General features: G+C 38.6%; 1 long non-coding RNA gene and 1 other non-coding gene across 2 annotated transcripts; both read left to right on the plus strand.

Annotated features, from left to right (window-relative positions):
• The first annotated feature begins 22,133 nt into the window (after nucleotides 1–22,133).
• Nucleotides 22,134–52,133, plus strand: LOC136794333 (uncharacterized). The gene is made up of 3 exons (XR_010840940.1): nucleotides 22,134–22,208; nucleotides 43,056–43,186; nucleotides 51,902–52,133. It is a non-coding gene; the product is annotated as an uncharacterized lncRNA (long non-coding RNA).
• A 10,290-nt stretch (nucleotides 52,134–62,423) lies between these two features.
• Nucleotides 62,424–62,530, plus strand: LOC131757902 (U6 spliceosomal RNA). The gene has a single exon (XR_009336050.1). It is a non-coding gene; the product is annotated as a U6 spliceosomal RNA (small nuclear RNA).
• Nucleotides 62,531–72,089: the final 9,559 nt, after the last annotated feature.

A 72,089-nucleotide genomic window follows, 5' to 3' on the forward strand; every position in this document is an offset into this window, starting at 1 on the left:
CTATTGTTTTCTTTAACCAAGTGATGTTTCTTACTGAACTCTTATTAGAAAATTAATTTTCAACTCAAAAGTTACTCCCTTTAAAATGTCTGCTAATCCTTTCCTCATGTGATTCTCTTCCACGAAGAGAATCATGAAATATTACCATGAAATATCACCCTCTTCTGTCTTCAGGCTCTCACAGTCTTTATTCATGTTACTAGTAAAACACCTTTGATAATAATCACTACTTGAAAAATACTTGTTTCCTTTATTAAACTGTAAATTCCTTCAGGGCAGGAATAAGGAGTCCCAGTCATCTACAATCTTTAAAATATAAATAAGTGATTAACACATAGAAGATAATAAATTTGAGGTGTTATATTGTACTCTTAGCATCTGAATTGAAGATCTAAACAGATTTTTTTAATACAGCACTAGGTGATTCTCATTCAAAAAGTACATATTTTAATGCAAAGTGTCCAGTAATTCAACTTATGAAAGTAAAGGGAAATTGACAAAAAGAGAAAATGTGTGTACAATTCCTAAAACTCTCAACTGCCATTAAGCTTCACAATGATTTGAGGTGGTATTACTCACTTTGTCTGTTTGTGACTCAATGAATAAAGGGAGAGAAAGGTTTTTTGACTCTTGTGGCTTTTCTTGCTTCCACTTTGTATGACCTTCTGCTTTGGCTCCATAATCTTGAAAATGAACTGCTCAATAAATACTATTTATGCCTTAAATATACCTCATAATAAGTAACATTTATGAACCCACACTTATTTTGTTTATCAACCCATCTTTCTATTTTGTTGCTGAAAATGAATCAGGAGAAATGGACCAAGTATCAATTCCAGGTGACTATAGAGTGGAATGCTTTCCTCTTGCTAAATCTAGACTCACCCTGCTCCCCTCATTCATATTCTCCTGCTTGACATTTGCAGGCTTCCTCAACTCTACCTCTGCTTGCCCCAGTCTTCTGCTTGGTTCATTTCTCATTCTATCTTCAAACTATATTTATACCTTTAATAGTTGATTTCTTTCATTTGGTTTATGCAAGCAGAGTTCAAAGAACAGTGGAAGAACGACTGAACATTAGAGATCGCAAGATTAGAAAGGATCTGGAAGTCACTTGTGAGGAACATCAGGCCCTTGACATATTGTCTTTCCTCAGATTTCAGAATCAAGCTACCAAAATGGAGCCCTCCCAGCACTCTCATTGACTAAACCCTCTGCTCATGTTATTCAAAATGCATTCGTTTATTTTTTATTCATTCATCTACCATATAATAAGTGTATACCTAATATACTTCTAGTCTTGCTCTAGGCTAGAAGGGCTCTCAGAGTACAACGTAGTTCCTTATCAAATAGAGCATCCCTTGCACTCTTATAGGAGGATATAGGTAATAAACAAATAGATACGTAATATATCAGTGGGTAAAATATGTTATGCAGGGAAAAAGCTAACAAGGCAATAGGATCGAGAGAGATGGAGAGGTTGTGTTATTTTACTTAGAATAGTCAAGGACTGCCTCTTTACTGGGATGACATTTGAACAGAGGCAGATGTGAGGAAAGGAAATGAGCCATGGGACTATCAAAAAGATGAATATACCTGGCATGGGTAAGAGTGAATGCAAAGGTCTGAGGTCCTGGAGCAGGAGAGTGCTTGGAATTTATATCAGTCAGGGTCTCTGCAAAATAATTTGAGTAGAGTCTCATTGCAAGTCTCTATGTAAAGAGCAAAGACAATGCAAGGAAGTCGTTGGGAAAAATACTGTGCCCTGGACTAATAACAGTGGGTCTCTGTTACTGATATTAGGCCTGAAGGTGTGGGGTGCTAGATTAGTTGCAGGAATCCCAAGACAGAGAGGGATGTGTAGAGAGGGCTGCTCTGTAGGACTGGACTCCTTTAATGAGGGATGCCTCCTGCCAGCAGAGAACATGCATGGAGAGAGCTAGCAGATACAAACTCTCTCCTCTCTCTCTATCTCCCTCTGATCTCTTGGCAGTGATCCCTCTTGGCTGAAACCAGAGGGCTGAGGCACCACTGATGGAGTTCGTATCTTTCTTCCTATCAAGGCACAGAAGAGAGGGGAGAAACATGAAGGGTGCATCTTGAGGGACAAATGGAAGGTAGTCATCCTGAGGGACCAATAGCAAACCCTAACCCAAGGAGGCCAGAGTGTCTGGAGTCTAGTGAGTAAAAGGGAGAATGGAAATGAAAGCAGGAGGTAGCAGGCCAGCTCACATAGGGTCTTGTATCCAGAACGTGGACTTTGCAGGTTATTCTAAGTGATATGTGAAGCCACAGGGTGTTTCTGAGCAGAGGCAGAACATGGATAGAAGCAGGAAGACCATTTGGAAATATTGCAATTGTACAAGTGAGAGATAATGGTTGCTTGGTCTAGGGAAATTGTGGGCACGGTGGTATGAGAAAGGACCAGATTTTGGATGTATTTGGAAATTAGAGCTATTACTTACACTGGCTTTGAGAGATAGGATTATTAAGGAAGACACCAAGTTTGGGGTAACACAAAGAATAGAGTTGCCAAGTTGCCATTTACTGCGATAAAAAAGGCTTCAGAAAAAGTAGGTTTCGTAAGTCCAATAAGCATCTAGGTAGAAGTGTTATATGGGAAGTTGAAAGAGGTGGGGCCTGGGGATATAACTCTGACGTTTGTTAGATATGGAAGCTATGTAAAGCTATGGTACCAGATGTGATCAACCAAGAGTTAAGTGTAACTGAAGAACAGTACCCTAGCATTGACTCTTGGGGGGATTCTACCATTTAAATTTCAGCAATACAGGGAGCATCCAGCAAAGAACACTAAGGAGGACTAGAGTATGTTATGGCAGGATTCCATTAAATGTAACTGGATGGTATAAGCTGAAAACAAAATAGCAGTAGTACAAAAATAATCAATATGAGAACCATTGACATATTTCATGATCTTGGGAAAACTTAAAAGGGACAGAAATATAACTGACCACATTATGGTGGTGACTGAGACATAATTTTGATCTTATTATTATTATTTTATTTTATTTTTTAAACATATTTATTGGAGTATAAATGTCTTACAATGGTGTGTTAGTTTCTGCCTTATAGCAAAGTGAATCAGCTATACATATACATATATCCCCATAACTCTTCCCTCTTGCATCTCCCTTCCTCCAACCATTCCTATCCCACCCCTCTAGGTGGTCCCAAAGCACTGAGCTGATCTCCCTGTGCTATGCGGCTGCTTCCCACTAGCTATCTGTTTTACATTTGGTAGTAATGTGTATGTCCATGGCACTCTCTCACGTGGTCCCAGCTTACCCTTCACCCTCCCCATGTCCTCAAGTCCATTCTCTAGTAGGTCTGCATCTTTATTCTCATCTTGCCCCTAGGTTCTTCATGATCATTTTTTTTTTTTAGATTCCATATATATGTGTTAGCATACGGTATTTGTTTTTCTCTTTCTGACTTACATCACTCTAGGCAGACTCTAGGTCCATCCACCTCACTACAAATAACTCAATTTCCTTTCTTTTTAAGGCTGAGTAATATTCCATTGTATACATGTGCCACATCTTTATCCATTCATCTGTCGATGGACACTTAGGTTGCTTCCAGGTCCTGGCTATTGTAAATAGAGCTGCAATTAACATTGGGGTACATAACTCTTTTTGAATTATGGTTTTCTCAGGGTATATGCCCAGTAGTGAGATTGCTGGGTCATATGGTAGTTCTATTTGTAGTTTTTTAAGGAACCTCCATACTGTTCTCCATAGTGGCTGTATCAATTTACATTCCCACCAACAGTGCAAGAGGGTTCCCTTTTCTCCACACCCTCTCCAGCATTTATTGCTTGTAGATTTTTTGATGATGGCCATTCTGACTGGTGTGAGATGATATATCATTGTAGTTTTGATTTGCATTTCTCTAATGATTAATGATGTTGAGCATTCTTTCATGTGTTTGTTGGCAATCTGTATATCTTTTTTGGAGAAATGACTATTTAGGTTTTCTGCCCAATTTTGGATTGGGTTGTTTGTTTTTTTGATATTGAGCTGCATGAGCTGCATGTATATTTTGGAGATTACTCCTTTGTCAATTTCTTCATTTGCAAAATTTTTCTCCCATTCTGAGGGTTGTCCTTTCGTCTTGTTTATGGTTTTGTTTGCTGTGCAAAAGCTTTTACGTTTCATTAGGTCCCATTTGTTTATTTTTGTTTTTATTTCCATTTCTCTGGGAGGTAGGTCAAAAAGGATGTTGCTGTGATTTATGTCATAGTGTTCTGCCTATGCTTTCCTCTAAAAGCTTTTAGACTCTGGCCTTACATTTAGGTCTTTAATCCATTTTCAGTTTATTTTTGTGTATGGTGTTAGGGAGTATTCTAATTTCATTCTTTAACATGTAGCTGTCCAGTTTTCCCAGCACCACTTATTGAAGAGGCTGTCTTTTATTGAAGAGTCTGTCTTTTCTCCATTGTATATTCTTGCCTCTTTTATCAAAGATAAGGTGACCATATGTGTGTGGGTTTATCTCTGAGCTTTCTATCCTGTTCCCTCGATCTATATTTCTGTTTCTTTGCCAGTACCATACTGTCTTGATTATTGTAGTTTTGTAGTATAGTCTGAAGTCAGGGAGGACGATTCCTCCAGCGCCATTTTTCTTTTTCAAGATTGCTTTGGTTATTCAGGGTATTTTGTGTTTCCATACAAATTGTGACATATTTTGTTCTAGTTCTGTGAAAAATGCCACTGGTAGCTTGATGGGGATTGCATTGAATCTGTAGATTGCTTTGGGTAGTAGAGTCATTTTCACAATGTTGATTCTTCCAATCCAAGAACACGATATATCTCTCCATCTATTTGTATAATCTTTAATTTCTTTCATCAGTGTCATAATTTTCTGCATACAGGTCTTTTGTCTCCTTAGGTAGGTTTATTCCTAGGTATTTTATTCTATTCCTTGCAATGGTAAATGGGAGTGTTTCCTGAATTTCACTTTCAGATTTTTCATCATTAGTGTATAGGAATGCAAGAGATTTCTGTGCATTCATTTTGTATCCTGCTATTTTACCAAATTCATTGATTAGCTCTAGTAGTTTTCTGGTAGCATCTTTAGGATTCTCTATATATAGTATCATGTCATCTGCAAACAGTGACGGCTTTACTTCTTCTTTTCCGATTTGGATTCCTTTTATTTCTTTTTCTTCTCTGATTGCTGTGGATAACACTTCCAAAACTATGTTGAATAATAGTGGTGAGAATGGACAACCTGTCTTGTTCCTGATCTTAGTAGAAATGGTTTCAGTTTTTCACCATTGAGGACGATGTTGGCTGTGGGTTTGTCATACATGGCCTTCATTATGTTGAGGTAAGTTCCCTCTATACTTACTTTCTGGAGGGTTTTTAACATAAATTGGTATTGAATTTTGTCAAAAGCTTTCTCTGCATCTATTTAAATGATCTAATGTTTTTTCTCCTTCAGTTTGTTGATATGGTGTTTCACGTTGATTGATTTGCGTATATTGAAGAATCCTTGCATTCCTGGAATAAACCTCACTTGATCATGGTATATGATCCTTTTAATGTGCTGTTGGATTCTGTTTGCTAATATTTTGTTGAGGATTTTTTCATCTATGTTCATCAGTGATATTGGCCTGTAGCTTTCTTTCTTTGTGACATCTTTGTCTGGTTTTGGTATCAGGTGATGGTGGCCTCATAGAATGAGTTTGGGAGTGTTCCTCCCTCTGCTATATTTTGGAAGAGTTTGAGAAGGATGGGTGTTAGCTCTTCTCTAAATGGTCGATAGAATTTGCCTGTGAAGCTATCTGGTCCTGTGCTTTTGTTTGTTGGAGGATTTTTAATCACAGTCTTGTTTTCAGTGCTTGTGTTTGGTCTGTTTATATTTTCTATTTCTTCCTAGTTCAGTCTCGGAAGGTTGTGCTTTTCTAAAAATGTGTCCATTTCTTGTCCATTTTATTGGCATATAATTGCTTGTAGTAATCTCCCCTGATCCTTTGTATTTATGCAGGGTCAGTTTTTACTTCTCCGTTTTCATTTCTAATTCTATTGATTTGAGTGTTCTCCCTATTTTTCTTAATGAATCTGGCTAATGGTTAATCAATTTTGTTTATATTCTCAAAGAACCATCTTTTAGTTTTATTGATCTTTGCTCTCATTTTCTTCATTTATTTTTCATTTATTTCTGATCTTATCTTTATGATTTCTTTCCTTCAGCTGCCTTAGGGGTTTGTTTGTTCTTCTTTCTCTAATTGTTTTAGGTGTAAGGTTAGGTTGTTTATTTGAGATGTTTCTTGTTTCTTAAGGTAGGATTGTATTGCTATAAACTTCCCTCTTAGAATTGCTTTTGCTGCATCCCATAAGTTTGGGCCGCTGTGTTTTCATTGTCAATTGTTTCTAGGTACTTTTTGACTTCCTCTTTGATTTCTTCAGTGATATCTTGGTTATTTAGTAGCGTATTGTTTAGCCTCCATGTGTTTGTATTTTTTACAGATTTTTTCCTCTAACTGATATCTAGTCTCATAATGTTATGGTCAGAAAAGATACTTGATATGATTTCAATTTTCTTAAATTTACCTAGGCTTGCTTTGTGACCCAAGATATGATCTATCCTGGAAAATGTTCCATGAGCACTTGAGAAGAAAATGTATTCTGCTGTATTTGGATGGAGTGGCCTGTAAATATCAGTTAAGTACATCTTGTTTAACATATCATTTAAAGCTTGTTTCCTTATTTATTTTCATTTTAGATGATCTGTCCATTGGTGAAAGTGGGGTGTTAAAATCCCCTACTATGATTGTGTTTCTGTCGATTTCCCCTTTTATGGCTGTTAGTATTTGCCTTATGTATTCAGGTGCTCCTATGTTGGGTGCATAAATATTTACAACTGTTATATCTTCTTCTTGGATTGATTCCTTGATCATTACGTATTGTCCTTATTTGTCTCTTTTAATAGTCTTTGTTTTAAAGTCTATTTTGTCTGATATGAGAATTGCTACTCCAGCTTTGTTTTGATTTCCATTTGCATGGAATATCTTTTTCCATCCCCTCACTTTCAGTCTTTATGTGTCCCTAGGTCTGAAGTGAGTCTCTTGTAGACAGCATATATATGGGTCTTGTTTTTGTTTTCATTCAGCCAGTTTATGTCTTTTGGTGTGAGCAGTTACTCCATTCACATTTAAGGTAATTATTGATATGTATGCTCCTATTACCATTTTCTTAATTGTTTTGGGTACATGTTATTGTAGGTCTTTCCTTCTCTTGTGTTTCCTGCCTAGAGAAGTTCCTTTAGCATTTGTTGTGAAGCCAGTTTGGTAGTGCTGAATTCTTTTAGCTTTTGATTGTCTGTAAAGGTTTTAATTTCACCATCAAATCTGAATGAGTTCCGTGCTGGGTAGAGTAATCTTGGTTGTAGCTTTTTCCCTTTCATCACTTTGAATATGTCCTGCCACTCCCTTCTGGCTTGCAGAGTTTCTGCTGAAAGATCAGCTGTTAACCTTATGGGGATTCCCTTGTGTGTTATTTGTTGTTTTCCCCTTGCTGCTTTTAATGTTTTTTCTTTGTATTTAATTGTTGATAATTTGATTAATATGTGTCTTGGCGTGTTTCTCCTTGGATTTATCCTGTATGGCACTCTCTGTGCTTCCTGGACTTGATTAACTATCTCCTTTCCCACATAGGGAAGTTTTCAACTATAATCTCTTCAAATATTTTCTCAGTTCCTTTCTTTTTCTCTTCTTTTTCTGGGACCCCTATAATTCAAATTTGGTGCATTTAATGTTGTCCCAGAGGTCTCTGAGACCATTCTCCATTCTTTTCATTCTTTTTTCTTTATTCTGCTCTGCAGTAGTTATTTCCACTATTTTATCTTCCAGGTCACTTATCCGTTCTTCTGCCTCAGTTATTCTCTCTTGATTCCTTCTAGAGAATTTTAAATTTCATTTATTGTGTTGATCATCATTGTTTATTTGCTCCTTAGTTTGTCTAGGTCCTTGTTAAACGTTTCTTGTATTTTCTCCATTCTATTTCCAAGATTTTGGATCATCTTTACTATCATTATTCTGAATTCTTTTTCAGGTAGACTGAGTGTTTCCTCTTCATTTGTTTGGTCTGGTGGGTTTTTACCTTGCTCCTTCATCTCCTGTGTGTTTCTCTGTCTTTTCGTTTTGCTTATCTGTGTTTGGGGTCTCCTTTTCACAGGCTACACTTTCGTATTTCCTGTTGTTTTTGGAGTCTGCCCCAAGTGGCTAAGGTTGGTTCAGTGGGTTGTGTAGGCATCCTGGTGGAAGGGACTAGTTCCTGTGTTCTGGTGAATGAGGCTGGATCTTGTCTTTCTGGTGGGCAGGTCCACGTCTGGTGGTGTGTTTTGGGGTGTCTGTGACCTTATTATGATTTTAGGCAGCCTCTTTGCTAATGGGTGGCATTGTTTTCCTGTCTTGCTGGGTTTTTGGCATAGGGTGTCCAACATTGTAGCTTGCTGGTCATTGACTGGAGCTGGGCCTTGGTGTTGAGATGGAGATCTCTAGGAGATTTTCCCCACTTGATATTATGTGGAGCTGGGAGGTCTCTGGTGCACCAATGTTTGAACTTGGCTCTCCCACCTCAGAGGCACAGCCCTGATGTCTGGCCATAGCACCAAGAGTGTATTGTCCACATGGCTCAGAATGAAAAGGAGAAAGAAAAAGAAAGAAAGAAAGAAAGAAAGAAAGAAAGAAAGAAAGAAAGAAAGAAAGAAAGAAAGAAAGAAAGAAAGAAAGAAAGAAAGAAAGAAAGAAAGAAAGAAAGAAAGAAAGAAAGAAAGAAAGGAAGGAAGGAAGAAAGAAAGAAAGAAAGAAAGAGATAAAATAAAATAAAGTTGTTAAAATAAAAAATAATTATTTTAAAAAAATTTTAAAGTAATAAAAAGAAAAGAAAAAAAGAAAGAAGAGAGCAACCAAACCAAAAAACAAATCCACCAGTAATAACAAGCACTAAAATCTATACTTAAAAAAAAAGAAAAAAGAAACAGACAGAACCCTAGAAGAAATGGTAAATGCAAAGCTATACAGGCAAAATCACACACAGAAACATACACACTCACAAAAAGAGAACAAGGGAAAAAAATATATATCATTGATCCCAATGTCCACCTCCTCAATTTGGGATGATTCGTTGTCTATTCAGGTGGTCCAGTGATGCAGGGTATATCAAGTTGAATGTTGAGATGTAATCTGCTGCTCCTGAGGCTGCACAGAGAAATTTTTAATTGTTTTCTTTGATCGTACAGCTCCTGGGGTTCAGCTTTGGATCTGGCCCCGCCTCTGCATATAGGTCACCAGAGGGCATCTTTTCTTTGCTCAGACAGGATGGGGTTAAAGTAGCAGCTGATTCTGGGGCTCTGGCTCACTCAGGCTGGGGTGGGAGGAGGGGTAAGAGTGTGGGGTGAGCCTGTGGCGGCAGAGGCCAGTGTGACATTGCACCAGCCTGATGCATGCTGTGCATTCTCCCAGGGAAGTTGTCCCTGGATCATGGAACCCTGGCAGTGGCGGGCTGCACAGGCTCCAGGGTGGGGGGAATGTGTGTATAGTGACCTGTGCTTGCACACTAGCTTCTTGGTGGTGGCAGCAGCAGTCTCAGCATCTCATGCCCATCTCTGGGGTCCACGCTGATAGCCGTGGCTTGCACCCTTCTCTAGAGCTCCTTTAAGTGGTCCTCTTAATCCCCTCTCCTCGCACACCATGAAACAAAGAGGCAAGAAAAAGTCTCTTGCCTCTTTGGCAGCTACAGACTTTTTCCTGGACTTCCTCCCAGCTAGCTGTGGTACACTAGCTCCCTTCAGGCTGTGTTCACACAGCCAACTCCAGTCCTCTCCCTGGGATCTGACCTCCAAAGCCCGAGCCTCAGCTCTCAGCCCCTACCCACACCAGCGGGTGAGCAGACAAGCCTCTGGGGCTGGTGAGTGCTGGTCAGCACCAATCCTCTGTGTGGGAATCTCTCCACTTTGCCCTCCGCACCCCTGTTGCTGTGCTCTCCACCGTGGCTCTGAAACTTCCCCACCGCCTCCCCCGTGTCCACCCACGAAGGACCTTCTAGTGTGTGGAAACCTTTCCTCCTTCACAACTCCCTCTCACTGGCACAGGTTCTGTCCCTATTCTTTTGTCTCCATTTTTTCTTTTTTCTATTGCCCCACTCAGGTATGTGGGGAGTTTCTTGCCTTTTGGGAAGTCTGAGATCTTCTGCCAGAGTTCAGTAGTGGTTTTTCCATGTGTAGATGTATTTCTGATGTATTAGTGGGGAGGAAGTTGATCTCCATGTCTTACTCTTCCACCATCTTGAAGCTCCCCTGATCTTATTATTTTTGAAATTGATAGTTTCATCATGTTATTTGTTAGATTATTTGACACTTTTTACCTAATTTTTCCCATAACAAACTAATATTTTAAAATAGACTGGTTAAGAAGATATCTTGTACATAGTCTGATCTAAAAACTAAATGTATTTTAATTTTTTTATTATTCAATTTTACTTCTAATACTACCTTTGAGAGTGGGAAAGTATTTGGACAAATATGGAATGTTCTAAAGTTGCCCATGTTTAACCTAAAAGCAGGGTCAAGAGTCCAGGTATTTTCTTGTAGGTAACAAAGAGCATTTATATGATTCTGCATTTTTCCAGTGAATTATAGACAGAATAATGGCCCCTAGAGACGTCCACAACCTACTTCTAGGAAGCTATGAATACGTTACCTTGCCTGGCAAAAATGACTTTTCAGATGTGATTAAGTTATGGATACTGAGATGAGGGGGAGTATCTTGGATTACCCAGGTGAGCTGTGTAGTCATATGAGTCCTTAAAAATCAGAGAACTTTTCCTGACTGTGGTCAGAGTTACAACCTTACTGACTTTAAAGATGGAGGCAGGGATCACAAGCCAAGGAATGTGGGTGACTCCTAGAAGCTAGAAAAGGGAAGGAAACAGATTCTCCCCTAGAGCCTCCAGAAAAGAACAAAACCTTGCCAACACCTTGGAGTTAGTCCACTGAGACCAGTGTCAAACTTCTAACCTAGAGAAACACAAGATAATAAATTTGTGCTGTTTTAAGCCACAAAGTTCATGGTGATTTATTATAGCAGTAACAGAAAGCTAATACACAATGTCATTTTTTTTAAATGATCATCTCATTTGAATGAAGAAACAGCAAAAATGGTGAATTTTAAGATTGTTAAATGAGAAGCAGTTTCCCTCCTCATATTCAAATGCAGGGTGTGTCTAGAACAGCCTAAACTCTTGTCCACTGTATTCTACTATCCTGAGAAGATGATATTTGTCTTGTAGATGAAGGAACAGAAGCTCAGAGAGATTGAATACATTCATATGATTATCCAAATAATCAGAATGTTCCCAACAAAAAAAACCATTTTTTTCCCCAACACATTGCCTCAAAGCCTTTCCAACATTCTCTTGTACATATATGCTTATGAATTCTGAATAAGATTGCAAGTGGAATGATTCTGCACAATTTCCTTTTGGCTGCCTGATTTCCTTTTGGCCTTTTGCACTTAGGAAGTGGGTGCATTTGCATGGTGATCTTAACACAAGAAGCAACAAACCAATATACTTATAGTCTAATCATAGTAGCCTGCTGAAGTCAAAACCAAACTGTCTGACCTCTGAGAGGTCAGAGAGGTGCTGTATCTCACCAAAGAAAAGAACAAAACCAGTGGTTTGCTTTTTTTAAAAAAATGCATATATTGGCCATGTTAAAAGATGATAAAAAGAGCCCACTACTGAGTTTCCTGTCCTTTTAATTTTTTGCTGGTGGGGAGGAGCAATAATCGGGCATCAGGTGTAGATTGCTCATTAAACTAATTAACAGTCCTTTGGGAGCTTTAATAGCCTCCATTCTTTGTCCAATTACTGGCAGGAAACTGGGTGACCAGGTGGTTTTCTGGTACTATAACATTGCCAAGGGCTGCTGGAGATTGGAAAAGGGCTTTAACTTCTCTCTTCTAGATCCTCAACTGCTTAACCCAGGCTTCTCTCTCTCATTTCCACCCTCTTCACATGGTTATGTTTGGTAATGGAGAATCTAGTGAAAGGCAGCATGTCCTTACTACCTCTTGAGCTCCAAGTTTCAAATTCAGTAAGTTAATAATGCAAGCTGGCTATCTTACTCTTGCAGTTCATTTTTATGAAAATATAATTTCCTTACTTAGGAGATGCTTGAGGAATTGCAATGATCAACCCAGAGTCCATCGCTTTTTGTTGTTGCTTACTGCATGTTATTCTTGGTGGAAGTGGCTTGTATTTCATTACACAGAACACTGCCGGGCTGTTTATTTCCTGTATCTACAGAACATAGAAACAGTTCAATGAAAGGAGTAGTTGGGAGGAAGGCCATTTGATGGTAAAGAAATAGGAATATTTGTTTGCTTGGGCTATGAGGCTATTTCAAAGATGGAGACTTTTGTTTTCTGAAACCATGGTGAGCAGTTCCAGTTTCATGTCAAACATCAGGGTTTCATGCAGGATGTAAACATTTCCTGCTGGCCAAGTCTGTTTCTATAATGGTAACCCCTTAGGTCCTGTGCTACTTGCACTGTAATTGTGCCAAGAGTTCCTGCATTCAACAGGGGAGGTTAAAAGTCAGTCTGGTTTTGCAGCTGTTTTTGGTAAGAATTGGCTTTCCAACAGCTCTAAAAACATGCAGCTACACTCCTCAGACAAACATTAATCAGTGGCCATCATCTCAAAGGGACACTGTGGAGTTGTCTGGAATGAAACTGGAAATCTGACTCTCTGTGGACATATGGAATGATGGTGGATAGGGGTGGGTAAGGCATTCATATTAAGTAAGGTCATTGTAGAATTTCATTCATAAATTGTTCAGGCACAGATTAAGGTGAAAATGAAGAAACTGAACATTTAAACAGTGGATGTAATTTCCCCTTTGACTTACGGCTGGTTTAGAAATGGTTTTTCTTCCTTTTTGATTAATCTCAGTTTGACACCAATTCCCATCACTGTAGCTTTCCTTTTCTCTTTTCTCCAGTCTCTCTTTGAAGTAGTTATTGATTTATAAACAAACACTTAAATGCAAGGAAGAGGGAGAGAATTTGATTTAAGGCAATCCTGTGGTGAGAAGAAGAATCATTTTGAGATGGAGAGAAACCCCCTCTGATGGATCTGTTTAAAAGGTTTGGGTTTTCAACCTTCCAGTATTCTTTAATTGGGGGCTCCCTGTATTTCCTTATAGTTTTTGTAACTTGTGCCATAACAGATATTATAAGCTGTCTTTGATGAGCCCATTTTAGAGCTTTCCCTGTGATCTCAGTCACAAAGTTGACAATGAAGATTATGTTCTCCCCTTTGCTAAAGGTAGCCTGAATTGGCAGAACAAACGTAAGAGATTTTGAAAGTCCTTGAAAGGGAAGATACCTAATGGGCTTTTCTGACAAAAAGGTGTATTGCACATATCTCTTGTCAGGAGGTAGAGGAAAGTTTAAAAGGAGGGTAGATGGTAGGGTACAGACTTCACAAATATTTTAGAGATAACATGACATGTGAAGGACAGCCAAAGCTGTAATTTATTTTAAAACCTTAATGGAAAGCACAACATAAGTGGTGAAAGTTGCATTTTTTCAGGGTGAATTATCCAAGTCCCTTGTTTTTTCTGGGAGAACGTAAATGAGAAGATGTGTGTGCAAGGGCCTTTTAGGGGAAGTGAGTCAGCTTCAATGTACTCTCTCGTACAATCCTCACCCAAAAATGAATGGGGAAAAAAGTATGTAGTTGTGTTTGCACAGATGAAGGATTTTAAGTTTTTAACAAGAGATGATAACATTAAAAGATGTCATGAAAGTAATATTTTTCAGATTGCCCATAGTTCAACAAACACTCTGAAGTCCGATATGTTAGTCCTTGATGAACACTGATGAAGATGTATCTTCTCTGGGTTTAAAACATATACTGTTCTTGTTTGTAAACAGCATTTTACATTCATGGCAAAAAAAAAATAAGACCTTTGTGTATAAAGTGTATCATCTGATGATAAGATAAGTCTCTACTCACATGTGGCTACTGAACATTTGCAGTGGGCCTAATCTTGACTGAGATATGCAGTAAATATGAAATACATGTAGGATTTCAAATCACAAAAAAATGTAAAAATATCTCAATAATACTTTTATATTGATTACATGTTGAAATGATAATCATTTGGATATATTGGGTTAAATATAAATATTGTTAAAATGAATTTGTTTCACTTTTTAACATGGCTATCAGAAAATTTCAAATTACAATTTAATTTAAAAATACACAGATAGCTCACATTATCTTTCTATTGAACAGCACTCATCGAGGGGTCAGCCTTAGATATTCGTATCTCTACAACTTCAGGCATTGGAGCAGCTTTCAAAAATAAGGGAACAAAAGAGTTTTCACAGACAGCAGTTGAAGGAGCGAGGTAAAAACCCACCTGACCTAACAAATGAAGAGGAAATAGGCAGTCTGCCTGAAAAAGAATTCAGAATAATGATAGTAAAGATGATCCAAAATCTTGGAAATAGAATAGACAAAATGCAAAAAAACATAGAAGAACTAAAGAGGAAGCAAGCAATGATAAACAACACAATAAAGGAAATTAAAAATACTCTAGATGGGATCAATAGCAGAATAACTGAGGCAGAAGAATGGATAAGTGACCTGGAAGATAAAATAGTGGAAATAACTACTGCAGAGCACAATAAGAAAAAAGAATGAAAAGAAGTGAGGACAGTCTCAGAGACCTCTGGGACAATGTTAAATGCACCAACATTCAAATTATAGGGGTCCCAGAAGAAGAAGAAAAAGAAAGGGACTGAGAAAATATTTGAAGAGATTATAGTTGAAAACTTCCCTAATATGGGAAAGGAAATAATTAATCAAGTCCAGGAAGCACAGAGAGTGCCATACAGGATAAATCCAAGGAGAAACACACCAAGACACATATGAATCAAACTATCAAAAATTAAATATAAAGAAAACATATTAAAAGCAGCAAGGGAAAAACAACAAATAACACACAAGGGAATCCCCATAAGGTTAACAGCTGATCTTTCAGCAGAAACTCTGCAAGCCAGAAGGGCGTGGCAGAACATATTTAAAGTGATGAAGGAGAAAAACCTACAACCAAGATTACTCTACCCAGCAAGGATCTCATTCGGATTTGATGGAGAAATTAAAACCTTTACAGACAAGCAAAAGCTGAGAGAGTTCAGCACTACCAAACCAGCTTCACAACAAATGCTAAAGGAACTTCTCTAGGCAAGAAACACAAGAGAAGGAAAAGACCTACAAGAACAAACCCAAAACAATTAAGTAAATGGTAATTGGAACATGCATATCAATAATTACCTTAAATGTAAATGGATTATATGCTCCCACCAAAAGACACAGATTGGCTGAATGAAAACAAAAGCAAGACCCGTATATATGCTGTCTACAAGAGACCCACTTCAGACCTAGGGACACATAAAGACTGAAAGTGAGGGAATAGAAAAATATATTCCATGCAAATGGAAGTCAAAACAAAGCTGGAGTAGCAATTCTCAAATCAGACAAAATAGACTTTAAAATAAAGACTATTACAAGAGACAAAGAAGGACACATAATGATCAAGGGATCGATCCATGAAGAAGATATAACAATTGAAAATATTTATGCACCCAACATAGGAGCACCTCAATACATAAGGCAAATACTAAGCCATAAAAGGAAAAATTGACAGTAACGCAATCATAGCAGGGGACTTTAACACTCCGCTTTCACCAATGGACAGATCATCCAAAATGAAAATAAATAAGGAAACACAAGTTTTAAATGATACATTACACAAGATGGACTTAATTGATATTTATAGGACATTCCATCCAAAAACAACAGAATACACATTTTTCTCAAGTGCTCATGGAACATTCTCCAGGATAGATCATATCTTGGGTCACAAATCTAGCCTTGGTAAATTTAAGAAAACTGAAATTGTATCAAGTATCTTTTCTGACCACAATGCTATGAGACTTGTTATCAATTACAGGAAAAGATCTGTAAAAACTACAAACATGTGGAGGGTAAACAATACACTACTTAATAACGAAGTGATCACTGAAGAAATCAAAGAGGAAATCAAAAAATACCTAGAAACAAATGACAATGGAGACACGATGACCCAAAACCTATGGGATGCAGCAAAAGCAATTCTAAGAGGGAAGTTTATAGCCATACAATCCTACCTTAAGAAACAGGAAACATCTTGAATAAACAACCTAACCTTGCACCTAAAGCAATTAGAGAAAGAAGAACAAAAATCCCCCAAATTTAGCAGAAGGAAAGAAATCATAAAGATCAGAACAGATATATTTGAAAAAGAAATAAAGGAAATGATAGCAAAGATCATTAAAACTAAAAGCTGGTTCTTTGAGAAGATAAACAAAATTGATAAGCCATTAGCCAGACTCATCAAGAAAAAAAGGGAGAAGACTCAAATCAATAGATTTAGAAATGAAAAAGGAGAAGTAACAATGGTCACTGCCAAAATATAAAACATTATGAGAGATTACTACAAGCAACTGTATGCCAATAAAATGGACCACCTGGAAGAAATGGACAAATTCTTAGAAATGCACAACCTGCTGAGACTGAACCAGGAAGAAATAGAAAATAAGAAGAGGCCAATCACAAGCACTGAAATTGAAACAGTGATTAAAAATCTTCCAACAAACAAAAGCCCAGGACCAGATGGCTTCACAGGCAAATTCTAGCAAACATTTAGGGAAGAGCTAACACCTACCCTTCTAAAGCTCTTCCAAATTATGTCAGAGGGAGGAACACTTCAAAACTCATTCTACAAGGCCACCATCACCCTGATACCAAAACCAGACAAAGATGTCACAAAGAAAGAAAGCTACAGGCCAACATCACTGATGAACATAGATGAAAAAATCCTCAACAAAATATTAGCAAACAGAATCCAACAGCACATTAAAAGGATCATACACCATGATCAAGTGGGGTTTATTCCAGGAATGCAATGTTTCTTCAATATATGCAAATCAATCAACGTGATACACCATATCAACAAACTGAAGGAGAAAAACCATATGATCATCTCAATAGATGCAGAGAAAGCTTTTAAGAAAATTCAACACCCATTTATGATAAAAACCCTGCAGATAGTAGGCATAGAGGGAACTTTCCTCAACATAATAAAGGCCATATATGACAAACCCACAGCCAACATCATCCTGAATGGTGAAAAACTGAAACCATTTCCACTAAGATCAAGAACAAGACAAGGTTGCCCATTCTCACCACTCTTATTCAACATAGTTTTGGAAGCTCTAGCCACAGCAATCAGAGAAGAAAAAGAAATAAAAGGAGTCCAAATTGGAAAAGAAGAAGTAAACCTGTCTCTGTTTGCAGATCACATGATACTATACATAAAGAATCCTAAAGATGCTACCAGAAAACTATTAGAGCTAATCAATGAATTTGGTAAAGTAGCAGGATACAAAATGAATGCACAGAAATCTCTTGCATTCCTATACACTAATGATGAAAAATCTGAGAGTGAAATTAAGAAGACACTCACATTTATCATTGCAACAAAAAGAATAAAATATCTAGGAATAAACCTACATAAGGAGACAAAAGACCTGTATGCAGAAAATTATAAGACACTGATGAAAGAAATTAAAGATGATACAAATAGATGCAGAGATATACCATGTTCTTGGATTGGAAGAATCAACATTGTGAAAATGACTCTATTACCCAAAGCAATCTACAGATTTAATGCAATCCCTATCAAAACTACCACTGACATTTTTTTACAGAACTAGAACAAAAAATTTCACAATTTGTATGGAAACACAAAAGACCCCGAATAGCCAAAGCACTCTTGAGAATGTAAAATGGAGTTGGAGTAATCAGGCTTCCTGACTTCAGACTATACTACAAAGCTACAGTAATCAAGACAGTATGGTTCTGGCACAAAAACAGAAATATATGTCAATGGAAGAGGATAGAAAGCCCAGAGATAAACCCACGCACATATGGTCTCCTTATCTTTGATAAAGGAGGCAAGAATATACAGTGGAGAAAAGACAGCCTCTTCAATAAGTGGTGCTGGGAAAAACTGGACACGTACATGTAAAAGTATGAAATTAGAACACTACCTAACACCATACACAAAAATAAATTCAAAATTGGTTAAAGACCTAAACGTAAGGCCAGACACTATCAAACTCTTAGAGGAAAACATAGGCAGAACACTCTATGACATAAATCACAGCAAGATCCTTTTTGACCCACCTCCCAGAGAAATGGAAATAAAAACAAAAATAAACAAATGGGACCTAATGAAACTTAAAAGCTTTTGCACAACAAAGGATACCATAAACAAGACCAAAAGACAACCCTCAGAATGGGAGAAAAGAGTTCCAAATGAAGCAACTGACAAAGGATTAATATCCAAAATTTATAAGCAACTCATGCAGCTCAATAACAAAAAATCAAACAACCTAATCCAAAAATGGGCAGAAAACCTAAATAGACATTTCTCCAAAGAAGATATACAGATTGCCAACAAACACATGAAAGAATGCTCAACATCATTAATCATTAGAGAAATGCAAATCAAAACTACAATGAGATATCACCTCACACCTGTCAGAATGGCCATCATCAAAAAATTTGGAAACAATAAATGCTGGAGAGGGTGTGGAGAAAAGGGAAACCTCTTGCACTGTTGGTGGGAATGTAAATTGATACAGCCACTATGGAGAACAGTATGGAGGTTCCTTAAAAAACTACAAATAGGGGCTTCCCTGGTGGCACAGTGGTTGAGAGTCTGCCTGCCGATGCAGGAGACACAGGCTCGTGCCCTGGTCCGGGAGGATCCCACATGCCACAGAGAAGCTGGGCCCATGAGCCATGGCCACCGGGTCTGTGCCTCCGGAACCTGTGCTCCGCAACTGGAGAGGCCACAACAGTGAGAGGCCCACGTAGCACACACACACACACACACACACACACACACACAAAAAAAAAAACCACTAAAACCTACACATAGAACTACCATATGACCCAGCAATCCCACTACTGGGCATATACCCTGAGAAAACCATAATTCAAAAAGAGTCATGTACCACAATGTTCATTGCACCTCTATTTACAGTAGCCAGGACATGGAAACAACCTAAGTGTCCATCAAAAGATGAATGGATAAAGAAGATGTGGCACATATATACAATTGAATATTACTCAGCCATAAAAAGAAACAAATTATTTGTAGTGAGGTGGATGGACCTGGAGTCTGTCATACAGAGTGAAGTAAGTCAAAAGGATAAAAACAAATACCATATGCTAACACATATATATGGAATCTAAGAAAAAAAATGTCATGAAGAGCCTAGGTGTAGGATGGGAACAAAACACAGACCCACTAGAACATGGACTTGAGGATATGGGGGGGGAGGGTAAGTTGTGACGAAGTGAGAGAGTGGCATGGACATATATACACTACCAAACGTAGGGTGGATAGCTAGTGGGAAGCAGCCGCATGGCACAGGGAGATCAGCTCGGTGGTTTGTGACCACCTAGAGGGGTGGGATAAGGAGGGTGGGAGGGAGGGAGATGCAAGAGGGAAGAGATATGGGAACATATGTATATGTATAACTGATTCACTTTGCTGTAAAGCAGAAACTAATACACCATTGCAAAGCAATTATACTCCAATAAAGATGTTAAAAAAAAAAAAAGAGTCTTCAGCCATAGGGGTGAAATAGGGATGAATAGACTTTAATTTAGATATATGCAGAAGAGAGTCAAGACAGAAGAAATGGGGCATTGGAGTCAGGGAATCTGAAAGATTGGAGGAGTGGGGGGATGAGGGTAAGAGGATGAAACATGAGTATAGAATAACAAGAATACCAAAGGACACACACACACACACACACACACACACACACACACACACAAAGCTGCCATACTCATGCTTTGACACCCTGGTCTTCGAGATTCTTTTACTTGATTTCCAAGCAAATTCAGCAAGTCAATGACTTTGCACCTTTGCTCATGAAATTTCTTTCTGCAACTTTGGGTGGACTCACTTTAACAGTACAGGTTGTTATTATGAAATATATTTCCAGTTTTGTATGTCTACTAAAGTGGCCATTGCCTGTATTTTTATTATTCTTTTCCATTGGCTTCTTCCACGTGTTGTGTGTCAGCCAAAAATCTAAGTCTGAAACATCAAAGTGATTTGACAAATCTGTAGGCTCATATCTTATCTCAGTCTGAACCTTAAAAGTTATATGGAAGAAATATAATAAAAATTTATTCTACAAAGGTACCCAAAGCCTTCACCCATCCTTACACATGGTCAGGATAATAAAAAGATATATACTGCCCCAAAATAAATTTCCGCAGCTCCTTGGCCTTGGGTGAATGAAAAACTATAGTTTTTAGTTTTATGGATCTCCTAGCCTTCACTAAGCACCCAATGTTGAGGAAATTAAACAATTAATCTTTCTTTTAATTGTACAGGAATGTCAGTCAGTGAAGTAAACACAACGCATTCCACTCATGCTGAATGAAAGTTATCTACTGTGAAGGATTAGCTGCCATGTTCAACTATAATGAAGTTCTTGTTTTCCAATAAAGAGGTTAATTGGCTTCAGAAAAAATACATGTACAGAACACATAGGCCTAATATTGGTTTTGCAAAGGCCCTGTGCAAGGAAAGTTAATGTTTCCTGTTTATTAGCTGTTTTACAACAATCTGCCCTTGACCAATAATTATGCTTACATAGCTGATGCTAATATTGTCAGCCCAACAGCTACTTATGTGTCCTCTACACCTGTGTGCAATTGAGTTTGTCATCATTCCACACCTTCCGCAGGGCTTGCTCTTTGGGTGTTATTTCCTGCATCCGAATAGACTGTAGTGCCTTAGGTGGTGGAAATTCCACTGTCCAAAAATGGAGTGCCTTTTCAAGACTTATTTCTTTTTAAATTCTAAATGTAACCATCTGTTCAGCAGATGTAACTATGTGGTTAACAATTAGAATAATAAAAGTAAAGGACACTTTCTAGACCCAAAGACTTTTCCAAGGAAATTCAGCCAGGTGTCCCACACATATCCACTGGGGAGGTGCTTCTGGAGTTTTAATAGCATACAAAACACTGGGGATGGGAGGTCTTGTTAAATTGCTGAGTCTGACTAGGTAAGTCTGGAGAGGGGCCTGGTAATCTGCATTTCCAATGAGCCCCCCACCCCACCCTCCAAGTGATGCTCATGGTGTTGGTTCATGGAGCAAAGTTTGAGCAGCAAGACACTGGGCTCCTTCAGACCTCAGTCACCATGCTAATTACTGACTGATATTTACTAAAATAGAGGCAAGTTATTACTTTTGGTTAGCAACCAGGCCTTCTATTTCCATTGAAAAGGCTCATAAAGTTTGTGTACAGTGTGGCTCTCAACACAGAAATCTCCTGATAAATTTCATGAAGGAGTTTTGACCATGAGATGACAATGACTGAGCCCAGTTTTGTCACTGAAGATACACAAAGGCACATAGAGTAGTGTTAAAAACAAGACTACAGGCTCAAAATGGAGTTGCTTATGCTAAGCCCCACGTCACCAAATGAAAACTTACCTTAATTATGGCTTCAGCTCTCCCAGGTGTGGAATCTTAAACCTATCTGATAGATTCCTGCCACCCCCTAAAAAAAGTAACCTTGTAATAACCAACCCACTTTTTGGCCTGGTATAACTTCCTTGTTCCTGCTCCCTTCTGCCTATAAAAGACTTTTGTTTAAATAAAATCTCAAATTTTAAAAATATGCCTCAGTTTATCTTTTAATAGCACTATGTACTGAAATAGAAGTTTGAGGAAAATGATTTAAATAAATATGGCAATGAGAATTCCCAACTGGGGACAATTAGATCCGTTAACTCCTTAATTTCCTACCTGTCACCTTATTTTCACTTCTCTCACTCTCCCAGAGAATATTTATTTCAGTTTGCTCAGCACACCTCCTTCTGAGGGCACGCTAACTGGGTTTCAAATAGCTCTTTAAAAACCATCCCATGTCATAAATAGGACACACAAAGCTCACTGATGGTGAAAAACAAGAATCAGGAACAGCAATCATCTCTGAGACTTCGAACATTTTTAGGTAGAAGTAAGTACTCCCCCTTGTTAAATGTTTTTGATGGCTATAGGAAATATTCATATTAGTTCCTAAAAAAAATGATGACCAGGATAAGGAGGCTATGTAAAAATAGACTGAAGGACAATCACCAGGCCGATTCTATTTCACCATGCAAGTTTTCAGCGACAGCTCTAAACTAGCAACTTTTCAATTAATTCCAATCTGTCACGGTGGGGAAAACAGTGCCGGGACAGGCCCTGCAAAGAGATTTGGCTGTGAGTGGCCACGTTAGCACTTTTAACTGAAAATAAGCTATATTTGTTTAAACCATTGCTTAAATAGCGCTGCATATTTTTCTTCCTTGGTAAGCATTTATGCCATTAATTTCTACAGCATACAATTAGGCACTGCAAGCTCTGTGTTGGAATCTCCATTTTTCAGTTCTTCTCGTGTCTCTAAGTTTGGCTTGGTAGGAGTAAAGCAGAGTGATAAAATCGTCTTTTCTTCCTGTCTTTCTCTCTATATCACATCAGGAGAAATGTTTGCCCTTGAAAATGTCAAGTGTAGGGCTTCCCTGGTGGCGCAGTGGTTGGGAGTCCGCCTGCCGGTGCGGGGGACGCGGGTTCGTGCCCCGGTCCGGGAGGATCCTACGTGCCGCGGAGCGGCTGGGCCAGTGAGCCGTGGCCGCTGGGCGTGCGCGTCCGGAGCCTGTGCTCCGCGGCGGGAGAGGCCGCGACGGTGAGAGGCCCGTGTACCGCAAAAAAAAAAAAAAAAAAAATGTCAAGTGTCCAAATCACCTCTGAGCCCAGTTCACGGTCAGTGCTTGAAGGAAACAGTTTGAGATGGCAGGAGCCTCTTAAACATCTCACCACAAATCTATTGCAGTATAAAGAGATGGGAAAGAATGCATCCCTCCCTGCTTCAAACGCCAGTGACATGATGCCATTATGGTGGTATAAAGTACCTTCTTTTCAAGGGTGTTCTTAAGAGCTGTGGAATTGTATGTTTCAAGAGACTTTGCATTATTAACAAGGTTTATATTCCAAAAAAACACAGAGGTCATAAATTAATTGCATCAATATCCCCTGGAACTAGACATTAGCTGTGTTTGGTTAGAGACATTCTTACTTATCCTGTTCTGATAAACAGGGCCTCTCTCTCATCATCAGATTTCAGCAGTTTGGATCGGCTCTATCATTAGTTCAGTAGCACAACACTGGAACCCAGCCAGGGGCATGTCAACCATCTTACCTTCTTCTTCACCTCCCCCTCTTCTCTGTCTCCTCTTTTTCTCTTTCTCTCTTGTGTCGTGATTTAATTGGGAAAGCTTGAACTTTTCTGGTAAATAAGGTTACAGGCAATCCTAAGCTTGCAGGTAGAGCCTGGCTTCCTCTCACTGTCCTCGTCTACTCACTGTAATGCAATCAGCCTCAGGAAGGTTGGGGGGCCCACCTACCAATATTTTATTGAGGGCAGCTGCCCCACATTCCTTCCACTGTTGGATGTCCCTTGACTTAATTCAGAAGTGCATCAGAGGCTAGCTTTCCTTCCATTTACGGATTTTCAGTTTCAGGAAAGTTTTTAAGTCAACAAGTTTTTCTTATTGTTCAAGTGCTGGTTTTAGAGTGTGTATCTGTTGAAAGTTTAAAAGTCCTTTATGGGGCTCTCAGTGTGTGCTCTCAATCACTTGTGCTTGGACAATGATCGGAATTTTTATAAATAAAATAGTAACTGGCTAGCCCATATGGCTGAACACTGCTCACTGGGGACACACTTGTAAGTTAAGCACATGAGTAACACAGAGGAAAAGGAGAGAGAACTCTGTGTTGGTGGTGCTGACTTTCATTAGAGAACAAACTGGTCACCTTACCAAGGCTAACTTGAGCTCTACTATAAACACACAAAACAAGGAAAGTGCATGCTTTGGGGGCATATGTCATAAGACACCATAAGGTCTAGTTCAGGAAACTAACATAACAGTGGGTGATGCTAAATGCTACTGAGAAACTTGCAATATTTTGCACATATGGACTGAGTATGCAGTAGCATATATAAATATTTAATTTGTTAATTGTAGTTAGTTATCAGATTGCACATGAACAGACAGAATGACATATGAGAAGTTCCAAGAACACTGTGTAACAGTACATACAGCTGAGATATAGTTTTCTCACACTTGGCAGGCATTTGAGCTCAGTGAACACAACTTTTTCTTTATTCTTTAATTAAGATTAAAATGCTTAAAAATCACTGAATTGAGAACATCATTTTAATGTCGTGTTCGAGGACCAAGGCCAAATGGTAAGTGAGAAACTAGACCTGAAGAGCCATCCGTCTTACAATTTGCTTGATGTTTTGGGGAATCCACTGAGAGTTCAACATCTGACTTGTCCCCAGGTTAGGTATCCAATACCTCTCTTTTTCATTTTGGAACTTAACTGATGAGCTAGTTAGAAAGGTGAAAAAAACAGAAAGTGAAATAATAATTTAAAACATTACAAAATCTCTGAAAATTGAGCTCTCAAGTCAACTGTATATAATTTTCAAAGCAGAAATGAAAGCATTCAGTAATACTTAAAACCAGAAGGGTAGATCATAAAAATAATTGAATATATTTCCTTTTATGAGGATTTATACATAAATCTGATATCGATAAAGTTTCTTTCCAAGATGATTAGTCTAGTTTGTCACAGCCAAGACTAGAATTCCTACTTCCTAGATATCTAGTCTTTCCAGCTTGTTATGCTGTCCTTATCATTAATAGACCTTTTTAGCTTGTCTCTAAAGTATGATCTGGGAGGTAGAGTGGTTTAGTAAGATGACTATGGGTTTTTGAATCAGTGACATGTGAGTTCAAATCCTGGCTCAGTCTCATTTTTTCCATTTAGAAAATAGGTATAATTATACCTCATTTCCAGACATGGTTTAAGGATTAGCAATGAAATGTAGGCAGTTCTACAAACCTTGAGATGTTCAGAAAATAGTAGCTGTTATTGCTATTTCTGTATCATCAAGGTCTGGGTACTTAGTAAATACTCAACAAATATTTGTGAACATATGAACAAATAGAAGAATAAAGGAATAAGTGACAGAGCACATAACAATGAATAAGTGAATGAATGACAATAAAAATTGTCACTAAAAGATAAATGAAGAAACCTGTGAATATTTTCTTTGGCTTCTTTCAATCTATTAAGAATGCTTTGTTTCTTCTTTGATTTCACTCATTCATCAAGTTTGTTCTCTTGGCTTCCATAGTACTTGAAAACATGACCCAGAAAATTAAAAATCAAAATGCACAAAATCACTCAAAAATGTACATCAGCTCAGTGCAGCCTAAATTGGAAAATCTAATTGAACACCTATTCAAACAGAGTTTTGTAAATGTTGCCTGTACTTACCAGCCAATCTCAAGCAGAAAACCTCTCCTAGGAACAGGCCAATTTAATTAAATTTACTAAGTAGTGGAGGACAACATGGCCTTGTGCCTAGGTATTCCTTTTTATTTTTTTTAAATTAATGTACACAAAATTACCCTCATACCATTTCAACAACCTGCTTAATCATACTGCCTGTAAAAGTTGGGAGTCTTCAATATTAACCTTGCTAAAGTGTCCTTAAGACAGGAGGAACAAAGAGAGCAAGGAGAGGTCAACAGTTCCCTGTGGAAATGCTAAAAGAAACACTATCCCTTCTGTTCCAAAGAAGCTGAACTTTTACTACAGAGAGGTCAGGATGAGGCAGCTGAGTGATCATAAACAATCACTCTGCCAAGCTCTTCAGCCCATATAATTCTTTAGCAAATAAAGCATGTGGAGGACCTTGTGTGTGAGGGGTTTTTTACTTTAAAACAGCCTGGAGATGGAAAATATGTTAGATATCCTCTCTAATACTCTTTCAGCGCTCTAATTTTTTTTTAGAAAAGCAAAGACATTACAGGCAGGATGAAATGCAATAGAATAATCTGTACAGAAATTTGTATAAGAGATTTTAAAAATATTAATGCTTTTCTGTTATAGAAGAAATTCTTGCACATTAAAAAAAAAAAGGGGGACAGAGTAGAACAAATATAAAGCAACAGGGAAAAATTCCATACATTAGTACATCAACACAATGTTAGTCTTGGTGGGTTTTTTGTTGACTTTTTAAAGAAAATTAATATTATCAAGGCATAATTTGCATATAAGAAAATGTACCCTTTTTAAGTGTACAGTTCAGTGGGTCTTGAGAAACATATACACCAAAGCAACCACCACAAAAGAAAAGGGTTTCTTCGAACTCAAGTCTACACTCCCATCTTTGGCCCTAGGCAATCACCAATATGCTCGCCATCATTATAAATTGGTTTCCATTTTGTAGAATTTAACAAAATAGAATCATTTTCCTTTATGCATACTTCTTTTACTTTTATAATGTTTTTTATATTCACTTATATGGTGACATGTATCAAAGATTTGTTCCTTTTTGATTCTGAGAAGTGTTCCAATGTATGGATATACTATAATGTGTTTATTGATTCATCTCTTGATAGACTTTTGGTTTTTAGTTTCTTACTATTATGAACACAGTTATTATGAACATTTATCATAAGTTTTTATGTAGACAAATGTTTTCATTTCTCCTGGACAAATACCTAGGAGTGGAACTGCAGAGTTTATGCTAATGGATGCTTAACCTTATAAAAAAAAAAAAAAAGCCAAATTGTTAACCAAAGTGATTGTAAAAATTTACTTTTCCTATAACAATGATAAAAGTTTCAGTTGCCCCATATCCTTGGCAACGTTTGGCACTGTCTATTATTTCAATTTTAGCTATTCTATTAGACGTGTAATGGTATTTTACTGTTGCTTTTAATTTGCATTTCCCTCATGACTAATGATGATGAACATCTTTTCATATGCTTATAGTCCATTTATACATTTTCTTTTGTGAGTTTTCAGTTCTAATCTTTTGCTTATTTTAAAAATTATCTTACTGAGTTCTAAGAGTTCTTAATATATTCTGGACATAAATTATTTGTCAGAATATGTAGTGTTAATATTTTCTTCCACTTACCTTTTAATTTCTAAATGGTGTCTTTCAAAGACCAAGTTTTTAACTTTGATGAAATCTAATTCATCATTTTTTGCTTTTACGACTCATGTTCTTTGTGCTGTAAGAATTTTTGCTTACCTAGTGATATAAAGATTTTATCCTGTGTTCATTCTAGAAGTTTTGGCAAAAACTCTAAGGAACACTTTAGAGCTTAAAACACTCTTAAAATTTGGTATGTTTTCTTTTCATTTATATGCAACTTTTATTTTTTGTAGAACACTCTTGATTTCTTCTTTGACTAATAGCTTACGTAACAGTGAGTTTTTAGGCCTCCAAATAATTGGGAATTTTCCAGATATCTTCTTTCTCTAGAATTCTAGTTTAATTTTGTTGTAGTTGGAAAATATACTCTATATGATACTCTATATGGTATCAGACATTAAAAATAGTAAGACATTTTATGTTCCTGTATAGGATCTGCCTTGGTGAATGTAATCCTAGAAGGAAGAGACTAAGAGAAACAGAGAAATCTAATTATTTCTTTGTTTAACCTTCCAGTATGTATACTTGTTTCAATCTGAAATATCATCAAATAACAAAGCATAACATTTAAAATTTCTTTAGGAACATCCATAATAATTCTAGGAATGAGAAATTGATCAGGAAATTGCATAACATAAATATTTGGAAATTTATCCCATTATAATTCCAAGAAATCAACAAAATTAACTTTGCCATGTCTAATTTCATATTCAAATTTATTGACTATTTTTCTGTAGGGTATATACTTTCATTCTCACATCTTTTACTAATGATATTAGTTTGCCAAGTCACCCATCTTACAAAGAACTCTTTCAAAAAAGTGCTCTGAACCTTTGGCAGAAAATTTAGACAAATAAGACCAAAAGGAAGTTAATCTAATCAGAACAGTTGGGAGTTGGCCAAATAAATATGTCTATTTCATATAATCTGCACTAAGATTCTTTCCACATCAAGAAAAAATTTGAGGAAAATCAATCACATAACTGAAAATTTCTACCTCACCAAAATAACCTAAAAGCAAAAACAATCTGAGGTTGAGAGAGTGTTCTATTAGTTTTCCAATAGCTTCAATGACAGAATAGGAAGACAACAGGAAATGATGTGTAGTAAACAGAAGGATGACTTTTCTCGAGCAGATTGTAGTCCTCAGTGAACTCTAGAGTGAACAACCAAACAAAGTGCTAACCAAAAACTGGAGGTGACCACCATGGGAAGTTGGATGAGCAGAGAAAAGAGTTTGGGTGCCATGTTAAGAGAAGACCAACCTTTGTTTGTGTCCAGGCAGCCACCATACATGATTTGTTATTCCAATGAATAAATCAATGATTCCTCTTAAAACTATTGGCAGATTTTTTTTCCCTTTGCATATGCCTTTGGAATGCTCTACTGATGTCATGCAATTATATCTGTTAGGAGTCAGCTATATTAAGAATCTTGTATGGCAAGAGAGAAACGAGAAAAGACTTTGCTTTACTTTAAAATTCAAATTAACTTTCTCAAACCACAGCTGGAATAGATTATTTTTGACCTTTCTTTAAATCGTAATTTATATCTTTGCAAATTACCACCATCAAAGTTGTCAGGACAGCAAGAAAAATGTTTCTGTTTCACAAAGTGGAGGGCATGATGCCATAAGGATGGTTTGCAATGAATTTGGCTTTCTCTGCTTATAGTTTTTCGAAATCTTCGGGCTGACCCCAATTATGTTCAGCTGGTAAATTTGCCTTGGCTTTATCTCTTTTACTCTTTTCTTGCCTAACTCTCTATAAATTCTCATTTTTTTTCCTGTGGCCAATCTGCTTATTACATAAATGCCTGTAAGCTAATAGTCTACATGGGTTTTAATGTTACCACTTTTCCAGGCACCATGTTCTTTTAACCCTCATAATAACATCAGCAATCTCCTATAACTGATGAGAAAACTCTTAGATAAATTACATTATGTACACAGTCACCCAAATATTAAAGGAAAAAATCATGTCTTGGACCCAGAGATATTTGATTTCAGTCTGTTAAAAGCAAGATGTGACTAATTCAGTCTTTCATTCAATCATTTCTTTATTCATTCATTCACACTGAGCACCTGTTACATGCCAGCATTACTCAAGATATTCAAGGTACTTAAGGGCATATAAAGATGAATTAGAAAGCAGGCCTTTCCATCAAGGAGTTCACCATCTTTAATTAATTAAAGTTAAAAAAATGTTAAGTCAGCCTTGTTCACATGATGAAATCACCTCCTCCTAGTGTTTAATATCCCTGAGTATATTTGTCTAAAATTGTGCTTTTAGCTTACCTTTGCAAATGAGAATTGTTACATTTTAAAACTAACTCTGTATGTGGATAGTTACTATAGGAATGATTTCATATAAATTTTATCTTATCATACCCAGTTAAGCTAATAATTAGGTGGATTAGACAGATACTCAGAGACATTTCTCTAAAAAATAGACAAAAGAAATATGGGAAGTCAAGTAAGTAGCGGTTACAGCGTTTTTTTATCCACCAGTCAAATGGCCTGAGTTGAAGTCCTGAATTGCTGTGTGGAAGCATGAGGGGAGTGCAGCACAAGAATCCATGTGAGAGGACAGAAACAAAAATGAACATAAGATGAATGAACATATAGTGTCCTTTGTATGGAAGAACTATATACAAAGTCTTTATATCAATAAGATGTTGAAAAACTCAGAATACTCTGATCCACCAAAGTCTTTCATCTGGATTTAGGCTCCCAAGCAAGTTAAAGCTTATCAAAGTCTTTTGTACCTTCCATATTACTCACAGTAACTTGCATTCTGGGTCCTAAGAATTGGGAAAGTCGATTGAAAAAAGAGTTAAGAAGGAGAAGAAAATTTCTTCTATCTCTTCTGAATGCAGACTTTGCATTTTACTCCTTGTTTTCTAAGTTGTTCTTTATTCCTTTAAGTTTTTAAAATGGATTTCTCTAATATATCCTAAAAGAACCCAATGTAAGATGTCCATGATTAATTAAGCATAATTATGAAATAGAGTCTTTAGGTGTAGAGAGCTCTCTCACTAAATAACCTGACCTCAATTCACAGACAAAAGGTACTGCATTTTTAGGTAGAGGGTTGGTTTAGCAAAATGCCTGCCTTCAAATTTCAAGTCTCCTAGTATATATGCACTAATATAAAAGGTATGAATCCCACTGTCCTGGATGAAAATATCCTCCTATTTGATTCACTTTCAATATTTTAGTCTCCTGAATGAAGCCTCTTATATAATGAAAATTTAGAACAGGTTGTTTTTTGTATTTTAGCAAAAGACTTTTTCAGTTTAAACTTTTCATGAATTGAGCAGCCTTCACCTAGCAATCACAATCTGCCTTTTGGGGAAAGAGTTCCATTTGCCCATGGTTTTACAGTGATGCTACTACCTACCTCCTCTCTGACTTGTTTTCCTTGGAGATCATTGACCGTGGTTGAGAAAATCTACAGTGGAATAATATGATGATTGTGGTGTGGCTGAGGCCTGCCATGTAGAAGTCATTATACACCTAGATTGTTCAGCTGCCCTTTTACATTTTCTGGAGGAACTAGATTGGGAAAAAAATGAAGGAAGAAAGCATGAATTATTTTTTAGATTTGGTCTTTTTAAAATTGGCTTTGTGTGTGTTGGTGATGACAGACAGGAAAAGACTAGTCCAGGAAGAACTGTTGTTTCTGTGATTAAAAAGAAGTAGAAGTGGGGCTTCCCTGGTGACGCAGTGATTGAGAGCCCGCCTGCTGATGCAGGGGACACGGGTTCGTGTCCCAGTCCGGGAAGATCCCACATGCCTCGGAGTGGCTGGGCCCGTGAGCCATGGCCGCTGAGCCTGTGTGTCCGGAGCCTGTGCTATGCAATGGGGGAGAGGCCACAACAGTGAGAGGCCTGAGTACAGCTAAAAAAAAAAAAAAAAAAAAAAAAAAAAAAAAAAAAGATGAAGCAGAAGCAAAGTAGAAGAGCTATTTCAGGCTGGGTTTGAATTACAGTCCATCTTTAATTATCAGCTTTTCTTCCTAGATATTTTAATGTTTTATTAATCCTGTTCCTCAAAATATCTTCTTCCCTTTACAACCACAGAAAGAATAAATTGTGACAATGTGTTTTCTTTTGTGCTTAGTAGATGGCGTTCTCACAGATGACTCTATGGGTCAACATGACCTCAACTTTAGTTTTATTATATGATATCTACAATGGTGTCCCATCAGTGCCTCCTACTCTTTTGTGTTTATACAATTTTCAAAGAATTAATGTGGATCAGAGGGCCTTAACCCTTAGAAGCAGAAAATCAGATTACGAATTCTTGGAAATTACTTGCTTAGAATCTTAACTGAAATTATGAAATAATTAATCACTTTAGGGAGGGAAGGAGATACAAAGTGAAGGAATTAATTGTTAACTAATAGGGTTAATACGGATTCACTGATCATCACAACTTCAAATACTAAGCCTCTCAACTGCAAGTAACTAAGACCTGAATATATCACAACCTTACTACGGAAACCTGTTAGATTGTATTAAGGCAAGCCTAAAGTATTGGAACATATTTACAAAGAGACTGTGTAATCTTCTCCTTGGAGATATTTTAAACATGAATACTTTTAACTTCAGTGGTTCTTAGAGTATTGTCTACAGATCAGAAATAACCTAACCTGGGAATCTATTAGACATGTAAATTCTCTGGCCCTACCCACACTTACACAGTCTCTGGGGAGGGGATCCAGCAATCTCTGTGTTAACAACCTCTCCAAAGGATTCTGCCGTCTGAGAGCCACTGATCAGCTCATTGATTCTCAAGGTGGCTTTCCATAAGAATCACTTGGGGAGCTTTTAAACCTACCAAGGCCTTGGTTACACCCCAAAACACTTAAATGAAAATTTGAGGGGTTTGGATCAGACATTGGTATTTTTATAAGCTCCTCAGATTACCCTGATGAACAACCAGGCCAGGGTACAGAAGAGTATTTCTCAGCGCTGGTTTCATTTTATAATCATGTGGGGAACTTCAAGACATACTGACAATCTGGGGCCCCATTATATACCAGTGAACCAGTTACAAACTTCCAGTTATAAAATAAATTAAATTCTGGAGATGTAATGTGCAGCATGGTGGCTATAGTTAATAATACTGTATTGTCTATTTGAAAGTTGATACGATAGCAGATCTTAAAAGTTCTCATCACAAGGAGAAAAAATTGGGGGGAATAAAAAGAATTTCTGCAGACTGGATCTGCGAATGGCTATCATTTAGAAACTCCTCACATAACTTCTATGCAGTCAGGGTTGTGAATCACTGCTCTAGCTGAAGCCATTTGAATGGATTAAGTGATCTCTCTGGGTCTGTTCTCCTGATGCAGTTTTTTTTAAAGGCTGTGCTAAAGGGTATAATTTTATGTACAAACTTTTCCACTTACCCTGTTTTAATTTAGCTCACTTTTTTTTTTTTACCTTGTGGCATTTTTACAGTTCCCCATTGGGATGATCACGTGATGTGAGCCTGTTGCTAATGAATGAGAAGTTGACGCATTAACCAGTATTGATGAAAGGGAAAGAGTTGGGTTGGACACACACAAGGGAGGAAAGACAGCCACAGGAGGAATTTTCAGGTCACATGATAATTGACATGATGGAGCAAAATCTTTCCTGCTGCAGAAACCATGTCCACATTTAGAGAAAAGGAGGATGTCTTCTGAGTCTGACTCCATGATGCAAAAGCAGATAAGGTATAAATAAAATACAGGGAGTTCATGTCTTCCCATTTTTGAGTTCATAGGTCCATTAGGTGCCAGGCAAAGCAGATACTTACTCTGTCTCTCTCGAAAAACCAGTCAACACATAGGCCACCTTAAAAATAACATACAGTTTTGTTCTATCTCATTTGTCATGCAGATTTAAGTGAATGCTTTCACGAAGGAAGTTTTCAAAGTTTTTTTTGGTGAATGGGATGAAACTTCTGAGTGTGATATAAACCACTCATCTAGGTCATCATTGAGAGAGTCACTGCTTGTTAATTTCCTGTTTGGAATCTACCACCAAACCCTGTAACTGCTTCCTGAGAACTGGTCTAGGGATCACTATTTCTCCTCTATTCTCATTTGCCACTATTCCATGTCTCCATCACTCACACCATCATTACTCTCATCACTTCCTAAGAAGCTGCTTTGCCCCAATGTTTCCTGCAGCCGATGCCATCCTGCATACACAACAGCCAGAGAAGATCATACTAAAGCGCTGTTCCATCGTGTCACTACCCAGCAAGGGCTCCAAATTTCCTTCAGAATAAAGGGAAAAGTACCTTTGCATATTTCAGATCATCCCTAAACAGATGCAACCCCTCTGTCCAATTTCTTCTGTGCTGGTTCCCCAAGGTAAACTCTCAGCTCCAATCAGCTGATTATTTCCTTCTTTTCCATATATGAAAAATAATATTCATATTGCCATAACATAGCAGCTCATGCTGTCCCTTTCTCTGCCCACCTAATATCTCTGTCTATACAAGTTATGTCCATCTGTCAGAGTTCAGACGAAATCTCAAATTCTGGATTGCCGTGTTGGTTACTCTTTAAGGTTCTCTGAGTGCTAAAGTTCTCTACTCCTGCACTCACTGGCCTCTTTCTCCTTTGCAGTCCTGGAACGACTAAAGTCCTTATTAGGGAGGTCAGCCCTTAATTGTTCTTTCTACAGATAAAGGTGCTCACGCAAGCTCAGTTCTACAGAGCTCTTCCTTCAATTTCAAATTTGTCCATACATCTCCTAAGTAGATTGTAACTTCCAAGATGGCAAGGACCTGCATTTTCATCTAGCGCTAAATTTATGGTAGTCATTTTGCTATGTGTTTTACATGGATTATTTAGATTATTTCATTTAATCATACAATTCTAGGATATAAATATTATTATTATCTGAACTTAATAGAGAAGGAAAGTGAAACATAGAGGTTGTAAAAAAATGCATTTACCCAAAGTAAACAGCTGTTATGTGGAGAAGCAGATCCACCTCTTATTCCAAAGCCCACAGTCTTTTCCTGATATCCTCAAAAGCCTTCCAAATCATTCTTTAAAGCTTTATGACTGAGTTGAAATTATTCAGACTTTGAAAAGAAAACACCATTTTTTTAAAGGGAGGGGCGTTTCTATCTCAAATCTTTTTAGGCAAATGGAGTGACGGAAGTCAAAAAAGAAAAGAAAACATGAATTTTATTAAGTACAACAATTAACTTTCTATTCAATAGAAATGGCTAATGTTCATGATCATGGCATATCGCCAGTGTGTAATGAGTCTGAGAACTCAAAACCTTAGATGCCGAATCAAGCCAAGACCCTGGACTGGCTAAATGATATATTAGGAAGGATACAAGAGAAGCTAAGATGAAGGGTGGGAGTTTTCCAAGGTTAATTACAGAACAAATGTCTAGGAACAAGGCAGTGAGAACAAAGATATATGATATGTGACATATGTTAAGGGCTGGGACCAACACTTTGGAGACCTTGTGCAAGTACAGTTCATTATTTAAGAACACATTACCCTCTGAATTCTCTAAAGGTCAAGGTCAGCTTTACACTCAGACTTTATTTTCATTCTTTGTTAATTTACAAATGGTCTCTAAGCCTTTCATTGTATAGTCTATATGTACTCTACTGAATTTATTCGATGGATCTTCCAAATTTCCCAAGCTTGGCATTGTGCTAAGTGATATGGAAAGTGCATAAATATATGATAGAGATATAGAGGTAGATAAAGATAGATTTTATATATAATCTCAAAAGGATTATAAATTGCTTAGGAAATGATAGATACTGTTCATTGAACATCTCTTATATTATAAATACTTGTGTATTTTCCTTTTGGGGGGCTTATAGACAGCAATAATTTATCTCTCACAGTTCTGGAGGCTGGGAAGTTCAAGATCAAGGCACTGGCAGATTTGGTATCTGGTAAGAGCCTGCTTTTCTGGTTCATAGACATCTAACTGTGTCCTCTCATGGTGGAAGGGGCAAAGGATCTCTCAATACACTTGTGTTTTCTATAACCTCATAGTAACTCTGCAAGGTAGGTATTAGTTAGTTCTGTATTACAGATGAGGAAACTAAGTTGTTTCTTTACTTCTCAAAAATCACATTGCTGGGGCTTCCCTGGTGGCGCAGTGGTTGAGAATCTGCCTGCCAATGCAGGGGACACGGGTTCATGCCCCAGTCTGGGAAGATCCCACATGCCGCGGAGCAACTAGGCCCGTGAGACACAACTACTGAGCTTGCGCGTCTGGAGCCTGTGCTCCGCAACAAGAGAGGCCTCGATAGTGAGAGGCCCGCGCACCACGATGAAGAGTGCCCCCCCGCCCCGCATTGCCTCAACTAGAGAAAGCCCTCGCACAGAAACGAAGACCCAACACAGCCAAAAATAAATAAATAAATTTAAATTATATTTAGAAAAACATTTTTAAAAAATCACATTGCTGTTAAGTGTCAAATCTAGGATTTGAATTCAGGTGTCTCTCCCTGTTTTTTCTTTTTATTGATGGATTGTCTTCCCATTGTAGTACTATGTACTTCAGAATAAATTAGATTATGCTATGGTAACAAACACCCCCCAAATCTCAGTAGCTTAACCCATCATAAGTGAATTTCTTGTTCACAGAAAGTGCTCTTGGGGTTTGGGCAACTCTCCAGGGAACTGTCCTCAATGTGGAGGCTCAGCATAGGCTGCTTTGCTCTTGGAGTACCGCCACACGTACATGGGCTTCCACAGCCAGGGAAAAGGGAATGTGGAAAAGTGCATGTCAGTTCTTATATGCTTTAGCTCAAAAGTGACACACTTCATTTGTGCTCACATTTTGTTGGCCAAAGAAAGTCACATAACCATACATAACTTCTGAAAGGAAAGGAGAACCAGAAATCTTAGTAAGAATTAGTAATTTCTACAACAACAATAAATATTATATTTCAACTCACAGAGAGCTACTAATTCTTTACTTAGAACAAAACATTTTGCTAAGAACAAAGATGATGGAATTTGGTTCCTGATATGAAGTAACTGAGAGTTTGATAAAGAAAGTATAGAGTTCCTACAAAAAGGAACTAACATATTAACACAGCAGGACAAAGAATATTTGAACTCAGAGGAGAGAAAGGCACCTTGGATTTGGAACATTATTGAAGATTTAAGGCATTTACATTGGTCCTTGGAGAATCAGAAGAATTTAATTCAGAAATACAAGGAAGAAAGTCCTAGTTGAAGAGAGAAAAATGCATGAAGGCATAAGGACATTTTGCCCATGCCACAGACACTTCTGGCAGGTAACTGAAAACATCTCCACTCTCCACAGGCAAAGTAAGCACCTCGATGGCAATGGAAGGGGACAGGCAGCAAGCCTGGAAGAAGTCCCTGAGCTTTAACTACCTGCTCTGCCTGATTCTTGCTTTCTCATACGGCTTCTATTAACATATTTTTTTTATTCATAGACACCACAAAGGGCATTTTCAATTTTTTTTATTTACTTTAAAAGGTGCCACTTTTGGAAAATATTCATGGAGAGTGAGAGGACTTGCCAGGCCTGGGATACATGCCTGCTCTTCCCCGCAACATACTCTTTTGCTTTTAGGTTTGGTTGCTGCTGAGGTGGACCTCTCATTAACTAACCCAGGAAGCTGAGACATCACACAAGGGTAAAGGAGTTGAACTTCTAACAAACACTGAGACTCAGGGTCACAAGTCATGTTGATGGGATAGAATAGCTTTTGCCCTGAAGCCAGAGGGTCCAATGAAGACTCTAGTAGAAAATTTGTTATAAGAAATAGAGATTTTGAACCAAAAGTCTGGACACATCACCAAGACATAGGTGAGGCTTTCTACAGGTATCTGCTCAACTGATACAGAATTTTCTGCAGCTCAGGCCTGAAGGTGGTTATAGAGCCTGGGAGAAAAAGTCAATTGTGTGCTTTGAAAGTGCAGAGCCCACACTTACTCAGCAACACTGATAAATTCCCATGAAATTTGTGAAACCATTTGAGGGAGGACACCTTCCAGAAAAGACCAGTGAGTCAGCCAGACGCCCCAACCATTCAGCTCAAGTGGTCATTCTTCCATCACAGACTTGCATAACTTGGAAACCATTCTCCCCATCCATCCTCTGTGTCTCCTTCCCTCCTGGGCATATTCAGTTGAGACTACACAGTCTCTCATTACAGTCACCCTCTTACAAATGCCTCCTGTGAACCTGTCCAGAAACTCAGGCCTCTCTCTCCCTCACTACAGATAACAACTTGAATTTACCATTACCTTGGCAATATTTTTAATACTATTTTTTAATCCTATTACTACTTATGCATGCATATCTAAATGATAGATAGATAGTATCATTCTTCATGTTCTAAAAGTTTATCTGAATGGTATAATACACTATATACCATTAGGCTTATCCATGTTTTGAGGCTTATCCATGTTGATCCATGTCTTAGAATATTTATTCAAACATGTTGAAATGTTTGTTCACCCACAGGCTCATTTTCAGTGGGTAGGATTTTGTGTGTGCGATTTTTGTTTTGTTTTCCTTTTCTCTCTCCATTTACCTTTGCTTGATTCATTCACTCGATGAATATTTGAGATCTTCTAATTGGCAGTATCCTAGACACTTAAGGCTATTACAGTGAATGAAAGAGATTTAAAAAAACAAAACAAAAACATCCTGGTCTCATGCAGTTTATTTTCTGGTGAGTGGGAGACCCATTATATGTGAATACATGTGTGCCATAGTTAATTTGTCAAATGATAGTGTAATGGAGAAAAATAAGCCAAGAAAGGGAGGAGGGCATGTCTCTGGCAAGGTTTACAATTTCTAATAGAATGATCAGAAATGGGTTCATTGAAAGGTAACGTTTGAAAAAAAAAAGCATAAGGAGGAGAGAGGGTAAGACCTGTGGCTTCTTTAGGAGAATATTACAGTCTGAGGGAAAAGTAAATGTGATTCCTGAGACAGTAACATGCATATTTGTGTTCAAGGAACATCAAAGAGAGTAGGGAGGCTGGGGTGGAGTGAGCAAGGGGCAAGGTTGGCCAAAAGAGGTCAGAGAGGCAGCAGATTGTGTAGAGTGTTATAGTTTGGACTTTACTCTAGAGCAATGGGAAACTTTTCAAACATTTTGAGCCATGGTGTGATAGGACATGACAGGTATACTTCAAGGGCTCCCTCAGGCTACCGTATTAAGATCAGACAATAGGAGGGCAACAGTACAGTGAGGGGGACCCGAAAGGAATTGCAGTAACCGACGTGAGAGATGATGGTAGTGTGAACCAGGGTGACCATTACGGAGCTCATGAGAGGTGGTTAGATTTTAGATATGTTTTGAAGGTGGAGATGTCAGGATTTGCTAGCAGATTGAATGTAGGAAAAAAGAAAAAGAAGAGCTGAAGATTACACTAAAGTTCTCAGTCTCATCGATGGAAAGGGTAGAGTTTCCATTAACTGAGATGGGAAAGGCTATGAAAGGAGCAAAGTTTTGGGGGTGAAATCAGGAATTGTGTTTTGAAATATCCAAGCAAGGATATCAAATAGGCCATTAGATGTGTGACTCTGAAGTTCAGGGGAAAGGTCTAAGCTGAAAATGTAAACTTAGGAGTCATCAGCATATGGATGGTATTCATAAACATGAGCCAGGGCTGTTTCACCAAAGAGTGACTATAGCTGGAGAAGAGGTTGGAAGACTGGACCCTGGGGCAGTCCAATGCTTGAAAGTCTACCCAGCTCCTGCAAGTCAGGTTTCACACTGGTAGACAGAGTTTCCTGTCCCATAGTAAGGTGCTGGTTTAAATCTTAATCACACCACTATGTCTTTGTCCTTGTACAATCCTAGATTAAAAGATATGTCATAGTCCCAGACAATGAGTGAGTAATATTTTCAATCCCATCCCTGCTCCTGATGTAAGGGAGCCTGATCAGTCTTCTAAACCCTCAGACCATGTCACACAAGCACTCAGACATTCAGCCCCCCTGCCTACTCATGGCTTTAGCACCACTAATTGCATCTTGCATTTATATTCATGGGAATATTTGTTTATGTTGTTTGTAAGCCTGGCTGTGTAATTATTTTTCATTTAATATTTTATCTGTGTATGTTCTTGAATCAGAAGAGGTATGTCAGAGAGTAAACTTACTACTCCATGTTGACTCCTTGGCTTCTACCTCATCCTTTTGTGAACATTTAGTATAGTTGGCTTCTCCTTTCTTGTTGATACTTTCTTGACATTAGCTTCTATTACATTCACTCTCCCGATTTTCTCCTGCCCCTTTGACTATGTACTTGGTCCTTTGCAAGTTCATCTTCTTCTCCTAAAACTGTAAATATAGGAATCTCTTGGGTGCTTAGTCCCAAGCCCCTGTCTTTGCAATCTGCACTCTCTCCCTAGTCAATCTCATCAGCATTTTCAGGTTAACATACCAATTATACACGGATAACTTCTATCTTTATATCTCCCTGACTGATCTCTCTTCTAAAATCTAGGCTTATATATTTAACTGCTTATGTATTTGGTTCTTAGAAGCATCCCAAACTTAAATTGTTCAAAATTAATTTTTTGATTTCTTTCTATAATGTGGTTCTCCTCCATTGTTGCAAATTTAAGCATCAACCCAGTGGTTTATGCCAGGAACAAGCATTGCGTCTTTAACACTTCCTTTGCCTTCATTCCCACTGTCAGACACCATCAAATCTTGTCAATTCAAGCTTCAAAATATATGTCAAACCCATCCTTTTGTGAAACAACTAAATAAACCAAAGTCTGAAGTTCTGTGAAACACAGAAGTTGTGTGATAAGGAGGTGTCATCTGATCTTGGATGGAGCAAAAGGAAGCTGTTATACCCAAATAGCTTCTTTCTGGATTAGAATTATAAACATTTAAGTAAGAACAGATATTAGTGACATCTTGCCCTATTCACTGTCTTTGTAATAAAAAACTAAAGATCAGAAGATCTTTATATTTACATTTCATTAATTCTTTATATTTATATTTCATTAATATTCCCACAATTAGTAGTGAAAAATGTAGGACTAGCTCCTATATCTCCTAATTCAGTATGGTGTTCTTTCACAGAGCCATGTCAGCAGGAAGTCATGTCTGGGCTCTGAGGCTACTTCTTTACAAATAATGTTTTTTGATATCCATTATTTTCTAAAAAGTAAGACAAAACTGTTTAGAAAATTTCAGCTCCGTAGTAGTAGTGTAAATTTAACTTTTGTTTTAGCCTAAACATGGTTTTATTTATGAAACACTGATCTTAAAACAAATTAACAAATAACCTGGCTTAAATACAGCTCAGGTTGCAAATAATGCAATATTTGTGGTTAAAAATATTTGGATATTTGTGCAAGGTCTAAGATTTTAGAAGAAAACTTCTGGAAAAGCAATGGCCTTTTGCCATTTCCACCTCACCCCTCCCGGGATCTATTCCTGCTTTCAGAACTATTCTGCTATAAGCTTCAAAGTCTTGAGATTATCATCCTTTATTTGATAGGGAAGATAATCCTGTTGATGTTTGTGCAACAGCAACATGATGTTTGGAGTTGTCTCCAAACCTGATCCACTTAAAATAAAATATGGTAAAATAAATTGTGCTTTTCAGTCTCTGAAGAATCTGATAATAGACTGAACAAAATGTAATTGAAGTAATTTGAGAAAAGATTAAGGCAGCTGACGATGAAATTATTCTCTTACAGAATAGAGTTGTGTTTATGAGTGAAAGCTCAAATTTTCCTCTCTTTACCTGAGTTGAATCCCATTATTACTTCAATTCAAGTAGATGCTTGCAATTAAACTGCCATTGATAGAAAACTACCTGAGTGAAATCTTTTATTATCTTTAAATACTAAGCATGAAATTTTAGGTAAATAATACTTATCATAGGAATGGGACTAAAAACCTTTTGTAATAAGAACAGCAAAATCAAGTCTATTTATTTCATCCAAGGTGAAATTGTCCGAGAATATCTGCTTAATTGACATCTAACTTCTGTACTTTGGCAAAAGAAGCATCATTGAAACAAATACTGTTTATATTGCCAAATGTCTAATTTTGGCTGCATGTTTTTAAATCATACGGTATGAGTAGTCAGGGTTAAGGGCATAGATTTTAGGTTCAGGAAGATCTGATGTAAAATCCTGCCTCAATCACTTCCTCACAACATTGAGTCAATTACTTAAAATACAGATGCAAATGCCTAGTGTCCCAACCACACTAAACCACTTAACTTTAACTGAGGTGATCATGATACCTCAGATTTCCACATCAGTGGGCCTGATGCCTCCTTTCTGTCGACTGAAAAAAAGTTGCACAACCTAGAAGTTAAGAATTATGTTTTATTCAGTGGACTTTCTGAGGACTTACGTCTGGGACACAGCCTCTCAGATAGCTCTGAGGGACTGCTTTGAAAAGGTAAGGGAAGAGCCAGTATATATACAGGAGTTTTTACAACAAAAACCAGGGAGTCAGAACATCAAAAGATTACTTACTATTAATTAAAGAAAAACCAGACATCTCAAGTTAATGAATTTAGCACTTTTCTATGTATGGGAAGATGCAAGAATCTGGGCTTATTGAAATAGCATGCATATTGATATGCACGTTAGCTATTCTAGGGCCCGTATCCTGTTTTTCTCCATCCTGAATCCTCCCAGGGTACACAGCTGGTGGTGGCTACAGTGGCTACTGGCTTGATGGCTGCAGTATCCTTTGTTTACTGATATGGCAAATGACATTTTTTGTCCATATTTCTCATTCTTCTGAATGCCTTCATCACCTCTACCCCTTCGTTGTCTAGCTAACTGCTTATCTGTTAACATCCAGTTACTGTGTTATCTCTTCCAGGAGTTCTTTCTGACCCACTAAAGTTTAGGTTCGGACCTGGCCTATCTCAGTCTTAAGACTTCTTAAACTCTCTTTCAATTCTCCGGTTCATCGTCTTGTCTATGAACTCCTTCAAAGGAAGGATCTTGACATTTACTTTTGCATTTTCAATACCTAGCATGAGGAGTGGCCCACAGTTGGTGTGTAATGTATTTTGGTACATTTTTAAAAAAAAAGAAAGAAAGAAGGTTGGAAGTGGAGTAGAGCCATGAAAGTTAATGAAAATTAATTAAAGTTGGAAAGCTCTTGATTTCTAGTAGGTGCTGATAAGTGCCTATAGATCCATAGTTACCTACCCTCAGCAAGTATTAGGAGAATAAGGCAAAGATGAAATGATAGAAGTTGCAGGTTACTCCTTTCTGTTCATATTCTGGTCCCTTGTCTGGCAAAGCTCAGAGTTATCTATCCCAGCTGTCCCCAGCCATTTTGGCACCAGGGACCGGTTTTGTGGAAGCCAATTTTTCCATGGACCGGGGTTGGGGGAGGGATGGCTTTGAGATGATTCAAGCACCTTACATTTATCGTGTACTTTATTTCTATTATTATTACATTGTAATATATAAATGAGATAATTATACAACTCACCATAATTTTGACAAGATGCAGAGCTCAGGCGGTAACATGAGCGATGGGGAGTGGCTGTAAATATAGATGAAGTTTCGCTTGCTCACCCACCGCTCACCTGCTGTGCAGCCCAGTTCCTAACAGGCCATGGACCAGTACCAGTCCGTGGCCCAGGGGTTGGGGACCCCTGATCTATCCAACCTCTCCTTTGGGATTAACTCTCAGGCCTATCTCGTGGTCAGCTTGTTTTCTTTCTCCAGGCACGTCTTAGAGTGACACAAAAATGTAACAGGTTGCAAAAAATCTGACACTTCAACTCTATTCTTTCTCCTCTTTTTCAGTGTAAGCCACTGGAAAATGTTATCTCTCTACCGGTAGCAGAACTGAATAACCAGATATCTGACTGCAACATCAGATCTAATCCTAATCATTACAGAAAGAAGCAGAGAATTTATGAGACAAGTTTAAATGGGTAAATAAAGGGTTTGTGAGAAAAAGCAAGTATTAGCCATCAACTGTTCTTAGACCACAAAAATGTTTATAGCTACTCCTGGGCTGCAGAACCCACCACAGCCCTGTGAGACATTACATGGTAATAAGGAGACACTTTGGTGGAACTGCTATATCTATTAAAAATTGCCTGAGGTAAAGTTACTTACCAAGGTTTTCCTACACTTTAGCCCCTGGGAAATCAGTTTTTAAAAGTTAACTAAGATAAAGTAGATTGAAGGAAATCACTGTTTCAAAATGTAAATGCCTGACATTTAGCATCTGCATTTTTTTAATGAGTGAGAATTATGTTTCACAATGTTCTGTAAATGTTGTTATGCAAATTAGCACAGACTTAGGGACTGAAAGAAATAAGGCGTAGCCTAAAGAAATGAATTAGAAACCAAGTAAATCAAACTGTCAGAATTAAGCTATGAAGTCCACTGCCCCCAGACAGGTTGTTGTTAGAAACAGAGGTGAACATGTTTTCCAAGACAATGTATTTTTAACTTGACTATAACACATTTATTAAGTAAGATTAAACCTAATTTTAGAATAAAATCAAAGCACTGATATCTCATTATTAGGAAAAAATCAAGAAATAAATAATATCAGGACCAGAAAGTACCCCTGACCTTCAGATATGTTCACTGATTTTTGTTTTTAATTAATTTATTAATTTATTTATTTTTGGCTGCATTTTGTCTTCGTTGCTGCGCAAGGGTTCCTCTAGTTGTGGCGAGCAGGGGCTACTCTTCATGGTGGCACGCGGGCTTCTCACTGCAGTAGCTTCTCTTGTTGCGGAGCACGGGCTCTAGTTGCACGGGCTTCAGTAGTTGTAATGCACGGGCTTAGTTGCTCCGTGGCATGTGGAATCTTCCCAGACCAGGACTCGAACCAGTGTACCCTGCGTTGTCAGGTGGATTCTTAACCACTGTGCCACCAAGGAAGTCCCCTCACTGACTTTTTTTTTTTTTTTTTGGTACGCAGGCCTCTCACTGCTGTGGCCCCTCCCGTTGCGGAGCACAGGCTCCGGACGCGCAGGCCCAGCGTCCATGGCTCACGGGCCCAGGCACTTTGCGGCATGTGGGATCTTCCCGGACCGGGGCACGAACCCGTGTCCCCTGCATCAGCAGGCAGACTCTCAACCACTGTGCCACCTGGGAAGCCCCCCCTCACTGACTTTTAAAGGCTGAAATTTTATGTCCAATTTTACTCTTAAAGTTATCAATTGGAAATGGAACCATATACTTCAATAACATTATACTTTCCTCCCTGTCTTCTAATTCCCATTTCCCAATTAATGAAGCCATTATCTACTTGTCCTGTGGCTTTATTTGAAAACACGGTGAGGAGTAGTGTTTTCTATGTCACAGAGCTATGTAAAGGCTCTTTTCACTAGTCCTAGGATTGTAACCAACCAGGACCCTATGGCACCTCCCCAGGACAAACCCCTTACCCCATGTCCTCTACTTTAGTTCCTCTCTGAAGTACCTAGAAAACAGCATCTGTTGCACATTTTCTGAGTTTTTTTTACAGATGCTAAAACCCCCACTAAATGGAAGAAGTTAACTACCTGATGACCATGAGCACATAGCTCCCAGACCTACTAGAGCCTGAGGATTGATAATGTGACACAACCCTGTTACCTTACCATCAACCAATCAGAGAATTGTGTACAAGCTGATCACATACCCTGCAACTCCCCTCCCTCACAGGGCCTTTAAAAATGCTTTCCTGAAACCCATCAGGGAGTTTGGATGTTTTGAGCACTAGTTCCCCTGATTTCCTTGCTTGGCACTCTACAATAGATGGTGCACTTACCTGCACCACAACCTGGTGTCAGTAGATTGGCTTTACTAAGCACGGGCAAGTGGACCCAAGTTTGGCTTGGTAACAGGATATTCTGAAAGATGCCAACTACAAAGACGGTTTGCCAAAGCTGAGTGATCCTTTGATCACATTAGGCATATCTGATTCAAGCTAAGAGTGCAGGAGGGCTTTAAGGGCAATTTTCTTCTGAGATTTCAAGTCTTGGCACATATATTGATACTTAAAGGCAGGGAGGAGAATACAGTAAAGCAGTTGTCTTTCTTCCTTACTTGCTCACTCTTGTGGAGTAAGTCAGAGAAAATGGGCATGCTCAGTGTGGAGGAGAGCTGGTTCTGGGAACATGATGCTGTCTTCAACTATTTGTAGGACCATTCAGTGGAAGAGAGAGTAGACCTACTGAACTGAGAGATAAAATAAGGATGAGGTAGAAGTTACAGGGAGACAGAGTTCTGCTCATTATAAAGAAGGCTCTCCTGCCAGCCTAGGATGTAAGCCTACCTTGGGATAGTGGCCTCATCATTACTGGAGATGATTAAGTATAGTCCAAACAGCCATTTACTGGATATTTAGAAAAGGAAATTCAAATCTCATGGGAGTGGGGTGGGTTAGTCTCTTGCTGATCCTTGAGATTTTTTTCCTAACCATGATAGTCTCTTTTTCTCTGAAGAGTAAAGTGCTATGCAGAGAACTTTTGCTTCTGGTCATGATGGATTAACTAGTACAGGACTAGCTCTTCTGATATGAATGATTAAGAGTAGACAAAATATATGAAACAATTGTATTTAGACTTTGGACAAAAAAATAGATATATTGCAAGACTGTGGTCTCTGAAAGAAGGGAAACAAATGAGAGGAGCCCTATGATTTTCCAAGGTTTCTTCTTGACAGCAATTTCTGGGCTGTGGTACACGGAAGGGGAGTCCACTGCAGAACACAGTGGTCTCCTGGAATGGAAGAAACACAGATTAGAACTTGAGGAGGATTAGGTAATTAGAATCTGTGTGGTTGAGTGGAAAGAAGAGAACTACTCAAAGAAAGATCCCCAGAAATCTGCATAAGGGCTCACGTTAATCTTTGGTTTAAAGTTGCACTGTGTAGGATGAGATGCTACAAGGCAGAACAAAGAACTCCTGGAGAAAGAAAAAGTATTAGGTAATGATAAACTGATTGTCTTAGTCCATTTGTGTTGCTATAACAAAATACCAGCTACTGGGTAGCTTATAAACAATGATAGTTTATTTCTTACAATTCTAAAGGCCGAAAGTCCAGGATCAGAAAACCAACATGGTCTGGTGAGGCCCTCTTCCATATCACAGAAGTGTCCTTGTATCTTTAATTGGCAGAAGGGACTAAGAATCTCCCTCAGGCCTCTTTCATAAAAGTACAAATCTCATTCAGGAAGGCTGCTCCATCATGACCTAATCCCCTCCCAAAGGTCCCACCTCTCAATACCATTGCATTGGGCACTAGGTTTTCACCATATGAATTGGGGTGTGGGATTTGACATAAACTTTCAGATCATAGCATTCCACCTTTGAACCCCCCCCCCAAATTCATGTCCTTCTTTCATGCAAATGTAAAAATTAATAAACAGAAACCTCAAATAAAATAGAATCTGGAGGCCAGAAGGGAAAACTCTCACGCCCTATGATCATAGCTGAGTCCATCAGGAAGAAGAAAGACTTCCTCTTCTCACCTGGCAAGAGCTCAGCCAATGAGAGACAACTAGAGCTGAAAAATATAATATTTGAAATGAAAATATTCCTAAATATGCTGAAAAACAAATTATATACTGCAAGAGAAAAGATGAGAGACCTTGATATGACAATAGAAACTAATTTGAGCAAATAAAAAAAAGAGATACTAAAGAAGAAACAAAAAAAACAATATAACAGTCTAATGAAGATAAAATTGGATCCCATGAAGGATTAAAGTGTCAGAAAATATGAAAAGTATCAACATATGGGTCCAAGAATCTCACTGAGCAACAAGAAAATAAACACAAGAAAAAACCCAAGGCATATCATAATCAAATTTATCAAAACAATGATGAAGAGAAAAATCTTAAAAGTAACCAGAGAAAAAGAGACAGATTACAGAGGGAAAAAGAAAAAGAATTACAACCTATTTCTCACCAGAAACAATGCAAACTAGGAAATGATGGAATATTTTTAAAGTGCTAAAAAGAAAAAAATAATAATTACAATTAAATACGATATCCAAAAATATATTCTTCAAATATAAAAACTGTTTAAATATTGAGAAAAAAACAGATAAATGAATTCTAAATAACTCATGGGTCAAAGGTAAAATTACAAGAAAGATTAGAAAATATTCTGAACTGAAAGATAATAAAAACAATACAAACTTTGTGAAATGGATCTAACAGTTCATAGAGGTAAATTTATAGCTTTAATCCTGTGTTAGTAAAGAAAAGGCTAAATAATCCAAGCTTCCATTCTAACCTAGAAAAAGAAAATCAAAAGAAACACAAGGTAAGGAGAATGAAGGAAACAATAAAAATAACAGCAGTGAAAAAAAATAGAAAAAAAGAATATAATAGAGTAAGTCATCAGAAGCAAAAGTTCTTACAATTCTTCCCCTCTCTCTCAATATTTAGGAATAACCTTAATAAGAAATTGTCAAAACATATATGATGAAATCTTGAAAGCACTTCTGATAAAGGCAAAGACCTAAAGAAATGGAATGAGATACCTGTTCGTGCACAAGATGATTCAACATCATAAAGATTTTCTTCAATTTTGTGTATAAATTCAGTGTAAGATCTATACAAATAACAAGATTTTTTCCCTGAATCAGATAAGTTGTTTTGAAGACCATATAAAAAAACATGGAAGAGTAGCTTGGAAATCCCTGGAAAAGAAGAGGAATAAGGGAGAACTAGCCCTACCAGACATTAAAATATACAGACATTAAAATATATAATCAAGCCTTGATTTTAAAAGTGTGGTACTGGCACACAAATAGATATACTAATGAAACCTAGTAGAAAGCCTAGGAATAAACCCAAGTGTATATGAAAATTTCATATAAGTAATATTTCAAAAAACTAGGGAAAACATGGACATTTTATAAATTGGGGACAGCTGGATAGCTATTTCGAAAAAAAGATAAAATTGGATTTATACCTCACACAATGCACCAGAAAAAAATTCAAATGAGTCTGAAATGTAAGAGCAAATAATGAGACCATATGACTATTAGCAGAAAATATGGGAAAGTTTTCTGTAATCTGAGGGTGGGGAAAGCCTTTTTCGCTAGATTCAAAATCCAGTTACCATAAAAGAAAAGACTGGTAAATTTTACTAAATAGAAACAAATTTCAAAACAAAGAAACCATAAGTAAAATCTAAAGAAAATGACACTGTAAAAATAGATGAAATGTCCTGGATAAAAGGTTGATTTCTTTAATACAGAATTCTGTACTATCAAAGGGGAAAAATATCAAAACCTGTTAGAAGAAGTGAGCAAAACCATGAATATACAATGCCATAAAAAGATTTACATCTGGTATATAAATATGAGAAAAATACTCAACTCCACTCATAATAAGAGAAATGCCAATTAAATCTACTGTGTGGTATGACTTAACTGTCAAAAATTTAAAAACCTAACAATCCACTCTGTGGTGAGGCAATGGAGAAACCAACACTAACAAATTTGCTAGTGGGAGTGCAAACTGGTCCAATCCCATTGGAAGGGAATTTGTCACTGTCTCACAAAACTATGTGTTCATTTACCCTATGACCCTTTGATACCGCAAACTCACTTCTAGGAATTTGCCTGAAGATGTAGTCCCACAAATGCAAACCAAAGTTATAAATGCAGCATTATATATAATAGCAATTTATAGAAAATAACTGAAATAGCCATTCTGTCATAGGACACTGAATAAATTATAGTGTAATCATAAAATGAAGTACTGTGAAACCACCTAGAGAGAGACGCCCACGGTGAGAGAGAGAGACAGAGAGAGAGAGAAGTTGATATGGAGTTATTTCAAAGATTCATGGACAAAAACAAAGTACAGGGTAATATGTTTCTTTTATTGTAAGAAAGAGACAATAAGAATATGTATGTGTATGCTTATTCTAGCTAAAAGGAGTACATAAGGATAAACCATAAATTCATGAAAATGAGTGGGGACATAGGAGAAGGGAGAAATCAGATATGGAGAAAACTATAGATGGAGCTAGAGAGTGATGTTTACCAAGGATCAAGCCAGTCCTTGTTTGTTGTGTGTTTGTTTGTTTGTACCACTTTTTGTTTTATTTGCTATTTTCTGACTATGATTCTCAAATTGCTACTTAACTAGGTTCCTGATTCCTGCCCTAACTGCCCACACAGAAAAGGATATGTTTTGCTTTCTGTTTGGACTTTAAAAATAAGGTTGTGACATTTATTTTCCCCCAGGTGAATTATGCTTCAAGATTATCAAATCAATTTTCCCCTTTACCTTCAGCTCTGTTTCCTGCAAATTTATGTGTGTTGAGAAACCCAGAGACTTTCTCCTGTCATGAAGGAAAGAAACCTGCAATAGCTTTTATTGAAACCTAGTTAAGTTGGGGTGGGGGGAGAGCATCTGTAATTTTTTTTTTTATTGGGTCATGATAAGATGTTAACACTAAATGGTTGAACTAGGTAGGAGACAACAAACCTAATTTCTTTTCCTGTGAATATTCCATGTGTATTTCCACATGGGCAAAACGCATTTGAAGAATGATCAGCAAATTCAGATATCTCTACATAAGCTCAAAGAAGTTTTACTAACTGTTGAAATCATTCAAGCATGTTGACTGTGGCAAATTGCTGGTGTGGTAGGAAGTATTCTAGGGGAAAGGAAAAATCGCTGGCAGGGATAGGGCCTGAATGGGGAGGACTCTTGACAAATTGTCCTCAGCCAGAAATGGGCTTACCAGCAGCTCACCTGGTGAGCAGGTCCTTAGTGGGAGCATATTTCTCTACCAAGGACCATCCTACGCAGAGGAAAATGGTGGCTCCTCAAGCCCTTGCATAAACCCAAAGCCTTCAAAGCCTTACACGACCCAGCTCTGCTCCTGTCTCTGATGCCATCTTGTGCCACCGTATACCTGCATTCTCCTACACATCACACTCATCACTACTGGAGGCCCGGGCAATGGCTGTTTCCTCTGCCTGAAGTGTTCTTCTCACATATCTTGATATGGCAGGTGGCCTCTTCCAATTTGAGTCACAGCTTCAAAAGCTTCAAAAGCTTCACCTTAGAAGCACAACTCCAGTCATCACACGAATCCATTTTTTTCCAGATTTCTTATCAATCTATTGAAATTTGAAATTAAACGTATCTCTATATCTATTTACATACCTGTTTTGTGTCAGAAAGTTGTCTTAACAGCAGAAAGTTGTCTCGGCTCACAGCACGTGGTGGTCATGCAGTAAATTCTTGTTGAGTGGGTGACTGAATGCATCACAAAGAGCTGTGGGAGGCAGGATAAAGACTCCCATAAAATGCGCATGTCTTCATCCCTGGAATCTGTGAATCTGTTACTTCACCTGACGAAAAGGACATTGCAGATGTGACTGAATTAAAGACTTTGAGGGGGGTGACCCTGGATTATCCAGGTGAACCCAAAGTAAACACAGGGGTTCTTATAAGAGAGAAACAGAAGAGTGAGACTCAGAGAGAAATTGGAAGACACCATACTGCAGGCTTTGAAAAGGGAGGGAGTCGCCATGAGCCAAGGAATGCAGGTGACTTCCAGAGCTAGAAAAGGCAAGGGGACAGATTCTTTCCTAGAGCCTCCAGAAGGAAGGCAGACACTGCTAACACTTTCATTTTAGCCCAGTGATACCTGTAGTAGACTTCTGACCTCCAAAACTACATGATAATAACTTTATGCTGTTTTAATACACTAAATTTATGGATTTGTTACAACAGCAATGGGAAACTAATACAAGGACTAAGTTGGCTCTTCCAGATATACTAGTGCCACATCCACATTAGTTTGTGTATTACTCACAGTTCTCCAGAAAGACAGAACTAATAGGGTGTGTGTGTGTGTGTGTGTGTGTGTGTGTGTGTGTGTGAGTGTATGTGTGTATTTTTGTGTGAGTGTGTATATGTTGAGAGAGAGATTTATTGTATGGAGTTGGCTCACGTGACTGGGGAGGCTGGCAAGTCCAAACTCTGCAGGACACACCGGCAAGGTGGAAACCTAGGGAGGAGTGGATGCTACAGCTTGGGTCCAAAACCAGTCTGTAGGTACAAGTCCGCCTTCCTAGGAGAACCTCCATCATTTTCCCTTAAGGGCGTCAACTGACTGGATGAAGATCACCCACATTATGGATGGTGATCTGCTGAACTCAAAGTCTACCGATTTAAATCTTCATCTCATCTAAATAAATACCTTCAGGCAACATCCAGACCAGTGTTTGAACCAATATCTGGGGATTGTGGCCCAGCCAATTTGACACATCAAGTTCATTATCGCAGCATGTCAGCTAGAGGCACTACACAGCTATTGTCACCTTAATCACTGTGTTGTGCTGCTCTGATGTAAATGTTCATTCTTTGGGTTCTCAGGGACAAATGTACTCACAGGACCAAAGCCAACGGTACAACTTATTTAGGCAATACTTTTCCTGCGCTGCACCCTTTGCTGGGCTTGTGAGATCTGGGTTAAAGTACACATTTTCTATGACCCAGTATCCCATACAGGAAATCCAGGCTTACAGGCTTCTTCCCAAATGGGGAATATGAGGAAACACCAGGAATCTTCAATTTTCCACCCACATGTTAAGTAGATTTGTATGCTGAGATGTGTGTGTGTGTGTGTACACTAAGAATCTGTTCCCTTTTCTTATAGCCAAATTATCTTCCTTTGCTTCAGAGGAACAAGACCTCCAAGGTATTATTCTGGGTTTGAGGCAACTTGTGGCTACCACACGGACTCCAAGAAAGGAACGGAAACAGAACATCAGTAGATGGGGCCTGGAGCACATCTGAAAACTAGTTCCACCTAAAGTTGATGCTATCCCTGGACTTCTACATAAGTTCTCTCTTGCTTAAGCCAGTTTGAATTGAGGTTTTTTTTTTTTTTTTTTTTTTTAAACATTTTCAAGTAAAAGGATACTAAATATATTAAAATTAATTCCTGGAACACAGGGCTAAAATAAAAATTCTTCTTGCTTTATTTCACAAAACAGTTCAGTTTTCTTACCCTTATTCTTTTTCCTTCAGGACTGGGACTTCTCTTATCCCATCAGAAATGTTCAGTAAGACCTTTCGTTAAACAAAGGCAACATTTAAGGTCTTAAAGTTATAGTCTCACCTTAAACGTCAAATTCTTAGGCATGGCCTGCAGTCCCATCAGTTTTTATAAGTGAAAGAAAATTTATTCTTCTACTAACGTGAATGATTATATCTCATGACAAAAGGCAGAGGTGTTGTCATTTTTTCATTTTAAATAGAAAATTTCCTTTATATGAGAACCTTATATATAGTAACCGATAAAATTATATTCTGCAATAATTTCTTAACAATGATATTTTAATCTTTATTCCAATAATAATAATAATCTGTTGTGTATAGAGCTCCTGGAAGGTACCAAGTGCTGCTCTAACACTTGGTATCCTTCATTCATTTAATCTTCACAAGAACCTTATAAGGTAAGTCTTACTGTTTCCATTTTACTTATGAGAATCATAAAGAATAAGTATTGGAATAAACCTAGTGTTACTGCAGTCTTTTGTGTTCTTTCAGGCAGTGAGATGGCTTGTAGTGCTTTATCCTGCAAAGTCTTTCTGGGATCTCTGTAACAGTCTAGCTGTCCTTTAGTCCACGGCAGCTCGCAGAGTGCAAATCCTTTACCAGTCTTCAGCTTTAGGTTATTGTAAATGTTAAACTTGACTCTACTCTACTCAGCCCACACTCAACAGTCAGCCTTTTTCTGAGAAAGGGTTAAGCCAAAAATTTCTGACCTGGTTCCATCACCTTCGACCCCATGAGATATAAACCTCCCAGGTATAGCCGAGATGAACTATTCAGTCAAATAAAGGGGAACTGACAACTGTCCTTTTCTCAGCTTCCCAGAACCACATTCCATCCCATGCGGATGCCATATTCTGGGGCTGTCCTGGTATGAGTATAAATTTTTACTACCCCCAGGAGTTTCCGTGAAAGCTCGTTAAACAAGACAAGAATTATCATTTTCATTCAATATATCCTCCATTTGGAAATGCTTTATGACTGACTTGTGCATTTCCCCTAGCAACCCATTCTCACTTTTAGGGATATGGAGATAAAATACTTGACATTTACTTCATGGATTCAGAATAATATTCGGGCAAATTCTGAGACCTGTCTCAAACTAGTTGGAAGAAACAGAGAATGTGGAACAGACATATTTCTCCCCCAGTGAGTGGTCTGGATGCAGACTTTGACTTGACATATTAGCAGAACCTGTACGGTGGGGCTGCACTCCATATTCTCCTAAAAAGAGACACCAAATGGATATAGTCTGGAGAAGAATAGAAAAAGCTGGTTAACATATGGCAACAGCACATAAAATTCCCTACAAATAATAAACCTCAGTTCTCTTAGAACCTAACCAAGGTTGAACTGACTTTGCTACATTTTTTGCTGCTCTGTTAGAGGCTTGACCCCTGTATGATATCTGCTCCTTCAAATCACAACACTGTTCCTAGATAAAAAAGGGGAAGAAAAGCATTTCTTAGGTCATTATATGTACATCTAGTTTAACACTTTCTAAGATGTCTCATTCTCTCCAATTATAAAAATGTTTGGAATTAAATTTAAAAACAAACAAACAACCTTTAAGACTGATTTAGCAAAACAAAGGAGAGATAGCTGGACAGTTTTGAGTAGATTAAATGCCAAGCTACATTAAGGTATAGGCATACCCAACTTAACATTCCTACTTAAATATTTTATAATCTCTGTAAATGCAATATGTTCAAAATCCAACTCATGACCACGTGTCCAGACTATGCCCATTTCTTTTTGTCTCCATAAATTCACTACTATCCATCTGGTTGTATGCCTAGAAAACTGGAAGTCTCTTATCATCTTCTTTCCCATCTGCAGTATTCAAGCCACCATCAAGTCGTTTGATTTAACATCTAAATATCGCTTGCTGGGGTTTATACACTTTTGTCATCTTCATAGGCTTGCCATAGCCAAGGGAGTCCACTGTGCGCCTCCACTGTTGCCCTGTTTAAATCTGTATCCACACTGCAGCCAAAATAACCTTTGAAAACTGCAAATATGACTGTGTGTTTTCTGGCTTAAAATCCATCAAAGACTTCCCATTGCTCTTAGGATAAATATCAAAGTCCTTATCATAGTATTATGGCCCAGCAGGTCTAGACCTCGCTTACCGCTAAAGCCTCATCTTAAGCCAATTTCCTGCCGGTCTGTTAAAGTGTTGTCTGTGTGTGTTTGTGTGCATGAGTGTGTATGTGTTTGTGTACCTTAAAGAATCATTATAGCAGCAACAGGGAATTATCCTCTTTCCTTTCACACTAGATCTGTGCTGTTGCCCCACTTGCTGTGTCTTAATACCAGAGAAGACTTAATGCCACTGAAAATTAACAACCATCATTTGGTGCCCTGCCAGAATCCTTCAGGTCCATGATCCAGAAGCAGCAGGGTCCAGCCCAGTGGCACACAAGCCATTTTACCTTCCACTGTCCACGGAGCGCCCTTCTAAGAAGCAACCTTCCTGCCTAGAGTTTTAGCTTCAGGAAAGTGCTTATTAATAATTTCAGTTGCAGTTCCTGGGCTGGTGCTTGTTGTTGGGTGCTGAGGGCTGTTTCTCAAGTGTAACGGCCCTCAACCTGTTGAGGAATTCCCCTCCCCCCCTTTAATGTCCTGTCATAAGATTAATAGTTCTAACGTGATGTCACATGCAAACACCTTGATAAGATCTTACTTAACGAAAAGCAAGCAGAGACTTTCTTGGAGAACATATGTCTTTGGAGAATTTCAAAGCAAATTGGAGATAGCATGTAAAACGTCTCGGGAAAAGAAAAAAGTTCGAAATGAGAACATTTATCATTATCATAGATTCATGTGGGCTGTCAAGACACAATAAAGAATTTAACTCATTTTGTCTCTGGCAGCCTTTTCCACAAGGACCTTCATTAACAATACGCCTGGCTTGACTGTTTCTGTTCAGCTACATTGCCCACTGTGGAGGACAGAGTGTGAAATAGATCTTTTCAAATGGATGTCACTGATTTTAATATACTTTGAATAATGTTGCACCTCAGTGTTTTAATTACTCACACTTTTTGGTACTTCCGCCCTCTGGCAATTTTATCTAATAAATCTGATAAGCACAGTAGACTCTGATACCTAGATATTAGCTGTACAGTGTATACTGTGGGGAGACCATTTTCTCTGTGATGGACTCAGAGATGGGTCAAAGGTGCGCCTAGAGGATCCCAGTTACTCTGACCTGCTGCCTACGGATGAGGGAGGCTTTTACATGCTCAGGTGCAGTGAGACATTCTTCCCTGCGCTGTGGCAGCATCACCAGGAGAATCCTTGAGTCACTGTTCAAATGACGGCTTCACTCTGTCATGAGTCAACCCTGCCTGGTTTACCTCAATCATAAAGCAACACTTCTCCTCTGTGCTTTACTCATCCTTAGCGCTTACCGTTAGTATTTAGCTTCTCATATTTTATTCCATTTAATTCTATTTGTATACATTTTGCCCACTCTTACGGGCTGAACTGTCTCCCCCTCAAAGTTCCTGTGTTGAAATCCTAACCCCCACTCTCTCAGAATATGTTATTTGGCAATAAGGTTGTGACTGATGCAGTTAGCTAAGTTAAGATGAGGTCATACTGGAGCAGGGTAGGCCTTTAATCCAGTATGATAGGTTTCCTTGTTAAAAGAGAAAAGGTACAGGGCTTCCCTGGTGGCGCAGTGGTTGAGAGTCCGCCTGCCGATGCAGGGGAGACAGGTTCGTGCCCCGGTCTGGGAAGATCCCACATGCCGTGGAGCAGCTGGGCTCGTGAGCCATGGCCGCTGAGCCTGCATGTCCGGAGCCTGTGCTCCACAATGGGAGAGGCCACAACAGTGAGAGGCCTGCGTACTGCAAAAAAAAAAAAAAAAAGAGAGAGAGAAAAGGTACAGAGGGACAGGTGCAGAGGGAAGATTATGTGAAGGCACAGAGACAACACCATCTACAAGCCAAGGAACACCCAAGGTTACCAGAAACTAGGAGAGAGGCAAAGAACAGATTGTACCTACAGACCTTAGAAGGAATCACCTCTGCCAACACCTTGATTTCAGAACCAGCCGCCAGAGCTGTGAGACAATAAATTTCTGTTGCTCTGAACTACCCAGTTTGTGGTACTTTGTTAAGGCAATCCTAGGAAACTAATACATCCACTAAAGTATGAATTTCTTAAGGAAAATGATGTAACTTTATTCATCTTAGTATCAACCTGAAATAGTACCAACATGAGGTCATATTCAAGAAACGGTTTATTGAACTTAATTACATGAGAGGTGAAGAAGGACAAGGCACAAGGCTGATTTGCTGGAGAGTAAAGACTGACGATGGTAAAGGATGGACTCATCCATTACTGGGATAAATGGGGTGGGAGGAGATGATACCAAAGGACAGATATTTTAGCAAGGATGGCTCAGGTCCACAGCCATGAATGGCAAGCAGTTGCCCAAGCACCCCTTAGACGCAGGCAAGCAGGTTCAAGAAAATCCTGCAAGGGGGAACATTAGGTTCTAGTTTGCATTTATTCAGCTAGCTTACATTGGGACGATAAACTCCAGTCCATAGTGGTGTGGCTCAGGGAGACAGTGCTCTGTAGATAAAAGTTCTTGCAAAAACTGGAAGGCAAATCACAGGCGAGACTGTGAGGCACAGAAGAAAGGATTGATACCGAGCAACTGGGATTCTTCAGAAAATCTCATATGTATGAGACCAACACAGGGAGTCCCTAGGAAGCCTGATGATGACCTGGTGCTGATCTGAAGCCTAGGATCCAGTTTGCATTTGCAGGTCTGGATAAAGACAGATCTGTCTGCAGGTGGTCTCTAAAAAGCACTAGTTTCTATATAGGATTATAATAGAGTCGCTTGCATCTGAGATAAAGTAACTTGACACAGCCCATCTATTTTTGGTATCAGTTCACATCTAATTGAAGTGAATAACTATAACTGTAAACCAGCGATTGACTCAAGGAGAAGTTGCAAAGTAGCTGTTCCAATTATGCAAGCAGCCTATGGGGGTTTTCTGTTAGGCCTGTATATTTGGCCCAGTTTCCCTTTCTTCAAAGTTGGAATTAGTTGCCAGAATGACCACTTGGGAGCATTAGTCGAGGTATTGCTGGCCTGGCCCCTGTCATCATTTATGGCCTGATTCTGGACTTAGAGTTTGGCATGGAACAAACTGATTAAATCCCTCTAGTTATCCTTAACACTTTAAAAATTCTTTTCAAGTAGCATATAGAATAATGTTGGCCTAAATTGCTTTCATTTACATATATCTAAATGCAAATTCTTGGACTGGATTCTTGAGAAAAAATCATAGCTGTCCTACTTGTAACAAACATTTGCAGTGTAAAAATGTCTAGATGAAAATAAAGCATGAGTAAGCCAGATGGATGGTGAAGTGACATAACTAATAAGAGTTTTTTTAAAGTAATTGGTTTTATGATTTTGTAAGGAACAAGTGACAATCATAGAAAACTTGCAAATACAGAAAATGATAAAGAAAAAAAATAACCCATGATTCCACTACCTAAAGAGGACAACTGTTGAGGTTTTCCTGTGTCTTTTCTCTACCTAGAATGTCATGTTCCTTTTAATCTTCAAATCAAATTTAATCTAAGGTCTCACCAGCAGAGTTGGAGGAAAGGTTCAATCATTATTAACCACTATACTGCATGGAAGTTGGGTGAAGGGAGGTCTTCCCAAAAATGTTATGTGCTCTTTTGTAGTCTCAAGAACATTCTGGAAAGGAACCTTTTTTCTTCATTCTATACTGGTCACTACAGGTATCTAACTTTTTAAAGCCAGGCATAGGGATCCTTGGTATGGCCTCCCAGTGCATGGTTTTTACTACTTAGCCCCTGCCTCCTCTCTTTTCCCCAATCCTTCACCATATACCTGCACTGTCCCTCCAAGTCATACTACTAGTGGGCTAGGTGTCACCATGGGTGTGGGGACTGGTCTCCATTCACTGAGGAACTTGGGAATAAAAACCCAGCTACTTCCCAGGGATGGAAGAAGTTCCCTATACCTCTGGCCAGTTCTCCTGTTTCCACCTCCCCTCCTCCAAAAACACTCACCTCCTGGCCACCACATCTCACAACCTGGCATAATCTCCTCCAGGAGGCTGGGTGCAAGTGGGTGTCAGATCTGCTGACTGTCTGGCCACTTTTGCTTTTGCCCACCCTCCCACCAAATCTCAGGTGAATTAAGAGAACACAGAGACTTGGTGACCTTTTCTAAATGGCAAGGGAAAAAACACCGATCAACAGGGGAAACAAATGTGTGCCCTGAGGAGGGGGCCTCTTTCCCACTTCCTAAAGTGCCACCCACTGTCTGTTGTTTGAAGAGTAAAGTTAACATGAAGAACTAGACTGTAGTGTAAATCAGGGTGAAAATGTTTAATTTACTTTTGGTTCTACTCATATGTTTTGTACAACCTTAAAGAAAGTAGACTTCAAAAAAATGAATTTCTTACTAAAAATTTTTTGGCCATCTATTGGATATAATTAGGATCATACCATATATATGATTCTGAATTCCATTATTTTATTTACATTATAAGGAAGCAGTTTTCATTGTTGTTAAAACCTTTAAGCAAACATTATTAAGAGTTGCATAGTTGTTAAGCATGAGCATGCATCAGTGCACATAATATTGGGTTGGACAGTGTAACGTAGAAGTTAAGAGATGAAGCAATGCAACCAGACTGTCTGGATTCCAATCCCAGCTCTGGCACTTATTACTAGCATAATCTAGGGTAAATTAATTAACCTCACTGAGCCTCAGTATCCACATCTGTAAAATGGGGGCTGATAACACTACATATTCGTGTTGTTGTCAACATCAAATCAGTCAAAATATGTAAAGCCCTAGGAGGAGTGTCTTGGGACACCTGGGCAACGCCGACTATTATTTCAGTACATTGTCGTGCTGTGTCATTAAACTAAGGGCTCTCCACAGCCACTCCACTGTTTGAATCTGAGCTCTATCATCTATCATCTGTGACCTTGGGTAAATCACCTAGCTTTTCTGAACTTCAGTTTTCTCACCTGTAGAACAAAGAGTAGTACACCTCTTCAGGGTTGTTGTGCTGATTAAATCCAAAATTAAAGGTAAATTCCTCAGCACAAGTCCTGGCATAAATTAGGTGCTCAATATATTATAACCTAATCTTTTCATATCCCCTGTACCTGAAACAAAGACTTCTGAACAGTAAGTGCTCAAAAAATATTTGTTGAATAGCTGTTTATTCATCAAAGAGCTGGGTCACAATGTACTTACGTCAGTGTAAATGTTTGTAAAAGACCCAGAATGGTACACACTAAGCTGATTATAGAAAATGCCCATGTGGAATGAGATTGAGGAGGGTTAAGGGGATTTCGCTTTTACTTAAAGTTTACAATGAAAATAAATTCACGTTTTAATTTTATTATTCAATACTATTTTAAAATAATTAAACTGGGAGGGAGAAAGGTAAGAACAGAGTCTTGTAGTGTTCTGGGTTTAGTGGATGGTCACAATGATACAAGTAGAATGAGGGAAGAAGCAGGGTGGCATATATATTCCAGATCTTTCCAAGAGGCTTCAGATCTCACCTTCTTTGACCTTCCTTTTGAGCTTGAATCTAACAGCCTACCCAACAGAGTCAGAATTGTTTTTTTTTCTGAATGAGTAGCCTCCATATATATACAAAATATTTTCTTATAAATTGGGCTAAATTTTTTTTTTGAAGAGTACTTTTATATCACCATTCAAGGGACCCAAATCTGTCTTGAAGTAATATCTCATTGTGACACATTCTTCTCCAAGTGAAATGCTTTTATTGTAATATAAAAAAAGCTTCATTAAAAGCTTCTTTGTGTTGAGATGAAGTGGTAAAAGTTGCCTTGAGTTTCTACAGAAAAAGAGCTTAGCTTCATTGACAAGATCATAAATTTCCCAAGGTTTGATATTTCTCTGTGTGATGATGGTTGCCCAGGTCTTGTTAATGGCCCCACCCATATATGCACCTGGTAAAGAGGCGATTGGTTTGCTCTATAGCAGACTCTCTTTCGTGCGGGCGGGGGCGGGCAGGCAGGCCATTTCCAAGCAGCATTTGGCAGCAGCTGTTCACAGATGAAGACACTGTGCCCGAAGCAGAATGTAATATCCATGGAAGGGGCTGGCAATTCATTCCACCTGTCAGTACATGGATGGAATGAGTTGGCCATTGGGTGCACTCTCCTTCTGCTAGGACCCAGTTCAGACTAGCTTGGAGTTCAGCCTATCTCTTCTGCCTTGTACCTCATTCCTTTCTGTAGAGGAACTGCCACTTAGCTGGAAGTGTATTTGAAATTGTGGTCTGAAGCCTGGGGCATTCACACATCACAGAGAAAGGAGAGGCCCTCAGGTGCCAGGCTAACAGGAAGCCATGTGGTCTTTGGCAAAGTGTTTGTGGATCTGAGATTTCAGAGAAAATGACACAAGTTAGGGCACACACCATGGTAAGAAAGAAAGAAAAGGAAAGACTTAGGCTTAATGGAATAAATCCTGGACAAGAAAACCATTTAAATGACAGCCAACTCATGCAAGATTGGAAGTAAGTAAAATGTCATCTGATTGTCTTCTGTCCCTTCCTGGTCATTTCCCTCCCTCTGAAGCCTTGTTATGGCAGAAAGCGCTCAGGACTGGAGGTCAAGCAGACATTGGTTTGAATCCTGGCATTTCAATTTACTAGAGGTCTGACTTTGGCTATGTTCTTTATCCTAGAAGACCCTCAGCTTCCTCATCTATAAAAAGTGGATTAAAAATATCTATCTCACAGGAATGTGAGGAAAGAACAATGACGTAAAGCAGTTAGCTTCTGGTAGACATGTGATATTAATAACCATGGTTGTAGGTGGCTTTTATGTACACTCAGAAGATAGGACCTCCCCAGTCGCAGGCCCTTAACAACCTGATGTCTGCAAGCTGTCAACTGACTTTTTGATTTAATAACAGAATTGTAGTATTTTTTCACAGGTATTATAGTTTAATAAAAGATATTTATGACAGTCTTCTCATTAATTTAAAATTTTTGAGCAGGTCAAACCACATTGAGATGCAATTTCACACTCACTACCATGGCTACAATCAAAATAATGGAAAATAACAAGTGTTAGTGACAGTGTAGAGAAATTGGAATCCATGTACGATGATGGTGGAATGTGAAGAGTGCAGCCACGCTGGAAAACAGTTTGGTGGTTTCTTGAAAAGTTAAACTCAGCATTACCAAATGACTTAACAATTCCACTCCTAGGTGTATAGCCAAAAGAGTTGAAAACAAGGACTCAAACAGATATTTTTACCCTAATGTTCATTACAGCATTAATCATAATAGACAAATGGAAGAAACAACCTTAGTGTCCATCAACAGATGAATGGATAAGAAAATGTGTTTTATGCATATAGTGGAATATTATTCAGTCATAAAAAGAAGTGAAGTTCTGATACATGGTACAACATGCATACACCTTGAAGACATCAGGCTAAGTGAAATAAACTGGACACAAAAAGACAAATATTATACGATTCCACTGATATGAAATTTCTAGAATAGGCAGTCATAGAGCCAGAAAGAAGACTTGAGGTAACTAGAGGCTGGGGGAGGGGAGAATGGAAAGTTACTGCTTAATTGTTAAGAGTTTCTGTTTGGAGTGATGAAAATGTTCTGGAAGTTGACAATACTGAGGGTTGCACAATATTGTGAATATAATTAATGCCACTGAATTGTCTGCTTAAAAAGAGTGAAAGTGGCAGATTTTAAGCTGTATATATTTTACCACAATAAAAAATGCTTTACAAAATAAATACTTAAATACATAAATATACTGTCTCTAAAAAAATTTAGTAGGTTACACATCGTTCAAAAATAAAAGCAGTAAACACTGATAATTCTTATTCCTTTCCCTGATCCCATCCATCTTTTTCCTTTCCACAGGTAACCACTGTTATTAATTTCTTAAGTATCCTTTCAGTATATCTTTATGCAAATACCAAGCAAGAATAAAGATGAATTCTTATTCCCTTTTTCCATATAAACATATATTGCTATATATGAACTGCTCTGTGTCTTCATTTATCCATTTAAAGATACAACCTAGTGCTCACTTCAGCAGCACATATACTAAAATTGGAACGATACAGAGAAGATTAGCAAGGCCCCTGCGCAAGGATGACACACAAATTCGTGAAACGTTCCATATTATTTTCTAATAAAGCAGAAACTGACACACCATTGTAAAGCAATTATACTCTAATAAAGATGTTTAAAAAAAAAGAAAAAATACAAGCTAGAGATATTTCCATATCAGTATATAATGAGCTTCCCCATTCTCTTATACTGCTGTATAATATTCCATTGTGTGAACATCTCATAGTTAGTTTAACCAGTCCCTTATTGATGGAACTTGAGTTGTTTTGAAGTTGTGATATTTAGAGTTTTTCAATGTATAACTGTATATATTTTTCATTCATATGTGCAATTTTTACCGAAGGATCAGTTCCCAAGATTGGGATTGCTAAAACCAATGGGTAATTGCACTTATAAGTTTGATAGCTCTTCCTAATTCTCCTCCATCAGGATGGCACCCACGAACAATGTTATGAGGATTTCTGTTTGTTCAAAGGGTCAACAAAAAAAATGTGTTAAATTTTAGTATTGCTAATCTCATTAGTAAAAAATGGTGAGTATATTTTTAATTTATATTGCCCTTATTATGAGACCAGTTTGGCATCTTTTTATATATTTAGAGGTCATTTATATTTCTTTTTCTATTGATCAAACAGTTTTCAGAATCCAAAGGAATGAAAGGCTAATGGCAGATTTTCAGACTGGGGCAAGTGGAAAGTCCATCTAATTCTCCCTACTCTCTTTCCCATGATACACATACCTGCTTTCAGCTATCCTGGGAGTGGGTGGAAAGAGCATTGCTTTTGGCTGGAGGGGGATGAGGTCTGGAGGAGGAGACAGTCTCTCCACTAAGCACACTGGGTCACAATTTGCATGAAAAGTGAGCTTTCAGTCAATAAGCCTAATAAAACCACTTTGTCTAATGTCCTACCAACATTTTCATGCAATTTCCAAAGAGCTTCCTGTGAAAATCTCCTCAAGAAAGATGATCACCTGAGCTTGCAGATTTCGTACTATATAGCTCCACAGTTTCTTGGGAGAAACCGCAAAACCATTCAATCATTCCCTTTGAGATGAGAATAAATAACAGCAATGCCACATAAATAGCATCAGTTGGCTGTAGGGGCAAGCTGTCATTTCCAGGATCAGGATGTGCTTTTATATCCAAGGGTACAGTATATAATCATATTAAAAAATGCCAAGGAGAGAGGAAATTCAATCGAGTCAGTTTTGTCATGAAGCAGCCTGCAGGTGTTCCATTTAAATCAGACGCTACATTTGCAAGCCAGAAGGAAAGAAGTGGGCTTTGGCTTAATTCATGGAATCTCAGAAGAAAATGAACATTTTTGTTTTTCCCATGACAAACTGGAATTTGCCTCAGACAAGCTTGACATATTGCTGGCCTGTGGTCTAAATTTGTCTGAGACTGTCACGTCACTTCCAAAGTTGCCAGGATCAGAGGCCAGAAGGAAAAAGAATGGGGCTTTTCTAAGGCTGCTGAATGATAACTTCCCCACAATCTGTCCTGATGTGTCACTGAAAGTGTCTGTGTGACTAAGGTCAGAGAGGAAAACAAAAAGAGAGGCATTCTTGAGCCCAGAAGTGGCTTCTGGTAAAATAAAATAACCAAGGAACAGGATGGGTTCAAGACATCTATAACTAATCTGGGCTGGATCAGCATTTCTAAGTTTTTAACCAAGAAATATTGATTTATGTTTATTATGCTTTATGGCACTTTAGAGCAATTTATAACACTTACATTAAGCAATGGATGGGCTGGGAGAAAAGCCAATATGGGCATGAAGAAAGATGAAATGCTGTCAGAAACAGCAACTTCCAAGTATCAGGTGCAATTTCTTGCTTTTGCATTTTATCTGAACTATTTAACATGAAGGAAGAAAATGATTATTGATTTTTAAGTTACACAAACGAAAGAAAATGAAAGAAGTTGAATAAACCTAAAGGAATTCTTAAAATACACACACATACATACATACATATATCCTCAACAGTTACAACGAAAAAGCAAAAATAAAGCCCTTCTCTATAGGCTTATTTTAAAACTACACTTAAGTAGTGCCACTATGTAAAATAAAGGAATCAAATAGTACTGTATAAAATATGAGTTTTTATTTTAAATGAGTTAGTTTAATAAAATGCAAACACTGCAGCGAAGTACTATGGATATTTGCCAAAATAGTCTCTTTTCTTCTCTAATGAATTTTGATGAAGCAGGAAAGACTTCAGAGACCAGAGACGCTTTCCTTATATGTGTCCCACAAAAGCAGTTCCAGGATTTAACATCAAGTAAACAAATGAAAGTATGCAAAGTAGTCTCAAGAGACCATAGTAATGGGTACTGAAAAATAGTTTTACAGATATAGAAGTCGCTCATTCTTTTCATGCTTATCGATTAGTATCATCAATAGTTATTGTTAAGAAACACTTTCAGAGCTAGAAAGTTGCCAAAAGCATTTAATCTATTTAATTACTGTTATCATTAGCAATTTTAAATAGTGAGACATTTACTTGGGTAAACTCTACATCTCCTTAAAAACACGGCCCTGGTTCAAAGAAGACCCCAGGCTACGTAAGAATAAAATAGAAGGTGGGAGTGAGGTGGGTCACAGTGAAATTTTGGGGGATGAATATAATTTTCAATCATTTTAATTTAGGATTTTTCCTTTAGGAGAATGTCTATGATTCTGCAAAAGTCTTGTATGCATCACAGAAGAATTGAGCTTTGAGTTGAGTTTGCAAAGTCTCAAGGAAAGTGATTTGATGATGTAAGGAGATGCAGTTCTCAGAAAGTGAGGAAAACATCAGATAGAAAGTTTGGGTTTGGTGGATGAGAGATGGAATAAGGAATGTCTGATAAAATTGATAATAATAGTAGAAAGTAGGTGTGATTTTAGCAGGTGAAGAAATACTAGCATAGAACAGTGAAGACAATATTAAATATGACTTCATTGTATTTGAACAAACAAAAAATTTAGAAGGGAGAAAGCTGAGTATAAGGATAAAGGAAAGAATGTCAAAGAGTAGACCTCAACAGAAATTAGTTCAGTTTGATTTGGGGAAAATCTGGCCCATAATAGGGAAATGAGTGGGCCCATGGAAGAATATATTTCCCAATTATTAGACACCATGACCTTTCTCAGTCCAATAACAATGCTGAATTCCACTTACTCGTTTGTACTGTAGGATTTAGGTGGGCAGTTAGGGCCCTTCAAAGTGTGGTCCTAATATAACGCTCCAATGATATTTCCCTAAACTCTCTATCAGTCCAGGCAATCTATTCCATATGTCCTCAAAACACACAAAGGGCCTCCACTTATGGCGGAGTGTATTCCTTGGCTATTGATGGATACTTGGATGCTTCGTTCAACTGTCAGCTTCCCATTCCCTCTCTCAGTCCCTGGGACCATAGCACTTCATCACACATAGATTCTCTTTTTTAGGGTCTTGTTGCCCTTTAAGCAGCCCTCTTGGTTAAGATTCCTTCAGAATGGCTCAAGGCCAGCTCCATGTATCCCACGGGGAAACTGAGCCTACTGGGCAAAGTCCCAACTCCTTCCCAGGACCCCTTTTGCTCTGCCACCCAGTGGGCAGCTTTAGTTACTCCTGTTGCCTTTAAATTTCTTACGTTTGTATCTGGCCTCCTTCCTTATTCCTATGCCTCCCTCCAGTTCCAGGAATACGAATCAAGCTATTCACTCAAAGCTCAGACTTGGCTTGAGGAGGTGAAGCAGAACACTGATTACCCCTTCCTCGTCAACAGTTCTCTTTTCCTGGCTGCTATGGCAATTCCCTATGCTGGCAGAATCAGTTTCACACACTTAGCATGTCCTTTTCAGGGGAGTCTGTCCCCCTCACCTCCCTTGGGTATGTTTACTCTCAGCCTTTGATGCTTCATACAAAACTGAGTTTAATGTCCAGTTACACTTAAATATTTAACTGTATTTAATGTCTTGTTCTTATATAATATTAAAGGTGGAAAGACTCTTTGGTGCTCTCTCATATACCTCTTTCCAAAGAATGTCTTATCGTGTTAGTCATTCCTCCTTGACTTAAATATACTTACTCGTGTTCAGTTCATCACTTCTGTGGCAGCCAGCTCATTGCAAGATACCCCACATAGCTAGATTTTCCTTTTATTACCATACCATTTCTCTCACTGTAACTTTGCCTTACCTGTCTTGGTTCCGTCCTTCAGAGCAAGCACTTCTTTTTCAGTGTTAGCTCCTAGGATTATTTCAGAATTCAGTGCTGTGTAAAGATGGCTAGGTGGTCAGTAGAGAGAAAATGGCAGAGACTGGAACTAGTGACTTAATTAACTGAACCCAAGGAAAAATGGTGGCCAAGAATCCTATCATCAAGATACAGCAAAGACAGGGCTTCCCTGGTGGCACAGTGGTTGAGAATCTGCCTGCCAATGCAGGGGACACGGGTTCGTGCCCCGGTCTGGGAAGATCCCACATGCCGTGCAGCGGCTGGGCCCGTGAGCCATGGCCACTGAGCCTGCGCTCTGCAATGGGAGAGGCCACAACAGTGAGAGGTCCGCATACCGCAAAAAAAAAAAAAAAAAGATACAGCAAAGACAATACAGTTGTAAGCAGGAATTAGGGATAAAAGACCGAGTGATATGTTTTGTGAGCATGTTTGTATGTATCAGTGGCTTGCTTAATTTCACATCAATAGCACGAGGACATGGCTGTGGATGTACAGACGAAAGACTATAATAGGACATCTGAATGAAGTCTCCGAAAAATGAAGTGAGGTTAGCTTACAGCATTGTGTGCTTGAGTAGGGAGGTGGGGGGATATAGGTAGAGCAAGAAGTTTAAAATTTAAGACATTTTATATTACAATGTCTCTTTAGGCAGTCAATGTATAATCATCCTCTTCTAACAAGAAGACAGGAGCTTAAGGGAGCTGACCTGGCCATGATGGCAGTGTGGGAGTGAAGGTTGGTGCCCTGCGAAGCCAAAACTTGCAGAGAAATATCCCTGCTGAAATCCCAAGAGTTTAGCAAGAGCTTGAGGTTAAAAAAAAAAAAAAATTAAAGAAGTTCCAATGGCGTGCTAAAATAGCAAGAGACCTTAAAGCCAGGATTGGGGAGATGAAAAGTACTGGAAGATTAAAGAGCTGAGCGTAGCAGGTCAAGTAGGAAAGCCTAAGGGTGATAGCCAAATATCTGAGAGGAGTCTGATGGTCATAGTTGCATTCTATGATCTCTGAACCATGTTGAGTGAGCAGATCAGTTTCATTTAAAAAGCCTAAGATCAGTTGTTTTTACTGAGTCATTTCATTCAGCATAGCTAGAAGATGTAGGGACAGAAAATTTCTGGAATTGGAGTAATCCCAATGTCCTGCATAGTCCATCTTGATAGACATGATATTTTCTTTGTTGGGTGCTTCTAATTTATCTTATGGGGTGGTGAAATACACCAAGCCATTGACCTGATCCCTTGAAACCTGAGTTTATAAGTCTGTTTTGAACTCTTCCAAGAAGAGGCAGTCTAGGTGACCAAAGGAGGTCTTATCATTGAAAGGCTTGCTCCAGAGTTAGGTGATTGACTTTGGTCAGTGTTATTTCCTGAAGACATAAGTGCTGAGAAGGAATTTCCTACTTCCTTCAAAGTCAGAGGTCTTGGTGTCTATTTACATAGGGTCGAGTAGACCAGGAACACAGTAAATATTAATCTAGATTTTAAATGTCAGAAAATTACAGATGTGAAGAACCAGGCAAATTCTTTCCTTTCCCAGAGAAGTTGTTTCTACCATAAACATAAAAAAGTGGAGAACAAGTCAATGGTAATCAGCAGTGGACCCCATAAATTACTGCGTATCTCTAATCATCTTCAGGGACATTCCACCAGTACGTAGTCCTGTATCATACCATCATACTGTCCAGACAAAGCATGGTCCAGAAACTCTGTTTGGGTTCTTGAGCACACATTTTTTAAGGTTGGTCCTGGGGTGGTGCTCTTGCTTGGCCTGAGGTTCTTGTAAGACTAGATTCATTAAACAGATCAGGATCTTGTCTAGACAAATGATGATGAGCCCTTGATCGAAGGCACCTTGCTGGAGGAAGGACACCAGTCTAATGGCATTCAGAGTTGCTAAGGGATGTCTGGGTGTCTGCCTTTCATTCAATGCCCTTCCAGACCCAGACAAGGTTGCAGGTGCCTTGAATATCCAATAATTCATTTGCCAGAGAAGCAGGAGGAGGCCATAGCACCTGCATGGTGTTTCTAATCTGGCTTGGTCTAAGGTAATGGAGAAGAGAGAAGAGGAGGTAAAGTTCTACAGAAAGGGTAGTGATTTCTGCCCATGTATTGAAAACCAGGTGTGGAGAAATCACAACCAGTATCATATGGCCACAGCATGAGATGCTGGCAAGGTCCAAGGATGGCTCATGTGAGTGTAGCAACCTGGGCTCAGGTCACAGAGGGAGGATGGCTGCCCTGTAGTGGGACATTTGTGTAGCTGCCGCAAAAGTGGATGATGACAGGAGATGAGCAATGACTTTGGAGTAGCCAGAGAGAGGGCATCTGACAGGTAGAGGAGCATCCCACCGGGCTCAGTTAGCAGCGGTCAGGGTCGTGACTGTATCTGCCAAGTAAACTGAAAGTGAGAGAGAATACAGGTCCTGCATAAGCCCCTGAGAACAGAATGGAACTGCAGAGGTGATTCCAGGGGTGATACTTCTAGGGGGTCACAGCAACCAGAGAACATTCTTTTGCCACGAAGAATGATCTCAGTTCTTTCCACTACTCATGTATAGTCTTCCCATGCTATGAGCAAGAGAAAAGTTTTCCTTGTTTTGAACAATAAAAATTGTGTTTAACTTAAGCTAGTTCATTATCTGTCTTACTGGAACACTTTGTTTATTAACAGGATTCCACCCCCCTCCCCTAGTAGTACTAGTTGCTTCTCTTTGTTTTCATCTTTGTACCCAGAGACTCATTTTAATCAAGATCTCAATGTGTACCAAAGAATGCCAATTTCTGACTACTTTGCCAAAAAAATTCTTGCCAAGTGGAGATCCATTTTGAAAACCCAAAGAGAAATGTACACATCTTAAAGGTTTAACTGTTATTATTTCCCTCTTTATACTTTGATAGCTGGGACCTTCACAATACACTCACTGTTCAGCTGGAAACCCCCTCAAGTGGTAACCTGAACTCCTTATCCTGAGGCCACTCGAAGGCATCTCCATCCAATGATGTCTATGGACCCCAGCAGAGAGGTGGGGAAAGAGTCATTAAGTCCCTTGAAATTGCTTTTAGTGCACTGAAAAGTGGTTCGGCCGTTTCAGGCCATTGCAGTGTGGCAGAATGCCCACTGCTTACGTCAAGCAGTGTTTATAAATTAGAAATTACCAGCCATTTGGTTCCTTGCTGATCATTCAGAGTCCTGGAAGACTGTGCCCATGTTCCTGGGGCAGGGTTGGTAGTGGACCAAACAAAGTGTAGCTCTTGGTTAATCAGTCATGATTTCTCTATCTGGTGGTGTGACTGGAAATGACTTACTTGAAAGTGTATGTCTCTTCAATTGCAGTGTTATGAGGCTAATTATTCCAACTAAAAGCAACTATGAAAAGAGTTCTTTGAAAGTTCTGTTGTCAAGCATAGAAACTGACCATAAAAGTCAGAGACAAAGATAGTCCCATATGATTGTCTCCAGATATATTTTACTCATCTGGTCAATAACTGTTTGTTGAGTACTTACTATGTGTCCAAAATGAAGCACGATTGAACAAACACCCTCCCTTACACACCATTTTTTTTTTTTAATTGGGTCATTACTAAGTACTTGAAACTATTTTAAGCCTTTTATGTGTATTAACAGATTTAATCTTTACAACAACCCTGGGAGGAAGATATGCCTAATGATCCTATTTTACAGTTGAAAAAAACAGGCTCAGAGAGTTAAGCAAACTTTCTGGGGTGAGGCCCACACCTAGCAAATCCTGGAGCGGTGACAGGAATGCAGCAGAGAGCTCTGGAGACCAGTCTTATCTTTTGTTTTTTTAGGTGTCTTGACTGCATGTCCACTGGTGGTGAAACTGGGAGCTAGTGACAATGATGGCCTCTGGATTCACTTGGGTATCTGAGAAGCTCCTGTGACCAAATCCAGATGATCCCTATAGGCCTGCCTTTTCTTCCCCAGGAAACTAGAGCAACTGGAAACCAGTAGCTGCCCATCCTCAGCCCAGGCCAGTATCCCCTGAGTCTGATCCATGCCTGCAGCCTAGGCTGAGCATGGATGGATGTCCCTGAATTCAGGCCACCTACCTCAGTTTCTCCCTCATGCCTTGTCATCTTGAAAACCAGTCCTGCTATGACTTTCCCATCCACTTTCCAGCTCTGTAGCAGACTACAGCCACTGCTTTGGTGTCATTGGAGGCTGGGAGGAATAAAGTGAGCAGAAGAGAAAATATTTTGACCAAAGGGCAAATTGTCTGAAAGAAACAATGAAACAGACTTTAATTAAATGTGGCAGATTGAACACATACGCTTATCTCCCAAAAGCCCCTGAAGGACAAAATCCAAGAGAAGAGCAGGTATAAAAGCAGATGAGTCATGCGCAAGTGATAACTCAAAGAGATTTGACTTTTCTGGAAATTTACACCCCTGATGGAGAGAAGCCAAGAGCAACAACAGAGCCCTAAAGACTCAGGGACCAGAAGCATCAGGCAGCTCAGAAAGAGGAGGTGGGAAGGAGGCTAACCCCAGATGAATTGATTGAAAACTTGTAGGGAATAGTTGTATCCCCTGATTGCCTTTTCTCATTTACACAGCTGATCAGCTGTCCCTCCTGACTGCAGAAGAAATGAGGTTATCATCAACAGTCCCATCAAAGTGAGGCTCTGGATTGGTGGACATCAGACACACAGAGCACAGAAGGGAGGCCAACACTGAAAGTGAAGGCATTAAGTGATCATCTGCATTCTAAATGGTGATGTTCCTGGGCCACACTTTCTCCTCCCTTCTCCCGGAAGTCCCAGATTGAAGCTGCCAGACTTATATCCTACTTGGCAGGAGAATGGAAGACTAGTTTTAGCAGAATTTACTAGTCTGAGAGAAGACACTTGCAATCCATAAACCTGGATTTCTCTAGAAACTGAGAAAATAGAAAATGGAGGGTAGGAAATAATAAAAGAAAATGTAATAGAACTCCTTACGTGAATGCTAAAATAGTACCTGCATATAGTGAGCACTTAAATGTCCGGAATACAAATTCTTTAGAATTTGTGCATATACAATATAATGAATGAAAAGGACCCTTATCAGGAAAACCTGAGACAAAGGGAGTATTTTAAAAGCTTGAAGAGAAGTATCAGCATCAAAATGGTCTTGGACTTCCCAATAGCCACCCTGGAAGCTAGAAGTTAATGAGCAAAATTTTCACAATTTTAAGGGAAGATGATTTAAAACATAGAACTCTACACCCAACCAAATTACCAATCAAGTATGAGATGGAATAAAGACATGTTCAGACACACAACAAAATTTAAAAATAATTATCTATTCTCCCCCTCCACACACACCTCCCCACCCCATAGAGCCCAGACACAATCACTTTCTTGGGAGGATACAGGTATATGTGCTCCAAATCAACGGCACAG

This window comes from Kogia breviceps, chromosome 5 (assembly GCF_026419965.1).
Source record: "Kogia breviceps isolate mKogBre1 chromosome 5, mKogBre1 haplotype 1, whole genome shotgun sequence".
NCBI lineage: Eukaryota > Metazoa > Chordata > Mammalia > Artiodactyla > Physeteridae > Kogia > Kogia breviceps.